The 64,140-nt window shown below is 45.0% G+C and overlaps 1 protein-coding gene across 1 annotated transcript; it reads right to left on the bottom strand.

Moving 5' to 3' along the window:
* Positions 1–27,517: 27,517 nt before the first annotated feature.
* On the bottom strand, positions 27,518–40,836 carry LOC135554755 (uncharacterized). The gene is made up of 2 exons (XM_064987187.1): positions 40,667–40,836; positions 27,518–28,339 (listed from the first exon to the last, which is right to left on the bottom strand). Exons 1-2 carry the CDS (start codon positions 40,819–40,821, stop codon positions 27,679–27,681), a joined length of 816 nt encoding a protein of 271 aa, XP_064843259.1. The 5' UTR covers positions 40,822–40,836; the 3' UTR covers positions 27,518–27,678.
* Between the last annotated feature and the right edge of the window lie 23,304 nt (positions 40,837–64,140).

The following is a 64,140-nucleotide window of genomic DNA, read 5'->3' as shown; positions in this document are numbered from 1 at the left end:
TATTGTGACCGATACGGTGGTACTCTAAATGAAAGTTCATTTTATATTTTTCTGTGTGAACAGGGGTGTATTTATTTCACGATAAGTTGAAAAGCGTTTCTTAAACGGAAACAAATTAAACTAAATTGTTGTTTGCATCAGTTGGACTAATGGTTACACCCTAGATCAGCGAGATGCAGGCAAGATTGTGCATGCCGGTATTGAATGTGTCAATGTCTGTCCCCTTGATTACTCAAATGTATCTCAACATGTGCGTCTATGTTGTGAACTGTCCTTCATAAGCTCGGTTGTAGCAACCTCATGATGGGTAGTGGGAAAATGACAGTATCATGTAGTAGCCTAAACCTATTGATGTTACATTGATCTGGGTGAATGGAATATGAAAGACAGTGATCCAATATGGTGTACTAGAAATAAGGCCAGGCTCATGAAAAAAAAAATTGTCCCTCATCTTTCCATGACACAGACTGACCAGGTGAATCCAGGTGAAAGATATGATCCCTTATTAATGTCACCTGTTAAATCCACTTCAATCAGTGTAGATGAAGGGGAGGAGACCTGGTTAACCTCTTGAAACTCTAGGGGCGCTATATCATTTTTGGATGAAAAACGTTCCCGTTTTAAACAAGATATTTTGTCACAAAAAGATGCTCCACTTGTATAATTGATCATTCAAACACTAGTGTCCAGAACTGTAAAGATATTTTCTGTGCCCTAGAACGTTTCATAAAACCAAGATGAGACGGCATCCAGGAAATGAGCAGGATTTTTGAGGCTCTGTTTTCCATTGTCTCCTTATATGGCTGTGAATGCGAGAGGAAAGTCTGTCCTTTCTGTCGTTTCCCCAAGGTGTCTGTTGTGACGTCATTTGTAGGCATATCATTGGAAGATTGACCATAAGAGACCACATTTACATAGTCCGCCTGGTGTCCTGTAAATATTGGTTGTAAAAGTCATGCATAGTAGGTCCACTGTCCTTCAGAGGAGAATGCAGGCTTCCCTACTCTATATCAATGAAGAGATATCTGAAATCCCCTATGTGAAAAAACACCTTGAGGATTGATTCCAAACAACGTTTGCCATGTTTCGGTTGATATTATGTTAATTCAAAAGGTTTGGTTGTAAACTGAATTTTCGGTTCATAGCCAAATGTGATGTACAAAACTAACGATTTCTCCTACACACAGACGCTTTCAGGAAAAACTGCGCATTTGGTATGTAACTGAGAGTCTCCTCATTGAAAACATCCGTGCTCTTCAAAGGGAAATGATTTTATTTATTTGGTTATCTGGTTTTTGTGAAAATGTTGCGTGCTAAATGCTACTCAAAATGCTAAGCTAGCTTAGTACCTAAAAATTATCAATTTCTATGGTTCAAAAGCATATTTTGAAAATCTGAGATGACAGTGTTGTTAAGAAAAGGCTAAGCTTGAGAAAGAAAGCATTATTTTCATTTTATTTCCATGACACAGAAATGACGTTAACGTCCAGGTTATGCTAATGAGCCTGAGGATGGCTTTCCAGTCAGATGGATCCGGGATGGGGAGTTTCACAGGTTAAAGAAGGATTTTTAAGCCTTGAGACAATTGAGACATGGATTGTGTATGTGTGGCCATTCAGAGGGTGCTGCAGAGCTGATTGGGTTTTTCACGCTCAACAGTTTCCTGTGTGTATCGAGAATGGACCACCACCTAAAGGACGTAAAGCCAACTGGACACAACTGTGGGAAGCATTGGAGTCAACATGGGCCAGCATCCCTGTGGAACGCTTTCAACATCTTGTGGAGGCAACATGGGCCAGCATCCCTGTGGAACACTTTCAACACCTTGTAGAGTCAACATGGGCCAGCATCCCTGTGGAACGCATTCAACACCTTGTGGAGTCAACATGGGCCAGCATCCCTGTGGAACACTTTCAACACCTTGTAGAGTCAACATGTGCCAGCATCTCTGTGGAACGCTTTCAACACCTTGTAGTCAACATGGGCCAGCATCGCTGTGGAACACTTTCAACACCTTGTAGAGTCAACATGGGCCAGCATCCCTGTGGAACACTTTCAACACCTTGTAGAGTCAACATGGGCCAGCATCCCTGTGGAACACTTTCAACACCTTGTAGAGTCAACATGGGCCAGCATCCCTGTGGAACCCTTTCAACACCTTGTAGAGTCAACATGGGCCAGCATCCCTGTGGAACACTTTCAACACCTTGTAGAGTCAACATGGGCCAGCATCCCTGTGGAACACTTTCAACACCTTGTAGAGTCAACATGGGCCAGCATCCCTGTGGAACGCTTTCAACACCTTGTAGAGTCAACATGGACCAGCATCCCTGTGGAACACTTTCAACACCTTGTAGAGTCAACATGGGCCAGCATCCCTGTGGAACACTTTCAACACCTTGTAGAGTCAACATGGGCCAGCATCCCTGCCAACACTTTGCAGCACCTTGTAGAGTATGCTGTGCTAGCATAGTGGAAGGCTAACACCTTAGTTAGCTCACTAAACATTTGGCTATGGGCTCCGGCTGGCAGTTTGGGATTATGGAAAGTGAATGAAATGGTTTATTTTTCATCTCACAGCGGTAGTTATCTAGCTGTGGCCATCAGGCTACTATCAACAAGGACTTTCTAATGAAATAGCAACATCCCTGATGTGCCAAACAAAGCTACTGCCACCTTGTTTGGAGTAGTTTAACATGCCTGAGTGGCTGATGACTTCCAAGGTCTTTGTATGTATAAAATACAGCCATGTCAGTGTTTGAGTCAGGAGGCACCTGATAAACACTGGTCTGTCATGACATGTCTGTGTTTGAGTCAGGAGGCACCAACTAAACACTGGTCTGTCATGACATGTCTGTGTTTGATCACAGGAGGGCACCTGTTAAACACTTCTGTCATGACATGCTGTGTTTGAGTCAGGGGGCACCTGATAAACACTGGTCTGTCATGACATGTCTGTGTTTGAGTCAGGAGGCACTAACTCACTGGTCTGTTGACATGTCTGTGTTTGAATCAGGATGGCACCTGATAAACACTGGTGGTCATGACATGTCTGTGTTTGAGTCAGGAGGCACCTGATAAACACTGGTCTGTCATGACATGTCTGTGTTTTGTCCAGTACTAGGAGGCACCTGTAAACACTGGTCTGTCATGACATGTCTGTGTTTGAGTCAGGAGGCACCTGATAAACACTGGTCTGTCATGACATGTCTGTGTTTGAGTCAGGAGGCACCAACTAAACACTTGTCTGTCATGACATGTCTGTGTCTGAGTATTGTTTCTAAACACTGGTCTGTCATGACATGTCTGTGTTTGAGTCAGGGGGCACCTGATAAACACTGGTCTGTCATGACATGTCTGTGTTTGAGTCAGGGGGCACCTGATAAACACTGGTCTGTCATGACATGTCTGTGTTTGAGTCAGGAGGCACCTGATAAACACTGGTCTGTCATGACATGTCTGTGTTTGAGTCTGAGGGGCACCTGATAAACACTGGTCTGTCATGACATGACATGTCTGTGTTTGAGTCAGGAGTTGATAAACACTGGTCTGTCATGACATGTCTGTGTTTGAGTCAGGAGGCACCTGATAAACACTGGTCTGTCATGACATGTCTGTGTTTGAGTCAGGAGGCACCAACTAAACACTTGTCTGTCATGACATGTCTGTGTCTGAGTCAGGAGGCACCAACTAAACACTGGTCTGTCATGACATGTCTGTGTTTGAGTCAGGGGGCACCTGATAAACACTGGTCTGTCATGACATGTCTGTGTTTGAGTCAGGGGGCACCTGATAAACACTGGTCTGTCATGACATGTCTGTGTTTGAGTCAGGAGGCACCTGATAAACACTGGTCTGTCATGACATGTCTGTGTTTGAGTCAGGAGGCACCTGATAAACACTGGTCTGTCATGACATGTCTGTGTTTGAGTCAGGAGGCACCTGATAAACACTGGTCTGTCATGACATGTCTGTGTTTGAGTCAGGAGGCACCTGATAAACACTGGTCTGTCATGTCTGTGTTTGAGTGACATGTCTGTGTTTGAGTCAGGAGGCACCAACTAAACACTGGTCTGTCATGACATGTCTGTGTTTGAGTCAGGAGGCACCTGATAAACACTGGTCTGTCATGACATGTCTGTGTTTGAGTCAGGAGGCACCAACTAAACACTGGTCTGTCATGACATGTCTGTGTTTGAGTCAGGACACCACTTATGAGCTATGAGCTCTTTCTCAGATCTGACACCATTATTGGACTCTGAGCTCTTTCTCAAATCAGACACAATTTCTGGGCTCTGGGCTCTTTCTCAAATCAGACACCACTTCTGGGCTCTGGGTTCTTTCTCAAATCAGACACCACTTCTGGGCTCTGGGTTCTTTCTCATATCAGGGACACCACTTCTGGGCTCTGGGTTCTTTCTCAAATCAGACACCACTTCTGGGCTCTGGGTTCTTTCTCAAATCAGACACCACTTCTGGGCTCTGGGCTCTTTCTCAAATCAGACACCACTTCGTGACACTAGGTTCTTTCTCAAATCAGGAGAGAGAAGCTGACCCAGCTTTGGTTCCCTACGACTTGTCCTCGGCGGTCCACGACACCCCCTCTCCGGCTGGGTCCGGTAGACAGACATACACGTCTTTATGACACCCTGCTGTTATGACATTCCTCTACTTTCTTCACCTCTGGTTAGTGGTCAGAGATAAACGACACTCTGGATCATCCAAAAATCAACTCTAAACCTACACTTCAAAACCCTCAAAATCTCTCTTCATCCCTCGTTCTTCATCCCTCGTCTTTCTTTCCTTTCGTTCTCTCCCCGCTCTTCTCCTCCCTCCCTCTCTTGTTTTGTTATTGTTGTGTGTGTGTGTGTGTGATCGGTGTGTATGTCTGTGTGTCATATAGACGTCTCCCTCCGGCCTACCATACAGCACTGGCACATTTGATTCGGATCTGTTACACACTGTAAAACTGGATACGTTCTGGTTACTCAAAACATTTTGGGATCTGATTAACTCAACAACAACAACATGTTAAGAAACTGAAGTGAGCAGTACTATCTTCATATGAGTAAAACAATGCAGTTTTTTTGAGTTAATAAGGTATATTCACATTTTTTCATGTAAATCAACTTAGTTATTTTCATTTCTCTTTACCTTAAAAACACTCGTTAAATTAAATCAATATGTTGATGTGAACACAACATAATATTTTTTTTTTTAGGTCAAAGTCACTTAACAAGTATAAGTTGCAATGCTCTCTCTAATTCTCTCTTTCTCTCTTTCTTTCTTTCTCTCTCTCAGAGGACCTGAGCCCTAGGACCATGCCTCAGGACTACCTGACATGATGACTCCTTGCTGTCCCCAGTCCACCTGGCCATGCTGCTGCTCCAGTTTCAACTGTTCTGCCTTATTATTATTGGACCATGCTGGTCATTTTTGAACATTTGAACATCTTGGCCATGTTCTGTTATAATCTCCACCCGGCACAGCCAGAAGAGGACTGGCCACCCCTCATAGCCTGGTTCCTCTCTAGGTTTCTTCCTAGGTTTTGGCCTTTCTAGGGAGATTTTCCTAGACACCGTGCTTCTACACCTGCATTGCTTGCTGTTTGGGGTTTTAGGCTGGGTTTCTGTACAGCACTTTGAGATATTAGCTGATGTACGAAGGGCTATATAAATACATTTGATTTGATTTTTGATTTGAATACTCCAACTGTTTGAGTTTAACAAAGTCCACCTTACTTACAAATTATAATTTACCATGACTCAAATATAACTGTAAGTTCACTTAATTTTGGGGCGTGAAACTGATGACCTAAATTGTATCAATTAGCCTTAACTTTACATATAATCAGTAAATAAAAAACAGTTAGTTAACTACACTCAAAAAGAAAAAGTTCAGAAGCGTTCGGTCTTCCTTTGCGTTGACGAGAGCTCAGAGAGAGAGCCGGGAGAGGTTGAGACACGAGTAACGTTTACGTAGTTGATCGGCCAGCAGTGTCCCTGCCCTCTCTCTCCCTCCCCCGTCTCCCCTCACTGTAAAACCCCAAAGTGCTGTCATTACTCAAAACCTTCTGAGGAAACCTGGTGAACTAAATATATCTCAGTGCAGTTACATAAAGTGATGATTTAGTCATTACTCAAACTGATAGAGTCACTGTGACCCTGTATGGGGGTCCGGGTTGAGTTGTTGAGCTGGAACATTGTGATTAATGCCCCCACTAAGCCACGCCTCCAATATCATTTCCCAGTGTACCTTGGCTTTTTAAAAATATATATCGTAGAGTTACCACCCATGACTGTATTTGTTAGTGACAGAGACATGCTTGTTGAATTCATTCATTTTCAGTACTGTAGCCTTCTGTAAGTGACTTCCTTGGTGAATGTTATCATTATAATTAAACGCTTTATTACATTAAATATCTCATAAGGCCTTATTTTGAGGCCTAGCTGTAACCTAATACAGTGGCATGAAAGTCGTGGTTTACAGGCCACATCAGGCCTGCAAGTAAGGTTCCAAAAACCCGGTAACTTTCCCCAAATTCTCAGATAAAAAAAAAAACCTGGTTGAACAATTTCCTGGAACCTTCCAGGATTACTGGAAAACCTGGTTGAACGATTTCCTGGAACCTTCCAACCAGGATTACTGGAAAACCTGGTTGAACGATTTCCTGGAACCTTCCAACCAGGATTACTGGAAAACCTGGTTGAACGATTTCCTGGAACCTTCCAACCAGGATTACTGGAAAACCTGGGAAAAGATATTTGCAACCCTTCCTGCAAGTCACATTATGCTGGCTGGTAAAGTGATGTGTAATCCCTATTGGAATCCAGTCAGAGTATATCAAACAGTTAAACTGTGTTTTCACCCGCAACATCCAGGGTGAGGAACAGTGGGAGGAGACTGGAACAGCCATTTCAGTAATGGGTGTTAAAATTCTACTTTTTTAAAAATGTAACAATGTATGTTATTTATCTTTGTGTAGCATGAGATTAATCAATCAAAAACACAGATATTAAAAATAATTCCTAAAAATGAACCTGCAGTAGAGCAAGCTGGGAAAAAAAGTGAATTTGTTATAATAATCATTTCATTTTGAGTCAGTACAATGTAAACATACCACGTAACATACCACGGTACCACATAACATACCACAGTACCACGTAACATACCACAGTACCACGTAAACATACCACGTAACAACATACCACGGTACCACGTAAACATACCACATAACATACCACAGTACCACGTAAACATACCACGTAACATACCACGGTACCACGTAAACATACCACATAACATACCACAGTACCACGTAACATACCACATAACATACCACGGTACCACGTAACATACCACATACCACAGTAATGTAAACATACCACGTAACATACCACAGTACCATGTAAACATACCATGTAACATACCACAGTACCACGTAAACATACCATGTAACATACCACAGTACCACGTAAACATACCACGTAACATACCACAGTACCACGTAAATATACCACAGTACCACACATACCACAGTACCATGTAACATACCACGTACCACATACCACAGTACCACGTAAACATACCACAGTACCACATACCACAGTACCACGTAAATATACCACGTAACATACCACAGTACCACATAACATACCACATAACATACCACAGTACCACATAACATACCACAGTACCACGTAACATACCACAGTACCACGTAAACATACCACAGTACCACGTAAACATACCACATAACATACCACAGTACCACGTAACATACCACAGTACCACATAACATACCACAGTACCACATAACATACCACAGTAACATACCACAGTACCACATAACATACCACAGTACCACGTAACATACCACAGTACCACATCACATACCACAGTACCATGTAACATACCACAGTACCACGTAACATACCACAGTACCACGTAACATACCACAGTACCACATAACATACCACAGTACCATGTAACATACCACAGTACCACGTAACATACCACAGTACCACATAACATACCACAGTACCACGTAAACAAGTACTAATGACTTTACATTGACTTTGAGTTCAATTTGAAACGCGTTGGCATTTCAGGGTGGCGCTCCAACTAGCATCCCAGTTTTATGAATGTCACCATGACAACGAAGTAATGAAGAGATCAACAGAGAACCTGGAACAATATTCTGCTTCAGACCCAAATGACACTCTGTATGGGCTCTGGTCCAAAAAAAAAAGTGCACGACATCGGGAATAGAGTGTGGACTAATTCAAAAGAAGTGCACAATAAAAGGGAATAGTGCGCGTGTGGTTCTGGTCAAAAGTAGTACACTATGTAGGGAATAGGGTGCCATTGGGGAGTGAAACAGAAGAAGGCTGTCTGTTGATCGCTTCATTACTTAGTTTTCATGATGCAGTCTGTCTCTCTCTGAAGAGAAGAGTAAAGTCCTAGAGCTTCCAGAAATTTCCTAGAGCTTCCATTTTTTTGCCAGTTGGACACTGGTCTGTTTTCAGCTCAACAACAGCTCATTGTTGTGGCGGCCATTTTGGCCAAGACACTAAACAAAGCCTGCTGCCTGTGAGAACTCATCATCATCTATCTGCTAGGGTCTGTCTGTCTGTCTGTCTGTCTGTCTGTCTGTCTGTCTGTCTGTCTGTATTTCAGTCTCTGTCCTTTTCGCTGTCAGTCTGTCCTTATCTCTGCCTATATGTCAGTCTGTCTGTCTGTCTGTCTGTCTGTCTGTCTGTCTGTCTGTCTGTCTGTCTGTCTGTCTGTCTGTCTGTCTGTCTGTCTGTCTGTCTGTCTGTCTGTCTGTCTGTCCTTATCTCTGCCTGTATGTCAGTCTGCCAGTCAGTCTGTCCTTTTCTCTGCCTGTATGTCAGTCTGCCAGTCAGTCTGTCTGTATGTCTGTATGTCAGTCTGCCAGTCAGTCTGTCCTTTTCTCTGCCTGTATGTCAGTCTGCCAGTCAGTCTGTCTGTAAGGAAAATAGTTGATGACCTACGTTATGCCCCTTTATCAGGCATGAGTCAGGCTCATGGGCTGGTGATGAGGTAGCCTTCCCTGCCACTTCAAAATCATTATCAGCCCTGGGATCAAGAGGAAATGTCCCCGTGGCCCAGACTACAAAGCTCTAGACAGTGTTGTTACTGGACTGCCATGGGGTTACAGCCTGAAGGTTGAAATAAACAGAACCGTATGTAGTGAGCGCACGCACGCACACGCACACACACCCTCTGGAGACTCTTGCGGTTGCAGGCGGTAGCAGTTGCCATACCAGGCGGTGATACAGCCTGACAGGATGCTTTTAATTGTGCATCTGTAAAGGTTTGTGAGGGTTTTAGGTGACAAGCCAAATTTATTTTGCCTCCTGAGGTTGAAGAGGCTCTCTTGTGCCTTCTTCACCACACTGTCTGTGTGTGTGGTCCATTTCAGTTTGTCAGTGATGTGTACACCAAGGAACTTAAAACGTTCCACCTTCTCCACTGCGGTCCTCTTTTTCCTGTAGTCCACAATCATCTCCTTAGTCTTTGTTACGTTGAGGGATAGGTTGTTATTCTGGCCAGGTCTCTGATCTCCTCTCTATAGGCTATCTCGTCATTGTCGGTGATCAGGCCTACCAATGTTGTGTCATCTGCAAACTTTTTTATTTATTTTTTATTTTATTTTACCTTTATTTAACCAGGCAAGTCAGTTAAGAACAAATTCTTATTTTCAATGACGGCCTAGGAACAGTGTGTTAACTGCCTGTTCAGGGGCAGAATGACAGATTTGTACCTTGTCAGCTCGGGGGTTTGAACTTGCAGCCTTCCTAGTCCAACGCTCTAACCACTAGGCTACCCTGCCGCCCCAACTTAATGATGGTGTTTGAGTCGTGCCTGGCCGTGCAGTCGTGGGTGAACAGGGAGTACATTACATTATTGATTATTTAGACAATAGACACCATGAGGATTAATTATAAACATCGTTTGACATGTTTCAACAACCTTTACCGGTGCTATTAGGATGTATTCGTCTGCATGTTTTGACAGTCTTTGAGCCAGTGGATTACTGATCAAAACGCGCCAACAAATCTGAGTTTTTGGGACATAAAGAGGGACTTTATCAAACAAACCCAAAATTTATTGTGTAACAGGGAGTCTTGTTAGTGCAACTATATGAAGATCATCAAAGGTAAGTCATTAATTTTATCGCTATTTCTGACTTTTGTGACTCCTCTACTTGGCTGGGAAATGTTTGTATGCTTTTGTAAGCTGGGCGCTGTCCTCAGATAATCGCATGCTATGCTTTGCCGTAAAGCCTTTTTGAAATCTGACACCATTGGATTAACAAGAAGTTAGTCTTTAAGTCGATGTATAACACTTGTATCATTATGAATGTTTATTACTTATACTATTTCTGTAATTTGAATTTGGCGATCTGCAATTTCCCCGGATGTTGGCCAGGTGGGACGCCTACCCTAGAGAAGTGCAGGTAGTGTACAAGCAAAACTCTGCATGTTGAATACAAAAGACAGATTAACTTGAATGACATACACTCTCACTAGTGGCAAAAAATATATATAATGAAAGCCACGCCACCAAATAAGCCACACCTTCTCTTCTGATAGGCTGCTGCCGCTACACTGCCCCCCAATTTAAAAAACATTTATTAAATTTAAAAAACCCATCTGTCAAATTGTCAGACAAATGGAATAGAATAGGTTGAATGAACCAAAGGCTGTACCAATCAGTGCCTCCAGGACTTCAGAACTTGTCACTATGAGCATAGTAGACAACAATAACCTCTGACCTCTGTCAGTGGCATGGGGAATGCAACAAGTCAATGCTCTCTTCTGGAAATCTGTGTGTGCGCGTGTTTTCCTAGAGTCCAGTTAGGGAGTAGTGTCTGTGTGTGTTTGTGTGTGTGTGTGTCCTTGCGTGTGTGTTTTTGTTTTCCCAGAGTCTAGTTAGGGAGCAGTGTCTGTGAGATTAGTTTTTTTCAATCACTTTGGCACATCTTTCAGATGTCGCACGGATCTGTTAAAACAACATGTGTCGTCCCTAACTAGACACACAGATCTGTAAAAACAACATGTGTCGTCCCTAACTAGACACACAGATCTATTAAAACAACATGTGTCGTCCCTAACTAGACACACAGATCTGTTAAAACAACATGTGTTGTCCCTAACTAGACACACAGATCTGTAAAAACAACATGTGTCGTCCCTAACTAGACACACAGATCTATTAAAACAACATGTGTCGTCCCTAACTAGACACACAGATCTGTTAAAACAACATGTGTCGTCCCTAACTAGACACACAGATCTGTTAAAACAACATGTGTCGTCCCTAACTAGACACACAGATCTGTAAAAACAACATGTGTCGTCACTAACTAGACACACAGATCTGTAAAAACAACATGTGTCGTCCCTAACTAGACACACAGATCTATTAAAACAACATGTGTCGTCCCTAACTAGACACACAGATCTGTTAAAACAACATGTGTCGTCCCTAACTAGACACACAGATCTGTTAAAACAACATGTGTCGTCCCTAACTAGACACACAGATCTGTAAAAACAACATGTGTCGTCACTAACTAGACACACAGATCTATTAAAACAACATGTGTCGTCCCTAACTAGACACACAGATCTATTAAAACAACATGTGTCGTCCCTAACTAGACACACAGATCTGTAAAAACAACATGTGTCGTCCCTAACTAGACACACAGATCTATTAAAACAACATGTGTCGTCCCTAACTAGACACACAGATCTATTAAAACAACATGTGTCGTCCCTAACTAGACACACAGATCTGTTAAAACAACATGTGTCGTCCCTAACTAGACACACAGATCTGTTAAAACAACATGTGTCGTCCCTAACTAGACACACAGATCTGTAAAAATAACATGTGTCGTCCCTAACTAGACACACAGATCTGTTAAAACAACATGTGTCGTCCCTAACTAGACACACAGATCTATTAAAACAACATGTGTCGTCCCTAACTAGACACACAGATCTGTTAAAACAACATGTGTTGTCCCTAACTAGACACACAGATCTGTTAAAACAACATGTGTCGTCCCTAACTAGACACATGGATGTCAAAAGATATGTTTCTTTCACACACACACACACACACACACACACACACACACACACACACACACACACACACACACACACACACACACACACACACACACACACACACACACACACACACACACACACACACACATTAGCTATATGTTTGGAGGAGGTAGGGGGGAGAGAGGAGAGACAGGGAGGGGAAATGATGGGTTCAGGTGGTAGAGAGAGAGGGAGGAGGGAGAGACAGGCAGAGGAAAGGGGGGGTTTAGGTGGTAGAGAGAGAGGGAGGAGGGAGAGACAGGGAGGAAAGGAAAGAGAGAGGGAGGAGGGAGAGACAGGGAGAGGAAATGATGGGTTTAGGTGGTAGAGAGAGAGGGAGGAGGGAGAGACAGGGAGAGGAAAGGAGGGGTTTAGGTGGTAGAGAGAGAGGGAGGAGGGAGAGAAGGAGAGGAATGGAGGGGTTTAGGTGGTAGAGAGAGAGGGAGGAGGGAGAGACAGGGAGAGGAGAGGAGGGGTTTAGGTGGTAGAGAGAGAGGGAGGAGGGAGAGACAGGGAGAGGAGAGGAGGGGTTCAGGTGGTAGAGAGAGAGGGAGAGAGGAGAGAGAAGGAGGGGTGGGATAGAGGGATGGGGATTAGGGTGGTAGCGAGAGGGAGGAAGGGATTAGGGTGGGGTGTTCCCATCTCTTCCAGGGAAGTAGCTGTGGTGAGGTGACCATTGTACATGTAGGAAGGAGGGAGGTGGAGGAAAGAGAGGAGGGGAGAGTCAAAACACACAGAGAGAAGGAGAACTAGTGAAATCACAGAGATAGTTGAGAGAGCAGAGAGTCAGTAGAGGGAGAGCAGGAGAGAGAGCAATAGAGAGCGGGAGAGAGAGCAGGAGAGAGAGGGAAAGAGAGAGGGAAAGAGAGCAGGAGAGAGAGGGAAAGAGAGCGAGAGCAGGAGAGAGCAGGAGAGAGAGGGAGAGAGAGCAGGAGAGAGAGCAGGAGAGAGAGGGAAAGAGAGAGAGAGAGCAGGAGAGAGAGTTAGGAAAGAGAGAGAGAGAGTAGGAGAGAGAGAGAGATAGAAGAGTTGTCTTTCCCCCCACCTACAAGGAGGGAGAGTTGTTGGCTGACTTGCACTCAAAAACAGGACCCACACTGTGAGACTGAGCTCAGAGACACTGGAGTTTGTTTGAGACAGAGTGGAGACTGAGCAGAACAGAGTGGAGACTGAGCGGAACAGAGTGGAGACTGAGCAGAACAGAGTGGAGACTGAGCGGAACAGAGTGGAGACTGAGTGGAGACTGAGTGTGTGAGACTGAGCAGAACAGAGTGGAGACTGAGTGTGTGAGACTGAGCAGAACAGAGTGGAGACTGAGTGTGTGAGACTGAGCAGAACAGAGTGTGAGACTGAGCGGAACAGAGTGGAGACTGAGTGTGTGAGACTGAGCAGAACAGAGTGTGATACTGAGTGTGTGAGACTGAGCAGAACAGAGTGTGATACTGAGTGTGTGAGACTGAGCAGAACAGAGTGGAGACTGAGTGTGTGAGACTGAGCAGAACAGAGTGTGAGACTGAGCGGAACAGAGTGGAGACTGAGTGTGTGAGACTGAGCAGAACAGAGTGTGATACTGAGTGTGTGAGACTGAGCAGAACAGAGTGTGATACTGAGTGTGTGAGACTGAGCAGAACAGAGTGTGATACTGAGTGTGTGAGACTGAGCAGAACAGAGTGGAGACTGAGTGGATAGAGTGGAGACTGAGTGGAGACTGAGTGTGTGAGACTGAGCAGAACAGAGTGGAGACTGAGTGTGTGAGACTGAGCAGAACAGAGTGGATACTGAGTGGAGACTGAGCAGAACAGAGTGGAGACTGAGTGTGTGAGACTGAGCAGAACAGAGTGGAGACTGAGTGTGATACTGAGTGTGTGAGACTGAGCAGAACAGAGTGGAGACTGAGCAGAACAGAGTGGAGACTGAGTGGAGACTGAGCAGAACAGAGTGGAGACTGAGTGTGTGAGACTGAGCAGAACAGAGTGGAGACTGAGTGTGTGAGACTGAGCAGAACAGAGTGTGATACTGAGTGTGTGAGACTGAGCAGAACAGAGTGGAGACTGAGTGTGTGAGACTGAGCGGAACAGAGTGGAGACTGAGCAGAACAGAGTGGAGACTGAGTGGAGACTGAGCGGAGACTGAGTGTGTGAGACTGAGCAGAACAGAGTGTGATACTGAGTGGAGACTGAGTGTGTGAGACTGAGCGGAACAGAGTGGAGACTGAGCAGAACAGAGTGGAGACTGAGTGGAGACTGAGTGGAGACTGAGTGTGTGAGACTGAGTGGAGACTGAGTGGAGACTGAGTGGAGACTGAGCAGAACAGAGTGTGATACTGAGTGGAGACTGAGCAGAACAGAGTGGAGACTGAGTGGAGACTGAGCAGAACAGAGTGGAGACTGAGTGGAGACTGAGCAGAACAGAGTGGAGACTGAGTGGAGACTGAGCAGAACAGAGTGGAGACTGAGTGGAGACTGAGCAGAACAGAGTGGAGACTGAGTGGAGACTGAGCAGAACAGAGTGGAGACTGAGTGGAGACTGAGCAGAACAGAGTGGAGACTGAGTGGAGACTGAGCAGAGTCTGTGACAGAAGAACCTGACTCACCGAGTGGAACTTGGCAGAAGAGCTGAGAATAACACACATCCCTGGGAGAGAAAGGGATGCAGGAGGGGAATTAGTTTTCTTACCAGACACACAGAAAAAGAGAGAAGAAGAGATTCACCAAACATAAGACCAACACCTTGAGAAACGGAGGGGGGGGGGGGGAAGAGGACAAGAGTGATTCACTTCCTTACCGGGACAATCTGGATTTACTGAGAGGAAAACAATATTTAAGAAAAGGAGAAAGAAAACAGAAGGCAGGATGGACAATCTGTGCAGCCTCAGTGTACTGGATCCACTATGGGTGAGTGACCTACTGTACCAGAGAGAGAGAGAGAGAGAGAGAGAGAGAGAGAGAGAGAGAGGTAGTGAGAGAGAATGAAAGAGAGACAGAAAGAGATAGAGCTAGAGAGAGAGAGATTGAAGGAGAGGTAGAGAGAGAGAGAATGAAGGAGTGAAAGAGAGAGATAGAGGTAGAGAGAGAATGAATGGAGACCAAGAGATAGAGTTAGTGAGAGAGAGAATGAATGAGAGACAGAAAGAGAGAGCTAGAGAGAGAATGAATGAGAGACAGAAAGAGAGAGCTAGAGAGAGAATGAATGAGAGACAGAAAGAGATTGAGCTAGAGAGAGAGAATGAAGGAGAAATATATACAGGTAGAGAGAGAGAGAGAGTGAATGAAGGAGAGAGAGCGAGAGAGGACAGTAGGTTTATGTGAGAGAACGGTAGTTTATGTGAGAGGACGGTAGTTTATGAGAGAGGACGGTAGGTTTATGTGAGAGAACGGTAGTTTATGTGAGAGGACGGTAGTTTATGTGAGAGGACGGTAGGTTTATGTGAGAGGACGGTAGGTTTATGAGAGAGGACGGTAGGTTTATGTGAGAGGACGGTAGGTTTATGTGAGAGGACGGTAGGTTTATGTGAGAGGACGGTAGGTTTATGTGAGAGGACGGTAGGTTTATGTGAGAGGACGGTAGGTTTATGAGAGAGGACGGTAGTTTATGAGAGAGGACGGTAGGTTTATGTGAGAGGACGGTAGGTTTATGAGAGAGGACGGTAGTTTATGAGAGGACGGTAGGTTTATGTGAGAGGACGGTAGGTTTATGTGAGAGGACGGTAGGTTTATGTGAGAGGACGGTAGGTTTATGTGAGAGGACGGTAGGTTTATGTGAGAGGACGGTAGATTTATGAGAGAGGACGGTAGGTTTATGAGAGGGACGGTAGGTTTATGTGAGAGGACGGTAGTTTATGTGAGAGGACGGTAGGTTTATGTGAGAGGACAGTAGGTTTATGTGAGAGGACAGTAGGTTTATGTGAGAGGACGGTAGTTTATGTGAGAGGACGGTAGGTTTATGTGAGAGGACGGTAGGTTTATGAGAGAGGACGGTAGGTTTATGAGAGAGGACAGTAGGTTTATGTGAGAGGACGGTAGGTTTATGTGAGAGGACAGTAGGTTTATGTGAGAGGACGGTAGGTTTATGTGAGAGGACGGTAGGTTTATGAGAGAGGACGGTAGGTTTATGTGAGAGGACGGTAGGTTTATGAGAGAGGACGGTAGGTTTATGAGACAGACCATGAACAGAGAGGTGGAGAGATGGATGAAGGGAGACAGCTGTATGTGTATGCTGATTGACTGAGGGAAGTGATGATTGTTTTTACCATTGACCTGCATCCCTCCATGAGTCACATCTAGTTCATCTCATGATTCACTGAGACTCAATTCAATTCAAAGGGCTTTACCTCTCTCTCTCTCTCTCTCTCTCTCTCTCTCCCTCTGTCTTTCTCTCTCTCTGTCTCTCTCTCACTCACTCACTCTCTCTCTCTCTCTCTCCCTCTGTCTCTCTCTCTCTCTCTGTCTGTCTCTCTCCCCCTCCCTCCCTCCCTCCCTCCCTCCCTCTCTCTCTCTCTCTCTCTCTCTCTCTCTCTCTGTCTCTCTCTCTGTCTCTCTCTCTCTCAATTCAAAGGGCTTTATTGTCAAGTGAAACATATGTTTCCATGGAATAGACAATTAACAAAAGGGAAATAAACAAGGCAAATATAAGTAAACATTACACTCACAAAAGTTATAAAAGAATATACAAATTTAAATATGATCCTGACCCTGAACCTGATCCTGACCCTGACCCTGACCCTGACCCTGGACCCTATGGTTCTCAATAAGAGGACCCTGACCCTGACCCTGCCTGTCAACCCTGACCCTGACCCTGACCCTGTCACCTTTTGAGTTGTGGGTGATTATCTTCCATGACAGTGTTTGTTCCACACGGGACTGTTTAGTTTGTTTCGGTTATTCACGTTATTTTGGTATTTTAGTGTACATGTAAATAAAGTATTGTTATGTACACTTACCCGGCAGCAGCAGCGATCTCCAGACTCCTGGACATGAGATCCTGGATGGCAAGGGACCCTGGGGACAGCCGGGAGAATATTGCCGCCCCAAGGCAGAGCTGGAGGCAGCGAAAGCCGAGAGGCGGTGGTATGAGGAGGCAGCACGGCAGCGAGGTTGGAAGCCCAAGAGGCAGCCCCAAAAATGTATTGGGGGGCACACAGGGAGTGTGGCTAAGTCAGGTAGGAGACCTGAGCCAACTCCCCGTGCTCACCGTGGAGAGAGGGGACCATCGAGCCAGGTGCCATGAAGCCAGCTCAGCGCATCTGGTCTCCAGTATGTCTCCTCGGGCCAGGGTACATGGCACCAGCCCTACGCATGGTGTCCCTGGTTCGCCAGCACAGCCCAGTGTGGGCTATTCCAACTCGCCGCATTGACCTGGCTACGGGGAGCATCCAGCCAGGTAGGGTTGGGCAGGCTCGGTGCTCGAGACCTCCAGTGCGCCTCCACGGTCCGGTCTGTCCGGTACCACCTCCACGCACCAGCCCTCCGGTGGCAGCCCCCCACACCAGGCTGTCTCTCCGTCTCCTCCCTACAGGTGCTCCCGCCTGTCCAGTGCTGCCAGAGTCTCCCGTCTGTCCTGAGCTGCCAGAGTCTCCCGTCTGCCCTGAGCTGCCAGAGTCTCCCGTCTGTCCTGAGCTGCCATAGTCTATCATTTGTCCTGAGCTGCCAGAGTCTCCCGTCTGTCCTGAGCTGCCAGAGTCTCCCGTCTGTCCTGAGCTGCCAGAGTCTCCCGTCTGTCCTGAGCTGCCAGAGTCTCCCTTCTGTCCTGAGTTGCCAGAGTCTCCCTTCTGTCCAGTTGCCAGAGTCTCCCTTCTGTCCTGAACTGCCATAGTCTATCATTTGTCCTGAGCTGCCAGAGTCTCCCGTCTGTCCTGAGCTGCCAGAGTCTCCCGTCTGTCCTGAGCTGCCAGAGTCTCCCGTCTGTCCTGAGCTGCAGGAGTCTCCCGTCTGTCCTGAGTTGCCAGAGTCTCCCTTCTGTCCTGAACTGCCATAGTCTATCATTTGTCCTGAGCTGCCAGAGTCTCCCGTCTGTCCTGAGCTGCCAGAGTCTCCCGTCTGTCCTGAGCTGCCAGAGTCTCCCGTCTGTCCTGAGCTGCCAGAGTCTCCCGTCTGTCCTGAGTTGCCAGAGCCGCCAGTCTGCCCTGAGCTGCCAGAGCCGCCCGTCTGTCCTGAGCTGCCAGAGCTGTCCGTCAGCCAGGAGCTGCCGGAATCCTGGCATGGTTCTGAATCAGAGGCAGCTGTCAATTGTTGTCCCTGATTGAGAACCGTACTTAGGTAGCCTGGTTTCACGTTTGAGTTGTGGGTGATTGTTTTCCGTGTCGGTGTTTGTTCCACACGGGACTGTTTCGTTTGTTTTGGTTATTCACATGGTTATTTTGGTATTCTAGTGATCATGTAAATAAATTATCACCATGGTTACCACGCTGCGCATTGGTTCGACATCTCTTACTCCTCGCCAGAAGAAGAGGCGATTCGTTACGCCCTGTCTCACCCCACGACCCCGTGGAAAGAAATACGTGGTCTGTTGTATGGTCATTTGGTAAACGCCAATTTGACATTTGCTCAGTACATTGTTTTCACTGAGGAAATGTACAAGTCTGCTGTTAATGATAATGCAGGGGATTTTCCCATGGTTGCTGTTGACGCAAAATCCCACAGTAGTTATTGGGTCAAATTTGTCTCCACTTTTGTAGATTGGGGCGATCAGTCCTTGGTTCCAAATTTTGGGGAAGATACCAGAGCTGAGGATGATGTTAAAGAGTTTAAGTATAGCCAATTGGAATTTGTGCTCTGTATATGTTATCATTTCATTGAGGATACCATCAACCCTACAGGTCATTTTGGGTTGGAGGAATTTGTATTTTGTCCTGTAGTTTCCCATGCCAATAAAGCCTATTCAGTTGAATTTAATTGAGAGACTCGGTGACTCACCAAGCGTAGCCTTGCTATTGAGAGAGGCCGCCATAGGCAGACCTGGCTCTTGAGAGATGACAGGCTATGTGTCCACTGCCCACAAAATGAAGTGGAAACCGAGTTACAGTTCCCAACCTCCTGCCAAATGTATGATCGCATTAGAGCCAGATATTTCCCACAGATCACACAGACTCCCAAAGACTTAGAAAACAAATCAAACATGAATAGACCAGAATAACTAACCCAGATATATGTTTGTTGCTGACGTAGGCCATTGAACGACTGACTTAACAAGAAAAAACTGCTGATGCACAACCACATTTGGAAATTGCACCTTACAATATTCTGCTTCTCCAGATCTCAACATCAACGTTAAGTTGAGACCCTGACGGGGGGGGCTACAAAGGGGGGCTACAAAATAAGGTGGGGGGCTACAAAATAGGGGGGCTACAAAGGGGGGGCTACAAAAGGGGGGGGCTACAAAAGGGGGGTACAAAAGAGGGGGGGCACATGGGCTGTCAGTTACCTATCCATGATCTATTTCAGTGACAGAAGACGTATTTCCATCACGTTGTCAATGATTATTTGGATGATCCAGTACCTTATGAGTTTAACATGATCCCCAGTAACCCTCATGGCCTAGCGGACTGCCAGAAAAACACTGATTGCATCCCCAAGTAGCAACAATTCTTATATAGTGCACTACTTTTGACCACTGCCCATAGGGCTCTGATCTAATGTAGTGCACTACTTTTGACCACTGCCCATAGGGCTCTGATCTAAAGTAAGTGCACTACTTTTGACCACCGCCCATAGGGCTCTGATCTAAAGTAGTGCACTAGTTTTGACCACTGCCCATAGGGCTCTGATCTAAAGTAGTGCACTACTTTTGACCACCGCCCATAGGGCTCTGATCTAAAGTAAGTGCACTACTTTTGACCACTGCCCATAGGGCTCTGATCTAAAGCAGTGCACTAAATAGGGAAATACGTTCTATTTGGGACACCGCCAGTGTGTCAGACTTCGGTGAATCCCAGGGGATTGAGACACAGCGAGTGGACAACGAGAGGATGATCGTGAGGCAGAAGTTGTCTGTTAGACTGGAAGCCCATGGAAGAAGATGGGGGATCGGCTGAGACAGATTTACACTGTAGATATGTAGAACTGATGTCCTGAGCCAACAGGTGCAGCGGTTACCGTGACTACGGTCTCCGGGTAACTCGAGAACATCGCCATTACAATTTCAATCACTGAACTTCCGCTAAGCGTATTGAATAGAGCCTGGGTGTCAGTGTGTTGCCGTCCTCAGGTAGAGGAGGTGATGTTGCTAAGCTAAAGGCTAACGAGGATCCACATTAACACATTACACATGCTTAATCAGTATCCGGGAAACTGGCCCGGAAAGTAAGGAGAAGCAGGATGGTTAAATACGTCACAGTAGAATAGTCAGTATGGTCTCAGGGTTTATAACACCACAGTAGAACAGTCAGCATGGTCTATAACACCACAGTAGAGTAGTCAGCGTGGTCTCAGGGTCTATAACACCACAGTAGAGTAGTCAGCATGGTCTCATGGTCTGTAACACCACAGTAGAACAGTCAGCGTGGTCTAAGGGTCTGTAACACCACAGTAGAGTAGTCAGCATGGTCTCATGGTCTATAACACCACAGTAGAACAGTCAGCATGGTCTCATGGTCTATAACACCACAGTAGAATAGTCAGCATGGTCTCAGGGTCTATAACACCACAGTAGAGTAGTCAGCATGGTCTCATGGTCTATAACACCACAGTAGAGTAGTCAGCATGGTCTCAGGGTCTATAACACCACAGTAGAGTAGTCAGCATGGTCTCAGGGTCTATAACACCACAGTAGAGTAGTCAGCGTGGTCTCAGGGTCTATAACACCACAGTAGAACAGTCAACATGGTCTCAGGGTCTATAACACCACAGTAAAACAGTCAGCATGGTCTCAGGGTCTATAACACCACAGTAGAGTAGTCAGCGTGGTCTCAGGGTCTATAACACCACAGAACAGTCAGCATGGTCTCAGGGTCTATAACACCACAGTAGAACAGTGAGCGTGGTCTCAGGGTCTATAACACCACAGAACAGTCAGCATGGTCTCAGGGTCTATAACACCACATAACAGTCAGCATGGTCTCAGGGTCTATAACACCACAGTAGAACAGTCAGCATGGTCTCAGAGTCTATAACACCACAGTAGAACAGTCAGCATGGTCTCAGGGTCTATAACACAACCGTAGAGTAGTCAGCATGGTCTCAGGGTCTATAACACCAGAGTCAGCGTGGTCTCAGAGTCTATAACACCACAGTAGAACAGTCAGCATGGTCTCAGGGTCTATAACACCACAGTAGAACAGTCAGCATGGTCTCAGGGTCTATAACACCACAGTAGAGTAGTCAGCATGGTCTCAGGGTCTATAACACCACCATAGAGTAGTCAGCGTGGTCTCAGGGTCTATAACACCACAGTAGAACAGTCAGCATGGTCTCAGGGTCTATAACACCACAGTCAGCATGGTCTCAGGGTCTATAACACCACAGTAGAGCAGTCAGCATGGTCTCAGGGTCTATAGCACCACAGTAGAACAGTCAGCATGGTCTCAGGGTCTATAACACCACAGTAGAGTAGTCAGCGTGGTCTCAGGGTCTATAACACCACAGTAGAGTAGTCAGCGTGGTCTCAGGGTCTATAACACCACAGTAGAACAGTCAGCATGGTCTCAGGGTCTATAACACCACAGTAGAACAGTCAGTGTGGTCTCAGGGTCTATAACACCACAGTAGAGTAGTCAGCATGGTCTCAGGGTCTATTACACCACAGTAGAATAGTCAGCATGGTCTCAGGGTCTATAACACCACAGCACAGTCAGCATGGTCTCAGGGTCTATAACACCACAGTAGAGTAGTCAGCTTGGTCTCAGGGTCTATAACACCACAGTAGAGTAGTCAGCGTGGTCTCAGGGTCTATAACACCACAGTAGAACAGTCAGCATGGTCTCAGGGTCTATAACACCACAGTAGAACAGTCAGTGTGGTCTCAGGGTCTATAACACCACAGTAGAGTAGTCAGCATGGTCTCAGGGTCTATTACACCACAGTAGAACAGTCAGCATGGTCTCAGGGTCTATAACACCACAGTAGAACAGTCAGTGTGGTCTCGGGGTCTGTAACACCACAGTAGAGTAGTCAGCATGGTCTCAGGGTCTATTACACCACAGTAGAATAGTCAGCATGGTCTCAGGGTCTATAACACCACAGTAGAACAGTCAGTGTGGTCTCAGGGTCTATAACACCACAGTAGAACAGTCAGCATGGTCTCTGGGTCTATAACACCACAGTAGAGTAGTCAGCATGGTATCAGGGTCTATAACACCACAGTAGAGTAGTCAGCATGGTCTCAGGGTCTATAACACCACAGTAGAGTAGTCAGCATGGTCTCAGGGTCTATAACACCACAGAACAGTCGGCGTGGTCTCAGGGTCTATAACACCACAGTAGAGTAGTCAGCATGGTCTCAGGGTCTATAACACCACAGTAGAGTAGTCAGCATGGTCTCAGGGTCTATAACACCACAGTAGAACAGTCAGTGTGTTCTCAGGGTCTATAACACCACAGTAGAGTAGTCAGCATGGTCTCAGGGTCTATAACACCACAGTAGAGTAGTCAGCATGGTCTCAGGGTCTATAACACCACAGAACAGTCGGCGTGGTCTCAGGGTCTATAACACCACAGTAGAGTAGTCAGCATGGTCTCAGGGTCTATAACACCACAGTAGAGTAGTCAGTATGGTCTCAGGGTCTATAACACCACAGTAGAGTAGTCAGCATGGTCTCAGGGTCTATAACACCACAGTAGAACAGTCAGCATGGTCTCAGGGTCTATAACACCACAGTAGAGTAGTCAGCATGGTCTCAGGGTCTATAACACCACAGTAGAACAGTCAGCATGGTCTCAGGGTCTATAACACCACAGTAGAGTAGTCAGCATGGTCTCAGGGTCTATAACACCACAGAACAGTCGGCGTGGTCTCAGGGTCTATAACACCACAGTAGAGCAGTCAGCATGGTCTCAGGGTCTATAACACCACAGTAGAACAGTCAGCGTGGTCTCAGGGTCTATAACACCACAGAACAGTCAGCATGGTCTCAGGGTCTATAACACCACATAACAGTCAGCATGGTCTCAGGGTCTATAACACCACATAACAGTCAGTATGGTCTCAGGGTCTATAACACCACAGTAGAGTAGTCAGCATGGTCTCAGGGTCTATAACACCACAGTCAGCATGGTCTCAGAGTCTATAACACCACAGTAGAACAGTCAGCCTAGTCTCAGGGTCTATAACACCACAGTAGAACAGTCAGCATGGTCTCAGGGTCTATAACACCACAGTCAGCATGGTCTCAGGGTCTATAACACCACAGTCAGCGTGGTCTCAGAGTCTATAACACCACAGTAGAACAGTCAGCATGGTCTCAGGGTCTATAACACCACAGTAGAACATTCAGCATGGTCTCAGGGTCTATAACACCACAGTCAGCATGGTCTCAGGGTCTATAACACCACAGTCAGCATGGTCTCAGGATCTATAACACCACAGTCAGCGTGGTCTCAGGGTCTATAGCACCACAGTAGAACAGTCAGCGTGGTCTCAGGGTCTATAACACCACAGTAGAGTAGTCAGCGTGGTCTCAGGGTCTATAACACCACAGTAGAACAGTCAGCATGGTCTCAGGGTCTATAACACCACAGTAGAACAGTCAGTGTGGTCTCAGGGTCTATAACACCACAGTAGAGTAGTCAGCATGGTCTCAGGGTCTATTATATAGCACAATTGGCCCAGTGTCGTCCGGGTTTGGCCGGGGTAGGCAGTCATTGTAAAATAAAAATTTGTTCTTAACTGACTTGCCTAGTAAAAGATCAGATTGACTCAAGATTTGGTATATAGACTCAATGAATTAGCCACTAAAGAATTAGAGAATGATTACTTGTTGCATTCATTGTCGGCCACTAGATGAAATGCTCTTATGTAGTTGATTGGTTTTGCCAATCAGCTTTCCACATTGATTTAATGTCATCACATGTTCTGGGTTGAAGTGAAGAGGAAACTACATTGATTTAATGTCATCACATGTTCTGGGTTGAAGTGAAGAGGAAAAGGGGAAAAATGTCAAAATACAATGACAAAATAACATAAAGATCAATGTTTGAAAAAGAAACAACAAGATACGTGTATTTTCAAGTGTATTTAATTAAAATGCATGTATTTTGTATTTTAAAATACAGAAGTACATTAACCAGTAGCAGGCCCCAACAGCAACAACCCTCTCAGTAATGGTAACAGAAACAGTTGACTTGCACTGACTGTGATACAGGAAGTTGTTGTTTACCTGCCTTTAGTTTAATGCTCTGACTGTGATACAGGAAGTTGTTGTTTACCTGCCTTTAGTTTAATGCCCTGACTGTGATACAGGATGTTGTTGTTTACCTGCCTTTAGTTTAATGCTCTGACTGTGATACAGGAAGTTGTTGTTTACCTGCCTTTAGTTTAATGCTCTGACTGTGATACAGGATGTTGTTGTTTACCTGCCTTTAGTTTAATGCTCTGACTGTGATACAGGAAGTTGTTGTTTACCTGCCTTTAGTTTAATGCTCTGACTGTGATACAGGATGTTGTTGTTTACCTGCCTTTAGTTTAATGCTCTGACTGTGATACAGGATGTTGTTGTTTACCTGCCTTTAGTTTAATGCTCTGACTGTGATACAGGATGTTGTTGTTTACCTGCCTTTAGTTTAATGCTCTGACTGTGATACAGGAAGTTGTTGTTTACCTGCCTTTAGTTTAATGCTCTGACTGTGATACAAGATGTTGTTGTTTACCTGCCTTTAGTTTAATGCTCTGACTGTGATACAGGAAGTTGTTGTTTACCTGCCTTTAGTTTAATGCTCTGACTGTGATACAAGATGTTGTTGTTTACCTGCCTTTAGTTTAATGCTCTGACTGTGATACAGGATGTTGTTGTTTACCTGCCTTTAGTTTAATGCTCTGACTGTGATACAGGATGTTGTTGTTTACCTGCCTTTAGTTTAATGCTCTGACTGTGATACAGGAAGTTGTTGTTTACCTGCCTTTAGTTTAATGCTCTGACTGTGATACAGGATGTTGTTGTTTACCTGCCTTTAGTTTAATGCTCTGACTGTGATACAGGATGTTGTTGTTTACCTGCCTTTAGTTTAATGCTCTGACTGTGATACAGGATGTTGTTGTTTACCTGCCTTTAGTTTAATGCTCTGACTGTGATACAGGATGTTGTTGTTTACCTGCCTTTAGTTTAATGCTCTGACTGTGATACAGGAAGTTGTTGTTTACCTGCCTTTAGTTTAATGCTCTGACTGTGATACAGGAAGTTGTTGTTTACCTGCCTTTAGTTTAATGCTCTGACTGTGATACAGGATGTTGTTGTTTACCTGCCTTTAGTTTAATGCTCTGACTGTGATACAGGAAGTTGTTGTTTACCTGCCTTTAGTTTAATGCTCTGACTGTGATACAGGATGTTGTTGTTTACCTGCCTTGAGTTTAATGCTCTGACTGTGATACAGGATGTTGTTGTTTACCTGCCTTTAGTTTAATGCTCTGACTGTGATACAGGAAGTTGTTGTTTACCTGCCTTTAGTTTAATGCTCTGACTGTGATACAGGATGTTGTTGTTTACCTGCCTTTAGTTTAATGCTCTGAAGTCACTCTGGATAAGAGTGTCTGATAAATGACTAAATGTTTTAGTGAAAATTAACAAACCAAAATGAACTGCAAAGTGCTGGGGCAATAAACTAAACAGTTCCCCCCTTCAGGGTCCCCAGGACCAGGACTAAAGGACACTGATCTACAGTATGGTACAGTAGCTTTCCCAGAAGCCTGGTTACAGTATGGTACAGTAGCTTTCCCAGAAGCCTGGTTACAGTATGGTACAGTAGCTTTCCCAGAAGCCTGGTTACAGTATGGTACAGTAGCTTTCCCAGAAGCCTGGTTACAGTATGGTACAGTAGCTTTCCCAGAAGCCTGGTTACAGTATGGTACAGTAGCTTTCCCAGAAGCCTGGTTACAGTATGGTACAGTAGCTTTCCCAGAAGCCTGGTTACAGTATGGTACAGTAGCTTTCCCAGATGCCTGGTTACAGTATGGTACAGTAGCTTTCCCAGATGCCTGGTTACAGTATGGTACAGTAGCTTTCCCAGAAGCCTGGTTACAGTATGGTACAGTAGCTTTCCCAGAAGCCTGGTTACAGTATGGTACAGTAGCTTTCCCAGAAGCCTGGTTACAGTATGGTACAGTAGCTTTCCCAGAAGCCTGGTTACAGTATGGTACAGTAGCTTTCCCAGAAGCCTGGTTACAGTATGGTACAGTAGCTTTCCCAGAAGCCTGGTTACAGTATGGTACAGTAGCTTTCCCAGAAGCCTGGTTACAGTATGGTACAGTAGCTTTCCCAGAAGCCTGGTTACAGTATGGTACAGTAGCTTTCCCAGATGCCTGGTTACAGTATGGTACAGTAGCTTTCCCAGAAGCCTGGTTACAGTATGGTACAGTAGCTTTCCCAGAAGCCTGGTTACAGTATGGTACAGTAGCTTTCCCAGAAGCCTGGTTACAGTATGGTACAGTAGCTTTCCCAGAAGCCTGGTTACAGTATGGTACAGTAGCTTTCCCAGAAGCCTGGTTATAGTATGGTACAGTAGCTTTCCCAGAAGCCTGGTTACAGTATGGTACAGTAGCTTTCCCAGAAGCCTGTTTACAGTATGGTACAGTAGCTTTCCCAGAAGCCTGGTTACAGTATGGTACAGTAGCTTTCCCAGAAGCCTGGTTACAGTATGGTACAGTAGCTTTCCCAGAAGCCTGGTTATAGTATGGTACAGTAGCTTTCCCAGATGCCTGGTTACAGTATGGTACAGTAGCTTTCCCAGAAGCCTGGTTATAGTATGGTACAGTAGCTTTCCCAGAAGCCTGGTTACAGTATGGTACAGTAGCTTTCCCAGAAGCCTGGTTACAGTATGGTACAGTAGCTTTCCCAGAAGCCTGGTTACAGTATGGTACAGTAGCTTTCCCAGAAGCCTGGTTACAGTATGGTACAGTAGCTTTCCCAGAAGCCTGGTTACAGTATGGTACAGTAGCTTTCCCAGAAGCCTGGTTACAGTATGGTACAGTAGCTTTCCCAGAAGCCTGGTTACAGTATGGTACAGTAGCTTTCCCAGAAGCCTGGTTACAGTATGGTACAGTAGCTTTCCCAGAAGCCTGGTTACAGTATGGTACAGTAGCTTTCCCAGAAGCCTGGTTACAGTATGGTACAGTAGCTTTCCCAGAAGCCTGGTTACAGTATGGTACAGTAGCTTTCCCAGAAGCCTGGTTACAGTATGGTACAGTAGCTTTCCCAGAAGCCTGGTTACAGTATGGTACAGTAGCTTTCCCAGATGCCTGGTTACAGTATGGTACAGTAGCTTTCCCAGAAGCCTGGTTACAGTATGGTACAGTAGCTTTCCCAGAAGCCTGGTTACAGTATGGTACAGTAGCTTTCCCAGAAGCCTGGTTACAGTATGGTACAGTAGCTTTCCCAGAAGCCTGGTTACAGTATGGTACAGTAGCTTTCCCAGAAGCCTGGTGCATCTCTGGGTGCATCTCTGCATCCACCTTCCATATCAATCCTGGTATCCCTGGACTCCCTGGGGGTGGTGCCCTGATCAATAATTACATTTTGCTCATGGGTGGAATAGCCCGCCTGTTTCAGGAAGTTACTCAATGAATGGCGACGTATGATCATGAGCAACCCCCTGCTGATGCAATAGGTGTTGACCGGGTCGAAGCTCCTCAGGTCCTCGTGCTGGGTCACATAGACCTGATCCACTATCCTGTCTGGACGCATACTGATGATGAGGCGGTCCATGTTGCTGGTATCTATGTGATGAGTGTTGCCCTCACGGACATATTTAGGCAATGATTTAGATGTTGGGCGGTGGAGGTTGCCCACGTCATAGAATGGGTAGCCATCATCAGGAAGCAGCCTCTTGCAGACATTGTTTTCACACTCAAGTCTGTTGCGGAAGTGATGGAAACCAAAGTCTCCCTCTTCGGGGTCGCAATTTGCAACCATCTGGTTGTCATTTCTGATGACGATGTGATCTTTGGCGAACCAGAAAAGGAGCTTGAGTCCGTGCCTGGGTGAGGGACGACCAAACGAAGAATCTCTAAGCTCCTCCATATTGTTCAATGTTTGAACCATGGTATCCCTGGGGGAGGGAGAGAGAGAGGGATAGAGAGAAGGGGGGGTAGAGAGAGAGAGAGAAAGAAAACAGACAGCATTAAACAACACAGTTCATGGTGATAGAGTAAAGAAACCTTCCATATACAGTATAAGCCTCTGCTGAGAGGTCTGGACCTTTATTGCACAGGAATGTACTAATGTGGCTGTTCCCTACATCACAACACTGGCAAAAGTGTTACAGACTGTTTAATTATATTTTTGTATTTCGAGGTTGGATGTTAGCACGTGGGGGCAACCAATTGGTGTCACCTCGTTAGTTAGTATGTGTTACACCTGTGCTGGCTTGTCCATCTCATTCATTGGAATTTGCTTCAATTGTGATGGCCCAGGTGATATTTAAGAGTGGCTGGCCCAGGTGATATTTAAGAGTGGCTGGCCCAGGTGATATTAAAGAGTGGCTGGCCCAGGTGATATTTAAGAGTGGCTGGCCCAGGTGATATTTAAGAGTGGCTGGCCCAGGTGATATTTAAGAGTGGCTGGCCCAGGTGATATTAAAGAGTGGCTGGCCCAGGTGATATTAAAGAGTGGCTGGCCCACGTGATATTTAAGAGTGGCTGGCCCAGGTGATATTTAAGAGTGGCTGGCCCAGGTGATATTTAAGAGTGGCTGGCCCAGGTGATATTTAAGAGTGGCTGGCCCAGGTGATATTTAAGAGTGGCTGGCCCAGGTGATATTTAAGAGTGGCTGGCCCAGGTGATATTTAAGAGCGGCTGGCCCACGTGATATTTAAGAGTGGCTGGCCCAGGTGATATTTAAGTGTCTGGCCCAGGTGATATTTAAGAGTGGCTGGCCCAGGTGATATTTAAGAGCGGCTGGCCCACGTGATATTTAAGAGTGGCTGGCCCAGGTGATATTTAAGAGTGGCTGGCCCAGGTGATATTTAAGAGTGGCTGGCCCAGGTGATATTAAAGAGCGGCTGGCCCAGGTGATATTAAAGAGTGGATGGCCCAGGTGATATTTAAGAGTGGATGGCCCAGGTGATATTTAAGAGCGGCTGGCCCAGGTGATATTTAAGAGTGGCTGGCCCAGGTGATATTTAAGAGTGGATGGCCCAGGTGATATTTAAGAGTGGATGGCCCAGGTGATATTAAAGAGTGGCTGGCCCAGGTGATATTTAAGAGTGGATGGCCCAGGTGATATTTAAGAGCGGCTGGCCCAGGTGATATTTAAGAGTGGCTGGCCCAGGTGATATTTAAGAGTGGCTGGCCCAGGTGATATTTAAGAGCGGCTGGCCCAGGTGATATTAAAGAGCGGCTGGCCCAGGTGATATTTGAGTGGCTGGCCCAGGTGATATTTAAGAGCGGCTGGCCCAGGTGATATTTAAGAGTGGCTGGCCCAGGTGATATTTAAGAGTGGCTGGTCCAGGTGATATTTAAGAGTGGCTGGTCCAACTCCTTTAGTTGTCTTGATAGATATGGAGGGTTAACACCTTTAGTTGTCTTGATAGATGTGGAGGGTTAACTTCTCTAGTTGTCTAGATAGAGACTGGTTGTTACATCAGTAATACTATAGTATCTGAGGGGTGATAGAGACTGGTTGTAGTAATACTATAGTATCTGAGGGGTGATAGAGACTGGTTGTAGTAATACTATAGTATCTGAGGGGTGATAGAGACTGGTTGTAGTAATACTATAGTATCTGAGGGGTGATAGAGACTGGTTGGTACATCAGTAATACTATAGTATCTGAGGGGTGATAGAGACTGGTTGTAGTAATACTATAGTATCTGAGGGGTGATTGAGACTGTTTGTTACATCAGTAATACTATAGTATCTGAGGGGTGATTGAGACTGGTTGTTACATCAGTAATACTATAGTATCTGAGGGGTGATAGAGACTGGTTGTAGTAATACTATAGTATCTGAGGGGTGATAGAGACTGGTTGTAGTAATACTATAGTATCTGAGGGGTGATAGAGACTGGTTGTAGTAATACTATAGTATCTGAGGGGTGATAGAGACTGGTTGGTACATCAGTAATACTATAGTATCTGAGGGGTGATAGAGACTGGTTGTAGTAATACTATAGTATCTGAGGGGTGATTGAGACTGGTTGTTACATCAGTAATACTATAGTATCTGAGGGGTGATTGAGACTGGTTGTTACATCAGTAATACTATAGTATCTGAGGGGTGATAGAGACTGGTTGTAGTAATACTATAGTATCTGAGGGGTGATAGAGACTGGTTGTAGTAATACTATAGTATCTGAGGGGTGATAGAGACTGGTTGTAGTAATACTATAGTATCTGAGGGGTGATAGAGACTGGTCGTAGTAATACTATAGTATCTGAGGGGTGATTGAGACTGGTTGTAGTAATACTATAGTATCTGAGGGGTGATAGAGACTGGTTGTAGTAATACTATAGTATCTGAGGGGTGATAGAGACTGGTCGTAGTAATACTATAGTATCTGAGGGGTGATTGAGACTGGTTGGTACATCAGAAGTTAATGGTTATCTGTAGGAATGTGTTGGGTGGATGAGAGGAAGTCACAGGAGAACTATAGGTGATACGGGTGGAGAGCTTTGGTTTAGGCATCAAGGGGGTTGAGGTCAGGTCACCATAATATTACTCTATCGCTTCGTCTTCCTGTCAAACCATAAAAGTTGAAAGGGTTGGAGAGAAGGAGGAGTGCCTACATTGGAGGATATATATATACTTGTCCGTTGAGTCAATTAGAACCGAACAGCACCTCTAGTTGTCTTGATAGATGTGGAGGGTTAACTCCTTTAGTTGTCTTGATAGATGTGGAGGGTTAACACCTTTAGTTGTCTTGATAGATGTGGAGGGTTAACACCTCTAGATGTCTTGATAGATGTGGAGGGTTACCTCCTCTAGATGTCTTGATAGATGTGGAGGGTTAACTCCTTTAGTTGTCTTGATAGATGTGGAGGGTTAACTCCTCTAGTTGTCTTGATAGATGTGGAGGGTTAACTCCTTTAGTTGTCTTGATAGATGTGGAGGGTTAACACCTTTAGTTGTCTTGATAGATGTGGAGGGTTAACTCCTCTAGTTGTCTTGATAGATGTGGAGGGTTAACTCCTCTAGTTGTCTTGATAGATGTGGAGGGTTAACTCCTCTAGTTGTCTTGATAGATGTGGAGGGTTAACACCTCTAGTTGTCTTGATAGATGTGGAGGGTTAACTCCTTTAGTTGTCTTGATAGATGTGGAGGGTTAACACCTTTAGTTGTCTTGATAGATGTGGAGGGTTAACTCCTCTAGTTGTCTTGATAGATGTGGAGGGTTAACTCCTCTAGTTGTCTTGATAGATGTGGAGGGTTAACTCCTCTAGATGTCTTGATAGATGTGGAGGGTTAACTCCTCCAGTTGTCTTGATAGATGTGGAGGGTTAACTCCTCTAGTTGTCTTGATAGATGTGGAGGGTTAACTCCTTTAGTTGTCTTGATAGTGGAGAGAGTAGCAAGTTTTAAGTTCCTCGGCATACACATCACAGACAAACTGAATTGGTCCACTCACACAGACAGCATCGTGAAGAAGGCGCAGCAGCGCCTCTTCAACCTCAGGAGGCTGAAGAAATTCAACTTGTCACCAAAAGCACTCACAAACTTCTACAGATGCACAATCGAGAGCATCCTGGCGGGCTGTATCACCGCCTGGTACGGCAACTGCTCCGCCCTCAACCGTAAGGCTCTCCAGAGGGTAGTGAGGTCTGCACAACGCATCACCGGGGGCAAACTACCTGCCCTCCAGGAAACCTACACCACCCGATGTTACAGGAAGGCCATAAAGATCATCAAGGACATCAACCACCCGAGCCACTGCCTGTTCACCCCGCTATCATCCAGAAGGCGAGGTCAGTACAGGTGCATCAAAGCTGGGACCGAGAGACTGAAAAACAGCTTCTATCTCAAGGCCATCAGACTGTTAAACAGCCACCACTAACATTGAGTGGCTGCTGCCAACACACTGACACTGACTCAACTCCAGCCACTTTAATAATGGGAATTGATGGGAAATTATGTAAATATATCACTAGCCACTTTAAACAATGCTACCTTATATAATGTTACTTACCCTACATTATTCATCTCATATGCATACGTATATACTGTACTCTATATCATCGACTGCATCCTTATGTAATACATGTATCACTAGCCACTTTAACTATGCCACTTTGTTTACATACTCATCTCATATATATATACTGTACTCGATACCATCTACTGTATCTTGCCTATGCTGCTCTGTACCATCACTCATTCATATATCCTTATGTACATATTCTTTATCCCCTTACACTGTGTATAAGACAGTAGTTTAGGAATTGTTAGTTAGATTACTTGTGGGTTATTACTGCATTGTCGGAACTAGAAGCACAAGCATTTCGCTACACTCGCATTAACATCTGCTAACCATGTGTATGTGACAAATAAAACATTTGATTTGATTTGATTTAGATGTGGAGGGTTAACTCATTTAGATGTCTTGATAGATGTGGAGGTTACCTCCTCTAGTTGTCTTGATAGATGTGGAGGGTTAACTCCTTTAGTTGTTTTAGAGATGTGGAGGGTTAACTCCTTTAGTTGTCTTGATAGATGTGGAGGGTTAACTCCTCTAGTTGTGGAGGGTTAACTCCTTTAGTTGTTTTAGAGATGTGGAGGGTTAACTCCTCTAGTTGTCTTGATAGATGTGGAGGGTTAACTCCTTTAGTTGTCTTGAGAGATGTGGAGGGTTAACTCCTTTAGTTGTCTTGAGAGATGTGGAAGGTTAACTCCTCTAGTTGTCTTGATAGATGTGGAGGGTTAACTCCTTTAGTTGTGGTTTACTTCATGTCTTTAAGTTTGGTGTGTGTTTTCATTTTGTTTGCCTGTTCTTGGTGAATTGAGTGGGTCTCATGGTGGGTGTCTTTTAGGCTCCAGTTGTTGTTGCTAGGCAACGTTCAGTGGACACCATGAGTGTCTTTCAGAACCCCTCCTAAAACCCCTAAAGCCTTGTCGTTTTGGTTGCTGTCAGTGACTCTTTGTTAGTTCCTGTCAGGATTTGGCCAGGGTTGTTCCGGGTTTTGGTCAGTAGATGCCCCCATTGTGCTTTTTGTCCTTATGTTTTTCCCTTGATTCCCATTAATTATTTGCACCTGTGCCTCGTTTCCTCTAATTGTATTTAAACCCTTAGTTTCCCTCAGTTCTGTGCTCTGTGTTTGTATGTTAGCACCCTGCCCTAGTGTTCTGTGTACTCTTGTCGATTCCGGGTGACGCTCTTGTGGTATTCTGTTTTTTTTGTTTTTGTTTATTTTTTGTGAGTTTCTTTTGAGGCCTTTTTGTGCTTTTCCTACCACCTTTTGGATTTGCCATTTTTTGTATTTAAAGATTTTTTCTTTATTAAATACACCGTCTTAAGTACTGCTGTGTCTGCCTCATCTTCTGGGTTCTGCTGACTATTTGTGGCTCAGTTGGTTAAGTGACTGTTTCTCACTCCGGAGACCCAGGTTCGAAACCGGGTCCTGACAGAAACACAGAGCCAAAAATGAACCCAGAGGCAGCCAGTTCCCAGGACCTTTTTGCCACGCTGTCCCACCACCAGGAGACTGTCCAACGCCACGAAGCCACCCTGGTTCAGCAAGAGGCCTTAATGGCTAGACATTCTCATCTTCTGTCGGAGATGCTGACTTCCATTAAGCAAATATCTGATCGACTTACCCCGGCAACAGTTCCCGTCCCAGTACCTCAGGTTCACGTACCCATGGCAGTTAACCCCCTGGCTGAACCTCGTCTTCCACCTCCCCAACGGTTCTCAGGTGATCCAAGTGCTTGTAAAGGGTTTCTCACTCAATGTTCTCTCTCCTTTGAGCTGCAACCCTCGTCGTTTCCCACCGACCGGTCTAAGATCGCATATATCATCACCCTGCTGTCGGAAAAAGCCCTGGCCTGGGCTACTGCTGTGTGGGATGCCCATAGTTCCTGCTGTGCCAGCTACTCTGCCTTTGCTGAGGAATTCAAACGAGTGTTTCAAGGCCCAAGCAGTGGTTCTGACTCAGCCAAACAGCTCCTGACTCTCCATCAAGGTTGGCGCAGCGTGACGGACTATGCCATCCAGTTCCGCACGGTGGCAGCAGCGAGTGGCTGGAACAACGAGGCGCTCACGGTGTGCTTTCTGAAAGGCCTTTCCGACACTATCCAAGATGAACTGGCCACTCGGGAACCACCGGACAATCTCGAGTCCCTGATCAAGTTGGCCTCACGCATTGACCAGCGTCTGAGAGAGAGAGAACTCAACCGTAGACCTCTAGCCCCTATCAGTCCCAGCTCAGAGTCCCCACCTTTATCATCGCTGGCTCCACCGGAACCCATGCAGATTGGACGCATCTCCCAGGCTGAGAGAGACCGCCGGATGAGGAGCGACGCTGTCTATATTGCGGCAAACCAGGCCATTTCCGTTCCACGTGTCCCGGGCTCCAGGGAAACGCTCTGTCCCGTACAGACCGGGGGAACTGTAACGGGAAACATAACCTCCTCCCATCCGTCCAACTCCCGTCTGCTCATTCCAGTCACCCTCTCCTGGGACAACCACAAGCTTCACCTTCAAGCCTTGGTAGACTCTGGAGCCGCAGGTAACTTCATGGATGGTGTCTGGGCGAAGGAGAATGGCGTTCCCTCTGAACCTCTAAGTGACCCCATGAGGGTTACTACATTGGATGGAAGCCCTTTGGGATCTGGACTTGTCACTCATGTCACTACCTCCTTGCGACTTTCAGTTTCACAACACCAGGAATTGATGAACTTTCATTTGATCTCCTGTTCCGAGTTCCCTCTCGTCCTTGGATACCCCTGGCTTCACAGCCATAACCCTCACATCGACTGGTCTGTGGGCACTATCAAGCAGTGGGGTCCTACGTGCCAAGCTACTTGTATTTTCCAGAATTCCCCGAGTTCTACTCCCGAGTCTTTAGAATCCATCGACCTGACCCGAGTTCCCGAGTGTTACCATGACCTCAAACTGGTGTTTAGCAAACAGAGGGCCACCATGCTACCACCCCATAGACCTTACGATTGCCCCATCGACCTGTTTCCGGGCACTTGCCCCCCAGGGGTCGGATCTTTTCCCTATCTCCACCCGAACGAGCTGCTATGGATACCTACATCAAGGACGCTCTGGAAGCAGGCCTCATGCGTCCATCCACCTCCCGGCGGGAGCAGGGTTTTTCTTTGTGGCCAAGAAAGACGGTGGATTACGTCCTTGCATCGACTACCGGGGACTCAATGCCATAACCGTCCGTAACCGTTACCCGCTACCCCTTATGGCCACAGCCTTCGAGCTGCTCCAGGAAGCAGTTGTTTTCACTAAGCTTGACCTGCGGAACGCATACCATCTTGTGCGGATCAGACCTGGTGACGAGTGGAAGACCGCTTTCAACACGCCTACTGGTCACTATGAATACTTGGTGATGCCCTTCGGCCTGACCAACGCCCCAGCGGTGTTCCAAGCGCTCATAAACGATGTGCTTAGGGATATGCTTAACATATTTGTGTTCGTTTACTTGGATGACATCCTCATCTTTTCGAGCTCCCTTCAAGAACACACTAAGCATGTCAGACAAGTACTCAAACGCCTCCTAGACAGCCATCTGTACGTTAAGCCGGAAAAATGTGAATTCCATTCATCCCGAGTACAATTCCTGGGATTTGTAGTGGAACCCGGTCGAGTCCAAATGGACCCTAGGAAGGTAGGGGCGGTAGCGGATTGGCCCACCCCCAAATCCGTTAAGGATGTTCAGCGTTTCCTGGGCTTCACAAACTTTTACCGCAAGTTCATCAAGAACTTCAGTTTGGTGGCAGCTCCTCTCTCAGCTTTAACCAAAGGTGGCAATGCAAGGTTTTTGTGGGGAAGAGAAGCTGAGACGGCCTTCCAAGGACTCAAGCAGCGCGTCCTCTCTGCTCCCATCCTGATACTACCGACTACGGATGAACCATTTGTGGTGGAGGTAGACGCATCAGAGGTTGGTGTTGGAGCTGTCCTGTCTCAGAGGGTGAAGACAAGAAGCTTCATCCGTGCGCTTTCTTCTCACACCGGCTTACCCCGACTGAGAGGAACTACGATGTGGGGATCGTGAACTCCTAGCGGTTAAGATGGCATTGAAGGAATGGAGACACTGGCTCGAGGGGGCTTCTCACCCGTTTCAAGTGCTTACGGACCACAAAAATCTGGAGTATATCCAGCAGGCGAAGCGATTGAACTCTAGACAAGCTAGATGGTCTCTTTTCTTCAATCGATTCCAGTTTATCCTCACCTATCGGCCCGGGTCGAAGAATCTCAAACCGGATGCCCTGTCCCGAGTCTACGCTCCTGCCATTCGAGATGACACGGACATGCCTGTCCTTCCTGCTGCTAAGATTGTGGCTCCGATCTCGTGGCAAGTTGAGGATACCGTGAGACGTGCTCAAGCTAGCGAACCGGACCCTAAAGGAGGCCCTGCCAATCGGTTGTTTGTCCCCAAGGCAGTGAGGACTCAGGTCCTTCTGTGGGGGCACTCCTCTCGCCTCACCTGTCATCCGGGCGTAGGTCGCACCTTGGAGTTCATCCAGCGTAAGTTCTGGTGGCCTACCATAAGAGAAGACGTTGCCACTTTCGTCAATGCCTGCCCCGTGTGCTGCCAGGGCAAATCTTCTCACCTCCGCCCTCAAGGACTCCTTCACCCTTTACCTGTTCCCCACAGACCCTGGTCCCATATCTCATTGGACTTTATTACTGGACTTCCTCCATCCCATGGCAATACTACTATCCTAGTCATAATCGACAGGTTTTCAAAGGCGGCCAGGTTCGTCCCTCTGACTAAGTTACCTTCTGCCAAGGAAACGGCTGAGTTGGTAATTAATCATGTGTTCCGAGTCTTCGGCATTCCTCAAGATGTGGTTTCTGACAGAGGTCCCCAGTTCGCCTCAAGGTTTTGGAAGGCCTTCTGCCAACTCATGGGGGCTTCTGCCAGTCTATCTTCAGGGTACCATCCGGAGTCCAACGGCCAAACAGAGAGGATGAATCAAGAGCTGGAAACCACCCTCCGATGTATGACTCGTGACAACCCGTCCACATGGTCATCCTTTATTGTTTGGGCCGAATACGCGCACAACACCTTGCGCTCCTCCTCCACTGGTATGTCCCCGCACGAGTGTCAGTTTGGCTATGCTCCTCCATTGTTCCCGGACCAGGAGGCAGAAGTCAGAGTGCCTTCAGCCTTGAAGTTCGTCAGACGCTGTCGGCTTATGTGGAGGAAGACCCGTCTTAATCTTATGCGTTCCTCACAGAGGTATCAACAACAAGCCAACAGACGTCGCCGTCCCGGGCCTACCCTGCGCCCCGGCCAGAGAGTCTGGCTCTCCACAAGAGACTTACCTCTACGGGTGGAGTCTCGCAAGCTGTCCCAAAAATACATCGGTCCCTTCAAGGTTGCCAGGAGAGTTAACCCAGTTTCTTATCGCCTACACTTACCCAGATCCCTTAAGATTAATCCCACATTTCATGTTTCATTGTTAAAACCTGTTGTTTTTTCTCCCCTTGTCCCGGCAGACAGACCTCCCCTCCGCCTCGTGTCATTGGAGGCCAGCCGGCTTATACCGTCCACCGGATACTGGATTCCCGCCGGGTGCAGCGGTCCTGGCAGTATCTGGTGGACTGGGAAGGCTACGGTCCTGAAGAGCGCTCCTGGGTTCCTGCCAAAGACATCCTGGACCCTGACCTCATTCGTCAGTTCAGGGTCCTCCACCCTGAGAGAGCTGGTAGGAACGTCAGGAGCCGTTCCTAGGGGGGGGATTCTGTCAGGATTTGGCCAGGGTTGTTCCGGGTTTTGGTCAGTAGATGCCCCCATTGTGCTTTTTGTCCTTATGTTTTTCCCTTGATTCCCATTAATTATTTGCACCTGTGCCTCGTTTCCTCTAATTGTATTTAAACCCTTAGTTTCCCTCAGTTCTGTGCTCTGTGTTTGTATGTTAGCACCCTGCCCTAGTGTTCTGTGTACTCTTGTCGATTCCGGGTGACGCTCTTGTGGTATTCTGTTTTTTTTGTTTTTGTTTATTTTTTGTGAGTTTCTTTTGAGGCCTTTTTGTGCTTTTCCTACCACCTTTTGGATTTGCCATTTTTTGTATTTAAAGATTTTTTCTTTATTAAATACACCGTCTTAAGTACTGCTGTGTCTGCCTCATCTTCTGGGTTCTGCTGACTATTTGTGGCTCAGTTGGTTAAGTGACTGTTTCTCACTCCGGAGACCCAGGTTCGAAACCGGGTCCTGACAGTTCCCCCTTCTGTTTCAGTGACATATTTGGTTTTCTTGCTGTGGAACGTGACAATAGGACATCAAATAGAAAGGAGGACCAAGGCACTCTTCATATCATTAATTATAATGCCTTTATTAATATGGCCTGTTCAATAGAAACAAACTTTTAAAAATCAGACGAAAGCAAATCCCTGACGAAGGCCATGCATCCGAAACACGTCGGATTTTTAAAACTTTGTTTCTATTGAACCTACAATTAAAGGCATTTTAATTAATTATATGAAGATGCCTTGGTCCTCCTTTCTTTTTGATGACCAATTTACCCCTTTTACCAAAGAGCCCCTTCTGTCTACCAGAATGTACTATTGTGTGCCTCAGTAGCGCTTCCCTTCCTCCTCTTTCTACTAGTGACAATAGGACAGTTGTTACCGTCGGCCTAAAATACCTGTGGTAACCTAGTAACGTGAGCCCTCTTGACGATTACCATGAAACGTCATCAACATGAACAGCCAGGCAGGTTTGAGCACATTTTCACTTAGAAGAATTTGGCAGCACTTCCATCAACGGACAATACACTTTGAGTCCCAAATGCCACCCTATTCCCTATATAGTGCCCTTCTTTTGAACAGGACCCAGGGTGTCATTTGGGACCATGCCTGGATGAGTCAAGTGTTAGTTTGAAATATAATCTCCTGAAGGATCCAGGAACATGAAACTTAAAGGGAAATTTAAAACATGTAACTACATGACAATGAATGCAAGGTTTAAATAGTTCCAAAAACAGTATAGTTTTATAGTTAAACACATATACCTGTTAAAGTTATAAGGTTTAAACAGTTACAAAACAGTATGCCTGTTCAAGTTAAAAGGTATAAACAGTTACAAAACAGTATGCCTGTTCAAGTTAAAAGGTTTAAACAGTTACAAAACAGTATGCCTGTTCAAGTTATAAGGTTTAAACAGTTACAAAACAGTATGCCTGTTCAAGTTAAAAGGTTTAAATAGTTACAAAACAGTATGCCTGTTCAAGTTAAAGTGAACGTCATAAACAGAAGGGAAATCTGTCTCTTACCGTACCATGTTTTAATGCAGAGAAAATGGGATGATACTGTATATATTATCAGCCACCATCTGTCAGGTTTCAGGGAACGTCAACTTATTAAAAGTTAATACATTTTGATAGTAGTGCTTTATTATTCTGGAAAGACTTCATGTAAAAAAGTATATAAATATTCACTGAGTGTATAAAACATTAGGAAGAACTGCTCTTTCCATGACACAGACTGACCAGGTGAATCCAGGTGAAAGATATGATCCCTTATTGATGTCACTTGATAAATCCACTTCAATCAAATCAAATGTATTTATAAATTTACAAATGTACAGAAATGTATTTATGAAGCCCTTCGTACATCAGCTGATATCTCAAAGTGCTGTACAGAAACCAGCCTAAAACCCCAAACAGCAAACAATGCAGTTGTAGGAGCAGGTGTAGATGGAGGGGGGGCAGACTTGTTAAGTAAAGACAGACTAGATCTAACTTGTTTAGTAAGGACAGACCAGATCTAACATGTTTAGTAAAGACAGACTAGATCTAACTTGTTTAGTAAGGACAGACTAGCTCTAACTTGTTCAGTAAGGACAGACCAGATCTAAATTGTTTAGTAAAGACAGACTAGATCTAACTTGTTTAGTAAGGACAGACTAGCTCTAACTTGTTTAGTAAGGACAGACTAGATCTAACTTGTTTAGTAAGGACAGACTAGATCTAACTTGTTTAGTAAAGACAGACTAGATCTAACTTGTTTAGTAAGGACAGACTAGCTCTAACTTGTTTAGTAAGGACAGACCAGATCTAACTTGTTTAGTGAGGACAGACTAGCTCTAACTTGTTCAGTAAGGACAGACCAGATCTAACTTGTTTAGTAAAGACAGACTAGATCTAACTTGTTCAGTAAGGACAGACCAGATCTAACTTGTTTAGTAAGGACAGACTAGATCAAACTTGTTTAGTAAAGACAAACTAGATCACAAAAAAGCACATCATAAACGTTTTTACTGTACCTGGTGTTTATATTAAATGTAATCTCTTGTTCTCTGGTGCTCGGTGTCCCTGTACATCTGTATGAGGCCGTGTGAGAAGATGATTGGATGATCTGCAAGCTTTTCTGTCTGTGTGTTTGTGTATCATTATTTACTCTGGGGGCAGGACTACCCATGAAGAGCCCAGAGATGACAGGAAATGATACTGAAAGTGATCCTAGTCCTGGGCTGGGCTGTGTTCCATACCACAAAGTTCTTCCCTACTAGGATTTAGTAGGCTGGTCACCAATCAGACCTGTTTGAGGTGATAAAGGAGTTACTAGACTGGTCACCAATCAGACCTGTTTGAGGTGATAAAGGAGTTACTAGACTGGTCACCAATCAGACCTGTTTGAGGTGGTAAAGGAGTTACTAGACTGGTCACCAATCAGACCTGTTAGAGGTGATAAAGGAGTTTCCAGACTGGTCCCCAATCAGACCTGTTAGAGGTGATAAAGGAGTTTCCAGACTGGTCACCAATCAGACCTGTTAGAGGTGATAAAGGAGTTAGTAGACTGGTCACCAATCAGACCTGTTAGATGTGATAAAGGAGTTAGTAGACTGGTCACCAATCAGACCTGTTAGAGGTGATAAAGGAGTTACTAGACTGGTCACCAATCAGACCTGCTAGAGGTGATAAAGGAGTTACTAGACTGGTCACCAATCAGACCTGTTAGAGGTGATAAAGGAGTTACTAGACTGGTCACCAATCAGACCTGTTAGAGGTGATAAAGGAGTTACTAGACTGGTCACCAATCAGACCTGTTAGAGGTGATAAAGGAGTTACTAGACTGGTCACCAATCAGACCTGTTAGAGGTGATAAAGGAGTTTCCAGACTGGTCAACAATCAGACCTGTTAGAGGTGATAAAGGAGTTTCCAGACTGGTCACCAATCAGACCTGTTAGAGGTGATAAAGGAGTTGGTAGGCTGGTCACCAATCAGACCTGTTAGAGGTGATAAAGGAGTTACTAGACTGTTCACCAATCAGACCTGTTAGAGGTGATAAAGGAGTTACTAGACTGGTCACCAATCAGACCTGTTAGAGGTGATAAAGGAGTTACTAGACTGGTCACCAATCAGACCTGTTAGAGGTGATAAAGGAGTTAGTAGACTGGTCACCAATCAGACCTGTTAGATGTGATAAAGGAGTTAGTAGACTGGTCACCAATCAGACCTGTTTGAGGTGATAAAGGAGTTACTAGACTGGTCACCAATCAGACCTGTTAGAGGTGATAAAGGAGTTAGTAGACTGGTCACCAATCAGACCTGTTAGAGGTGATAAAGGAGTTGCTAGACTGGTCACCAATCAGACCTGTTAGAGGTGATAAAGGAGTTACTAGACTGGTCACCAATCAGACCTGCTAGAGGTGATAAAGGAGTTTCCAGACTGGTCACCAATCAGACCTGTTAGAGGTGATAAAGGAGATACTAGACTGGTCACCAATCAGACCTGTTAGAGGTGATAAAGGAGTTACTAGACTGTTCACCAATCAGACCTGTTAGAGGTGATAAAGGAGTTACTAGACTGGTCACCAATCAGACCTTTTAGAGGTGATAAAGGAGTTACTAGACTGGTCACCAATCAGACCTGTTAGAGGTGATAAAGGAGTTACTAGACTGGTCACCAATCAGACCTGTTAGAGGTGATAAAGGAGTTAGTAGACTGGTCACCAATCAGACCTGTTAGATGTGATAAAGGAGTTAGTAGACTGGTCACCAATCAGACCTGTTTGAGGTGATAAAGGAGTTACTAGACTGGTCACCAATCAGACCTGTTAGAGGTGATAAAGGAGTTAGTAGACTGGTCACCAATCAGACCTGTTAGAGGTGATAAAGGAGTTGCTAGACTGGTCACCAATCAGACCTGTTAGAGGTGATAAAGGAGTTACTAGACTGGTCACCAATCAGACCTGCTAGAGGTGATAAAGGAGTTTCCAGACTGGTCACCAATCAGACCTGTTAGAGGTGATAAAGGAGATACTAGACTGGTCACCAATCAGACCTGTTAGAGGTGATAAAGGAGTTACTAGACTGTTCACCAATCAGACCTGTTAGAGGTGATAAAGGAGTTACTAGACTGGTCACCAATCAGACCTTTTAGAGGTGATAAAGGAGTTACTAGACTGGTCACCAATCAGACCTGTTAGAGGTGATAAAGGAGTTAGTAGACTGGTCACCAATCAGACCTGTTAGAGGTGATAAAGGAGTTTCCAGACTGGTCACCAATCAGACCTGTTAGAGGTGATAAAGGAGTTAGTAGACTGGTCACCAATCAGACCTGTTAGATGTGATAAAGGAGTTACTAGACTGGTCACCAATCAGACCTGTTAGAGGTGGTAAAGGAGTTAGTAGACTGGTCACCAATCAGACCTGATAGAGGTGATAAAGGAGTTAGTAGACTGGTCACCAATCAGACCTGTTAGAGGTGATAAAGGAGTTGGTAGACTGGTCACCAATCAGACCTGTTAGAGGTGATAAAGGAGTTAGTAGACTGGTCACCAATCAGACCTGTTAGAGGTGATAAAGGTGTTACTAGACTGGTCACCAATCAGACCTGTTAGAGGTGGTAAAGGAGTTAGTAGACTGGTCACCAATCAGACCTGATAGAGGTGATAAAGGAGTTACTAGACTGGTCACCAATCAGACCTGTTAGAGGTGATAAAGGAGTTAGTAGACTGGTCACAAATCAGACCTGTTAGAGGTGATAAAGGAGTTGCTAGACTGGTCACCAATCAGACCTGTTAGAGGTGATAAAGGAGTTACTAGACTGGTCACCAATCAGACCTGTTAGAGGTGATAAAGGAGTTAGTAGACTGGTCACCAATCAGACCTGTTAGATGTGATAAAGGAGTTAGTAGACTGGTCACCAATCAGACCTGTTAGAGGTGATAAAGGAGTTAGTAGACTGGTCACCAATCAGAACTGTTAGAGGTGATAAAGGAGTTGCTAGACTGGTCACCAATCAGACCTGTTAGAGGTGATAAAGGAGTTACTAGACTGGTCACCAATCAGACCTGTTAGAGGTGATAAAGGAGTTGGTAGACTGGTCACCAATCAGACCTGTTAGAGGTGGTAAAGGAGTTAGTAGACTGGTCACCAATCAGACCTGTTAGAGGTGATAAAGGAGTTACTAGACTGGTCACCAATCAGACCTGTTAGAGGTGATAAAGGAGTTAGTAGACTGGTCACCAATCAGACCTATTAGAGGTGATAAAGGAGTTACTAGACTGGTCACCAATCAGACCTGTTAGAGGTGATAAAGGAGTTACTAGACTGGTCACCAATCAGACCTGTTAGAGGTGATAAAGGAGTTTCCAGACTGGTCACCAATCAGACCTGTTAGAGGTGATAAAGGAGTTGCTAGACTGGTCACCAATCAGACCTGTTAGAGGTGATAAAGGAGTTAGTAGACTGGTCACCAATCAGACCTGTTAGAGGTGATAAAGGAGTTGCTAGACTGGTCACCAATCAGACCTGTTAGAGGTGATAAAGGAGTTACTAGACTGGTCACCAATCAGACCTGTTAGAGGTGATAAAGGAGTTAGTAGACTGGTCACCAATCAGACCTGTTAGATGTGATAAAGGAGTTAGTAGACTGGTCACCAATCAGACCTGTTTGAGGTGATAAAGGAGTTACTAGACTGGTCACCAATCAGACCTGTTAGAGGTGATAAAGGAGTTAGTAGACTGGTCACCAATCAGACCTGTTAGAGGTGATAAAGGAGTTGCTAGACTGGTCACCAATCAGACCTGTTAGAGGTGATAAAGGAGTTACTAGACTGGTCACCAATCAGACCTGTTAGAGGTGATAAAGGAGTTAGTAGACTGGTCACCAATCAGACCTGTTAGATGTGATAAAGGAGTTAGTAGACTGGTCACCAATCAGACCTGTTAGAGGTGATAAAGGAGTTACTAGACTGGTCACCAATCAGACCTGCTAGAGGTGATAAAGGAGTTTCCAGACTGGTCACCAATCAGACCTGTTAGAGGTGATAAAGGAGATACTAGACTGGTCACCAATCAGACCTGTTAGAGGTGATAAAGGAGTTACTAGACTGTTCACCAATCAGACCTGTTAGAGGTGATAAAGGAGTTACTAGACTGGTCACCAATCAGACCTGTTAGAGGTGATAAAGGAGTTACTAAACTGGTCACCAATCAGACCTGTTAGAGGTGATAAAGGAGTTAGTAGACTGGTCACCAATCAGACCTGTTAGAGGTGATAAAGGAGTTTCCAGACTGGTCACCAATCAGACCTGTTAGAGGTGATAAAGGAGTTAGTAGACTGGTCACCAATCAGACCTGTTAGAGGTGATAAAGGAGTTACTAGACTGGTCACCAATCAGACCTGTTAGAGGTGGTAAAGGAGTTAGTAGACTGGTCACCAATCAGACCTGATAGAGGTGATAAAGGAGTTAGTAGACTGGTCACCAATCAGACCTGTTAGAGGTGATAAAGGAGTTGGTAGACTGGTCACCAATCAGACCTGTTAGAGGTGATAAAGGAGTTAGTAGACTGGTCACCAATCAGACCTGTTAGAGGTGATAAAGGTGTTACTAGACTGGTCACCAATCAGACCTGTTAGAGGTGGTAAAGGAGTTAGTAGACTGGTCACCAATCAGACCTGATAGAGGTGATAAAGGAGTTACTAGACTGGTCACCAATCAGACCTGTTAGAGGTGATAAAGGAGTTTCCAGACTGGTCACCAATCAGACCTGTTAGAGGTGATAAAGGAGTTTCCAGACTGGTCACCAATCAGACCTGTTAGAGGTGATAAAGGAGTTTCCAGACTGGTCACCAATCAGACCTGTTAGAGGTGATAAAGGAGTTAGTAGACTGGTCACCAATCAGACCTGTTAGAGGTGATAAAGGAGTTACTAGACTGGTCACCAATCAGACCTGTTAGAGGTGATAAAGGAGTTACTAGACTGGTCACCAATCAGACCTGTTAGAGGTGATAAAGGAGTTAGTAGACTGGTCACCAATCAGACCTATTAGAGGTGATAAAGGAGTTACTAGACTGGTCACCAATCAGACCTGTTAGAGGTGATAAAGGAGTTACTAGACTGGTCACCAATCAGACCTGTTAGAGGTGATAAAGGAGTTTCCAGACTGGTCACCAATCAGACCTGTTAGAGGTGATAAAGGAGTTGCTAGACTGGTCACCAATCAGACCTGTTAGAGGTGATAAAGGAGTTAGTAGACTGGTCACCAATCAGACCTGTTAGAGGTGATAAAGGAGTTGCTAGACTGGTCACCAATCAGACCTGTTAGAGGTGATAAAGGAGTTACTAGACTGGTCACCAATCAGACCTGTTAGAGGTGATAAAGGAGTTAGTAGACTGGTCACCAATCAGACCTGTTAGAGGTGATAAAGGAGTTTCCAGACTGGTCACCAATCAGACCTGTTAGAGGTGATAAAGGAGTTAGTAGACTGGTCACCAATCAGACCTGTTAGAGGTGATAAAGGAGTTACTAGACTGGTCACCAATCAGACCTGTTAGAGGTGGTAAAGGAGTTAGTAGACTGGTCACCAATCAGACCTGATAGAGGTGATAAAGGAGTTAGTAGACTGGTCACCAATCAGACCTGTTAGAGGTGGTAAAGGAGTTAGTAGACTGGTCACCAATCAGACCTGATAGAGGTGATAAAGGAGTTACTAGACTGGTCACCAATCAGACCTGTTAGAGGTGATAAAGGAGTTTCCAGACTGGTCACCAATCAGACCTGTTAGAGGTGATAAAGGAGTTTCCAGACTGGTCACCAATCAGACCTGTTAGAGGTGATAAAGGAGTTTCCAGACTGGTCACCAATCAGACCTGTTAGAGGTGATAAAGGAGTTAGTAGACTGGTCACCAATCAGACCTGTTAGAGGTGATAAAGGAGTTACTAGACTGGTCACCAATCAGACCTGTTAGAGGTGATAAAGGAGTTACTAGACTGGTCACCAATCAGACCTGTTAGAGGTGATAAAGGAGTTAGTAGACTGGTCACCAATCAGACCTATTAGAGGTGATAAAGGAGTTACTAGACTGGTCACCAATCAGACCTGTTAGAGGTGATAAAGGAGTTACTAGACTGGTCACCAATCAGACCTGTTAGAGGTGATAAAGGAGTTTCCAGACTGGTCACCAATCAGACCTGTTAGAGGTGATAAAGGAGTTGCTAGACTGGTCACCAATCAGACCTGTTAGAGGTGATAAAGGAGTTAGTAGACTGGTCACCAATCAGACCTGTTAGAGGTGATAAAGGAGTTGCTAGACTGGTCACCAATCAGACCTGTTAGAGGTGATAAAGGAGTTACTAGACTGGTCACCAATCAGACCTGTTAGAGGTGATAAAGGAGTTAGTAGACTGGTCACCAATCAGACCTGTTAGATGTGATAAAGGAGTTAGTAGACTGGTCACCAATCAGACCTGTTTGAGGTGATAAAGGAGTTACTAGACTGGTCACCAATCAGACCTGTTAGAGGTGATAAAAGAGTTAGTAGACTGGTCACCAATCAGACCTGTTAGAGGTGATAAAGGAGTTGCTAGACTGGTCACCAATCAGACCTGTTAGAGGTGATAAAGGAGTTACTAGACTGGTCACCAATCAGACCTGCTAGAGGTGATAAAGGAGTTTCCAGACTGGTCACCAATCAGACCTGTTAGAGGTGATAAAGGAGATACTAGACTGGTCACCAATCAGACCTGTTAGAGGTGATAAAGGAGTTACTAGACTGTTCACCAATCAGACCTGTTAGAGGTGATAAAGGAGTTACTAGACTGGTCACCAATCAGACCTGTTAGAGGTGATAAAGGAGTTACTAGACTGTTCACCAATCAGACCTGCTAGAGGTGATAAAGGAGTTTCCAGACTGGTCACCAATCAGACCTGTTAGAGGTGATAAAGGAGATACTAGACTGGTCACCAATCAGACCTGTTAGAGGTGATAAAGGAGTTACTAGACTGTTCACCAATCAGACTGTTAGAGGTGATAAAGGAGTTACTAGACTGGTCACCAATCAGACCTGTTAGAGGTGATAAAGGAGTTACTAGACTGGTCACCAATCAGACCTGTTAGAGGTGATAAAGGAGTTAGTAGACTGGTCACCAATCAGACCTGTTAGATGTGATAAAGGAGTTAGTAGACTGGTCACCAATCAGACCTGTTTGAGGTGATAAAGGAGTTACTAGACTGGTCACCAATCAGACCTGTTAGAGGTGATAAAGGAGTTAGTAGACTGGTCACCAATCAGACCTGTTAGAGGTGATAAAGGAGTTGCTAGACTGGTCACCAATCAGACCTGTTAGAGGTGATAAAGGAGTTACTAGACTGGTCACCAATCAGACCTGCTAGAGGTGATAAAGGAGTTTCCAGACTGGTCACCAATCAGACCTGTTAGAGGTGATAAAGGAGATACTAGACTGGTCACCAATCAGACCTGTTAGAGGTGATAAAGGAGTTACTAGACTGTTCACCAATCAGACCTGTTAGAGGTGATAAAGGAGTTACTAGACTGGTCACCAATCAGACCTGTTAGAGGTGATAAAGGAGTTACTAGACTGGTCACCAATCAGACCTGTTAGAGGTGATAAAGGAGTTAGTAGACTGGTCACCAATCAGACCTGTTAGAGGTGATAAAGGAGTTTCCAGACTGGTCACCAATCAGACCTGTTAGAGGTGATAAAGGAGTTAGTAGACTGGTCACCAATCAGACCTGTTAGAGGTGATAAAGGAGTTACTAGACTGGTCACCAATCAGACCTGTTAGAGGTGGTAAAGGAGTTAGTAGACTGGTCACCAATCAGACCTGATAGAGGTGATAAAGGAGTTAGTAGACTGGTCACCAATCAGACCTGTTAGAGGTGATAAAGGAGTTGGTAGACTGGTCACCAATCAGACCTGTTAGAGGTGATAAAGGAGTTAGTAGACTGGTCACCAATCAGACCTGTTAGAGGTGATAAAGGTGTTACTAGACTGGTCACCAATCAGACCTGTTAGAGGTGGTAAAGGAGTTAGTAGACTGGTCACCAATCAGACCTGATAGAGGTGATAAAGGAGTTACTAGACTGGTCACCAATCAGACCTGTTAGAGGTGATAAAGGAGTTAGTAGACTGGTCACCAATCAGAACTGTTAGAGGTGATAAAGGAGTTGCTAGACTGGTCACCAATCAGACCTGTTAGAGGTGATAAAGGAGTTACTAGACTGGTCACCAATCAGACCTGTTAGAGGTGATAAAGGAGTTGGTAGACTGGTCACCAATCAGACCTGTTAGAGGTGGTAAAGGAGTTAGTAGACTGGTCACCAATCAGACCTGTTAGAGGTGGCAAAGGAGTTGGTAGACTGGTCACCAATCAGACCTGTTAGAGGTGATAAAGGAGTTAGTAGACTGGTCACCAATCAGACCTGATAGAGGTGATAAAGGAGTTACTAGACTGGTCACCAATCAGACCTGTTAGAGGTGATAAAGGAGTTAGTAGACTGGTCACCAATCAGACCTGTTAGAGGTGATAAAGGAGTTGCTAGACTGGTCACCAATCAGACCTGTTAGAGGTGATAAAGGAGTTACTAGACTGGTCACCAATCAGACCTGTTAGAGGTGATAAAGGAGTTAGTAGACTGGTCACCAATCAGACCTGTTAGAGGTGATAAAGGAGTTGCTAGACTGGTCACCAATCAGACCTGTTAGAGGTGATAAAGGAGTTACTAGACTGGTCACCAATCAGACCTGCTAGAGGTGATAAAGGAGTTTCCAGACTGGTCACCAATCAGACCTGTTAGAGGTGATAAAGGAGATACTAGACTGGTCACCAATCAGACCTGTTAGAGGTGATAAAGGAGTTACTAGACTGTTCACCAATCAGACCTGTTAGAGGTGATAAAGGAGTTACTAGACTGGTCACCAATCAGACCTGTTAGAGGTGATAAAGGAGTTACTAGACTGGTCACCAATCAGACCTGCTAGAGGTGATAAAGGAGTTTCCAGACTGGTCACCAATCAGACCTGTTAGAGGTGATAAAGGAGATACTAGACTGGTCACCAATCAGACCTGTTAGAGGTGATAAAGGAGTTACTAGACTGTTCACCAATCAGACCTGTTAGAGGTGATAAAGGAGTTACTAGACTGGTCACCAATCAGACCTGTTAGAGGTGATAAAGGAGTTACTAGACTGGTCACCAATCAGACCTGTTAGAGGTGATAAAGGAGTTAGTAGACTGGTCACCAATCAGACCTGTTAGATGTGATAAAGGAGTTAGTAGACTGGTCACCAATCAGACCTGTTTGAGGTGATAAAGGAGTTACTAGACTGGTCACCAATCAGACCTGTTAGAGGTGATAAAGGAGTTAGTAGACTGGTCACCAATCAGACCTGTTAGAGGTGATAAAGGAGTTGCTAGACTGGTCACCAATCAGACCTGTTAGAGGTGATAAAGGAGTTACTAGACTGGTCACCAATCAGACCTGTTAGAGGTGATAAAGGAGTTTCCAGACTGGTCACCAATCAGACCTGTTAGAGGTGATAAAGGAGTTACTAGACTGGTCACCAATCAGACCTGTTAGAGGTGATAAAGGAGTTACTAGACTGTTCACCAATCAGACCTGTTAGAGGTGATAAAGGAGTTACTAGACTGGTCACCAATCAGACCTGTTAGAGGTGATAAAGGAGTTACTAGACTGGTCACCAATCAGACCTGTTAGAGGTGATAAAGGAGTTAGTAGACTGGTCACCAATCAGACCTGTTAGAGGTGATAAAGGAGTTTCCAGACTGGTCACCAATCAGACCTGTTAGAGGTGATAAAGGAGTTAGTAGACTGGTCACCAATCAGACCTGTTAGAGGTGATAAAGGAGTTACTAGACTGGTCACCAATCAGACCTGTTAGAGGTGGTAAAGGAGTTAGTAGACTGGTCACCAATCAGACCTGATAGAGGTGATAAAGGAGTTAGTAGACTGGTCACCAATCAGACCTGTTAGAGGTGATAAAGGAGTTGGTAGACTGGTCACCAATCAGACCTGTTAGAGGTGATAAAGGAGTTAGTAGACTGGTCACCAATCAGACCTGTTAGAGGTGATAAAGGTGTTACTAGACTGGTCACCAATCAGACCTGTTAGAGGTGGTAAAGGAGTTAGTAGACTGGTCACCAATCAGAACTGTTAGAGGTGATAAAGGAGTTGCTAGACTGGTCACCAATCAGACCTGTTAGAGGTGATAAAGGAGTTACTAGACTGGTCACCAATCAGACCTGTTAGAGGTGATAAAGGAGTTGGTAGACTGGTCACCAATCAGACCTGTTAGAGGTGATAAAGGAGTTAGTAGACTGGTCACCAATCAGACCTGTTAGAGGTGATAAAGGAGTTGGTAGACTGGTCACCAATCAGACCTGTTAGAGGTGATAAAGGAGTTAGTAGACTGGTCACCAATCAGACCTGTTAGAGGTGATAAAGGAGTTACTAGACTGGTCACCAATCAGACCTGTTAGAGGTGATAAAGGAGTTAGTAGACTGGTCACCAATCAGACCTGTTAGAGGTGATAAAGGAGTTGCTAGACTGGTCACCAATCAGACCTGTTAGAGGTGATAAAGGAGTTACTAGACTGGTCACCAATCAGACCTGTTAGAGGTGATAAAGGAGTTAGTAGACTGGTCACCAATCAGACCTGTTAGAGGTGATAAAGGAGTTAGTAGACTGGTCACCAATCAGACCTGTTAGAGGTGATAAAGGAGTTAGTAGACTGGTCACCAATCAGACCTGTTAGAGGTGATAAAGGAGTTAGTAGACTGGTCACCAATCAGACCTGTTAGAGGTGATAAAGGAGTTACTAGACTGGTCACCAATCAGACCTGTTAGAGGTGATAAAGGAGTTTCCAGACTGGTCACCAATCAGACCTGTTAGAGGTGATAAAGGAGTTAGTAGACTGGTCACCAATCAGACCTGTTAGAGGTGATAAAGGAGTTACTAGACTGGTCACCAATCAGACCTGTTAGAGGTGATAAAGGAGTTTCCAGACTGGTCACCAATCAGACCTGTTAGAGGTGATAAAGGAGTTTCAGACTGGTCACCAATCAGACCTGTTAGAGGTGATAAAGGAGTTAGTAGACTGGTCACCAATCAGACCTGTTAGAGGTGATAAAGGAGTTAGTAGACTGGTCACCAATCAGACCTGTTAGAGGTGATAAAGGAGTTAGTAGACTGGTCACCAATCAGACCTGTTAGAGGTGATAAAGGAGTTACTAGACTGGTCACCAATCAGACCTGTTAGAGGTGATAAAGGAGTTTCCAGACTGGTCACCAATCAGACCTGTTAGAGGTGATAAAGGAGTTAGTAGACTGGTCACCAATCAGACCTGTTAGAGGTGATAAAGGAGTTACTAGACTGGTCACCAATCAGACCTGTTAGAGGTGATAAAGGAGTTTCCAGACTGGTCACCAATCAGACCTGTTAGAGGTGATAAAGGAGTTAGTAGACTGGTCACCAATCAGACCTGTTAGAGGTGATAAAGGAGTTGCTAGACTGGTCACCAATCAGACCTGTTAGAGGTGATAAAGGAGTTACTAGACTGGTCACCAATCAGACCTGTTAGAGGTGATAAAGGAGTTAGTAGACTGGTCACCAATCAGACCTGTTAGATGTGATAAAGGAGTTAGTAGACTGGTCACCAATCAGACCTGTTTGAGGTGATAAAGGAGTTACTAGACTGGTCACCAATCAGACCTGTTAGAGGTGATAAAGGAGTTAGTAGACTGGTCACCAATCAGACCTGTTAGAGGTGATAAAGGAGTTGCTAGACTGGTCACCAATCAGACCTGTTAGAGGTGATAAAGGAGTTACTAGACTGGTCACCAATCAGACCTGTTAGAGGTGATAAAGGAGTTTCCAGACTGGTCACCAATCAGACCTGTTAGAGGTGATAAAGGAGATACTAGACTGGTCACCAATCAGACCTGTTAGAGGTGATAAAGGAGTTACTAGACTGGTCACCAATCAGACCTGTTAGAGGTGATAAAGGAGTTACTAGACTGGTCACCAATCAGACCTGTTAGAGGTGATAAAGGAGTTACTAGACTGTTCACCAATCAGACCTGTTAGAGGTGATAAAGGAGTTTCCAGACTGGTCACCAATCAGACCTGTTAGAGGTGATAAAGGAGTTACTAGACTGGTCACCAATCAGACCTGTTAGAGGTGATAAAGGAGTTACTAGACTGGTCACCAATCAGACCTGTTAGAGGTGATAAAGGAGTTACTAGACTGGTCACCAATCAGACCTGTTAGAGGTGATAAAGGAGTTACTAGACTGGTCACCAATCAGACCTGTTAGAGGTGATAAAGGAGTTAGTAGACTGGTCACCAATCAGACCTGTTAGATGTGATAAAGGAGTTAGTAGACTGGTCACCAATCAGACCTGTTAGAGGTGATAAAGGAGTTACTAGACTGGTCACCAATCAGACCTGTTAGAGGTGATAAAGGAGTTAGTAGACTGGTCACCAATCAGACCTGTTAGAGGTGATAAAGGAGTTGCTAGACTGGTCACCAATCAGACCTGTTAGAGGTGATAAAGGAGTTACTAGACTGGTCACCAATCAGACCTGCTAGAGGTGATAAAGGAGTTTCCAGACTGGTCACCAATCAGACCTGTTAGAGGTGATAAAGGAGTTACTAGACTGGTCACCAATCAGACCTGTTAGAGGTGATAAAGGAGTTACTAGACTGTTCACCAATCAGACCTGTTAGAGGTGATAAAGGAGTTACTAGACTGGTCACCAATCAGACCTGTTAGAGGTGATAAAGGAGTTACTAGACTGGTCACCAATCAGACCTGTTAGAGGTGATAAAGGAGTTAGTAGACTGGTCACCAATCAGACCTGTTAGAGGTGATAAAGGAGTTTCCAGACTGGTCACCAATCAGACCTGTTAGAGGTGATAAAGGAGTTAGTAGACTGGTCACCAATCAGACCTGTTAGAGGTGATAAAGGAGTTACTAGACTGGTCACCAATCAGACCTGTTAGAGGTGGTAAAGGAGTTAGTAGACTGGTCACCAATCAGACCTGATAGAGGTGATAAAGGAGTTAGTAGACTGGTCACCAATCAGACCTGTTAGAGGTGATAAAGGAGTTGGTAGACTGGTCACCAATCAGACCTGTTAGAGGTGATAAAGGAGTTAGTAGACTGGTCACCAATCAGACCTGTTAGAGGTGATAAAGGTGTTACTAGACTGGTCACCAATCAGACCTGTTAGAGGTGATAAAGGAGTTAGTAGACTGGTCACCAATCAGACCTGTTAGAGGTGATAAAGGAGTTACTAGACTGGTCACCAATCAGACCTGTTAGAGGTGATAAAGGAGTTAGTAGACTGGTCACCAATCAGAACTGTTAGAGGTGATAAAGGAGTTGCTAGACTGGTCACCAATCAGACCTGTTAGAGGTGATAAAGGAGTTACTAGACTGGTCACCAATCAGACCTGTTAGAGGTGATAAAGGAGTTGGTAGACTGGTCACCAATCAGACCTGTTAGAGGTGATAAAGGAGTTAGTAGACTGGTCACCAATCAGACCTGTTAGAGGTGATAAAGGAGTTGGTAGACTGGTCACCAATCAGACCTGTTAGAGGTGATAAAGGAGTTAGTAGACTGGTCACCAATCAGACCTGTTAGAGGTGATAAAGGAGTTACTAGACTGGTCACCAATCAGACCTGTTAGAGGTGATAAAGGAGTTAGTAGACTGGTCACCAATCAGACCTGTTAGAGGTGATAAAGGAGTTGCTAGACTGGTCACCAATCAGACCTGTTAGAGGTGATAAAGGAGTTACTAGACTGGTCACCAATCAGACCTGTTAGAGGTGATAAAGGAGTTAGTAGACTGGTCACCAATCAGACCTGTTAGATGTGATAAAGGAGTTAGTAGACTGGTCACCAATCAGACCTGTTAGAGGTGATAAAGGAGTTAGTAGACTGGTCACCAATCAGACCTGTTAGAGGTGATAAAGGAGTTAGTAGACTGGTCACCAATCAGACCTGTTAGAGGTGATAAAGGAGTTACTAGACTGGTCACCAATCAGACCTGTTAGAGGTGATAAAGGAGTTTCTAGACTGGTCACCAATCAGACCTGTTAGAGGTGATAAAGGAGTTACTAGACTGGTCACCAATCAGACCTGTTAGAGGTGATAAAGGAGTTACTAGACTGGTCACCAATCAGACCTGTTAGAGGTGATAAAGGAGTTTCCAGACTGGTCACCAATCAGACCTGTTAGAGGTGATAAAGGAGTTTCCAGACTGGTCACCAATCAGACCTGTTAGAGGTGATAAAGGAGTTAGTAGACTGGTCACCAATCAGACCTGTTAGAGGTGATAAAGGAGTTAGTAGACTGGTCACCAATCAGACCTGTTAGAGGTGATAAAGGAGTTAGTAGACTGGTCACCAATCAGACCTGTTAGAGGTGATAAAGGAGTTTCCAGACTGGTCACCAATCAGACCTGTTAGAGGTGATAAAGGAGTTTCTAGACTGGTCACCAATCAGACCTGTTAGAGGTGATAAAGGAGTTAGTAGACTGGTCACCAATCAGACCTGTTAGAGGTGATAAAGGAGTTACTAGACTGGTCACCAATCAGACCTGTTAGAGGTGATAAAGGAGTTACTAGACTGGTCACCAATCAGACCTGTTAGAGGTGATAAAGGAGTTAGTAGACTGGTCACCAATCAGACCTGTTAGAGGTGATAAAGGAGTTACTAGACTGGTCACCAATCAGACCTGTTAGAGGTGATAAAGGAGTTACTAGACTGGTCACCAATCAGACCTGTTAGAGGTGATAAAGGAGTTTCCAGACTGGTCACCAATCAGACCTGTTAGAGGTGATAAAGGAGTTACTAGACTGGTCACCAATCAGACCTGTTAGAGGTGATAAAGGAGTTAGTAGACTGGTCACCAATCAGACCTGTTAGAGGTGATAAAGGAGTTGCTAGACTGGTCACCAATCAGACCTGTTAGAGGTGATAAAGGAGTTACTAGACTGGTCACCAATCAGACCTGTTAGAGGTGATAAAGGAGTTAGTAGACTGGTCACCAATCAGACCTGTTAGAGGTGATAAAGGAGTTAGTAGACTGGTCACCAATCAGACCTGTTAGAGGTGATAAAGGAGTTAGTAGACTGGTCACCAATCAGACCTGTTAGAGGTGATAAAGGAGTTGCTAGACTGGTCACCAATCAGACCTGTTAGAGGTGATAAAGGAGTTACTAGACTGGTCACCAATCAGACCTGTTAGAGGTGATAAAGGAGTTAGTAGACTGGTCACCAATCAGACCTGTTAGAGGTGATAAAGGAGTTAGTAGACTGGTCACCAATCAGACCTGATAGAGGTGATAAAGGAGTTACTAGACTGGTCACCAATCAGACCTGTTAGAGGTGATAAAGGAGTTAGTAGACTGGTCACCAATCAGACCTGTTAGAGGTGATAAAGGAGTTTCCAGACTGGTCACCAATCAGACCTGTTAGAGGTGATAAAGGAGTTAGTAGACTGGTCACCAATCAGACCTGTTAGAGGTGATAAAGGAGTTACTAGACTGGTCACCAATCAGACCTGTTAGAGGTGATAAAGGAGTTAGTAGACTGGTCACCAATCAGACCTGTTAGAGGTGATAAAGGAGTTTCCAGACTGGTCACCAATCAGACCTGTTAGAGGTGATAAAGGAGTTAGTAGACTGGTCACCAATCAGACCTGTTAGAGGTGATAAAGGAGTTACTAGACTGGTCACCAATCAGACCTGTTAGAGGTGATAAAGGAGTTAGTAGACTGGTCACCAATCAGACCTGTTAGAGGTGATAAAGGAGTTAGTAGACTGGTCACCAATCAGACCTGTTAGAGGTGATAAAGGAGTTAGTAGACTGGTCACCAATCAGACCTGATAGAGGTGATAAAGGAGTTACTAGACTGGTCACCAATCAGACCTGTTAGAGGTGATAAAGGAGTTAGTAGACTGGTCACCAATCAGACCTGTTAGAGGTGATAAAGGAGTTTCCAGACTGGTCACCAATCAGACCTGTTAGAGGTGATAAAGGAGTTTCCAGACTGGTCACCAATCAGACCTGTTAGAGGTGATAAAGGAGTTAGTAGACTGGTCACCAATCAGACCTGTTAGAGGTGATAAAGGAGTTACTAGACTGGTCACCAATCAGACCTGTTAGAGGTGATAAAGGAGTTACTAGACTGGTCACCAATCAGACCTGTTAGAGGTGATAAAGGAGTTACTAGACTGGTCACCAATCAGACCTATTAGAGGTGATAAAGGAGTTACTAGACTGGTCACCAATCAGACCTGTTAGAGGTGATAAAGGAGTTACTAGACTGGTCACCAATCAGACCTGTTAGAGGTGATAAAGGAGTTTCCAGACTGGTCACCAATCAGACCTGTTAGAGGTGATAAAGGAGTTGCTAGACTGGTCACCAATCAGACCTGTTAGAGGTGATAAAGGAGTTAGTAGACTGGTCACCAATCAGACCTGTTAGAGGTGATAAAGGAGTTGCTAGACTGGTCACCAATCAGACCTGTTAGAGGTGATAAAGGAGTTACTAGACTGGTCACCAATCAGACCTGTTAGAGGTGATAAAGGAGTTAGTAGACTGGTCACCAATCAGACCTGTTAGATGTGATAAAGGAGTTAGTAGACTGGTCACCAATCAGACCTGTTTGAGGTGATAAAGGAGTTACTAGACTGGTCACCAATCAGACCTGTTAGAGGTGATAAAGGAGTTAGTAGACTGGTCACCAATCAGACCTGTTAGAGGTGATAAAGGAGTTGCTAGACTGGTCACCAATCAGACCTGTTAGAGGTGATAAAGGAGTTACTAGACTGGTCACCAATCAGACCTGTTAGAGGTGATAAAGGAGTTTCCAGACTGGTCACCAATCAGACCTGTTAGAGGTGATAAAGGAGATACTAGACTGGTCACCAATCAGACCTGTTAGAGGTGATAAAGGAGTTACTAGACTGTTCACCAATCAGACCTGTTAGAGGTGATAAAGGAGTTACTAGACTGGTCACCAATCAGACCTGTTAGAGGTGATAAAGGAGTTACTAGACTGTTCACCAATCAGACCTGCTAGAGGTGATAAAGGAGTTTCCAGACTGGTCACCAATCAGACCTGTTAGAGGTGATAAAGGAGATACTAGACTGGTCACCAATCAGACCTGTTAGAGGTGATAAAGGAGTTACTAGACTGTTCACCAATCAGACCTGTTAGAGGTGATAAAGGAGTTACTAGACTGGTCACCAATCAGACCTGTTAGAGGTGATAAAGGAGTTACTAGACTGGTCACCAATCAGACCTGTTAGAGGTGATAAAGGAGTTAGTAGACTGGTCACCAATCAGACCTGTTAGATGTGATAAAGGAGTTAGTAGACTGGTCACCAATCAGACCTGTTTGAGGTGATAAAGGAGTTACTAGACTGGTCACCAATCAGACCTGTTAGAGGTGATAAAGGAGTTAGTAGACTGGTCACCAATCAGACCTGTTAGAGGTGATAAAGGAGTTGCTAGACTGGTCACCAATCAGACCTGTTAGAGGTGATAAAGGAGTTACTAGACTGGTCACCAATCAGACCTGCTAGAGGTGATAAAGGAGTTTCCAGACTGGTCACCAATCAGACCTGTTAGAGGTGATAAAGGAGATACTAGACTGGTCACCAATCAGACCTGTTAGAGGTGATAAAGGAGTTACTAGACTGTTCACCAATCAGACCTGTTAGAGGTGATAAAGGAGTTACTAGACTGGTCACCAATCAGACCTGTTAGAGGTGATAAAGGAGTTACTAGACTGGTCACCAATCAGACCTGTTAGAGGTGATAAAGGAGTTAGTAGACTGGTCACCAATCAGACCTGTTAGAGGTGATAAAGGAGTTTCCAGACTGGTCACCAATCAGACCTGTTAGAGGTGATAAAGGAGTTAGTAGACTGGTCACCAATCAGACCTGTTAGAGGTGATAAAGGAGTTACTAGACTGGTCACCAATCAGACCTGTTAGAGGTGGTAAAGGAGTTAGTAGACTGGTCACCAATCAGACCTGATAGAGGTGATAAAGGAGTTAGTAGACTGGTCACCAATCAGACCTGTTAGAGGTGATAAAGGAGTTGGTAGACTGGTCACCAATCAGACCTGTTAGAGGTGATAAAGGAGTTAGTAGACTGGTCACCAATCAGACCTGTTAGAGGTGATAAAGGTGTTACTAGACTGGTCACCAATCAGACCTGTTAGAGGTGGTAAAGGAGTTAGTAGACTGGTCACCAATCAGACCTGATAGAGGTGATAAAGGAGTTACTAGACTGGTCACCAATCAGACCTGTTAGAGGTGATAAAGGAGTTAGTAGACTGGTCACCAATCAGACCTGTTAGAGGTGATAAAGGAGTTGCTAGACTGGTCACCAATCAGACCTGTTAGAGGTGATAAAGGAGTTACTAGACTGGTCACCAATCAGACCTGTTAGAGGTGATAAAGGAGTTGGTAGACTGGTCACCAATCAGACCTGTTAGAGGTGATAAAGGAGTTAGTAGACTGGTCACCAATCAGACCTGTTAGAGGTGGCAAAGGAGTTGGTAGACTGGTCACCAATCAGACCTGTTAGAGGTGATAAAGGAGTTAGTAGACTGGTCACCAATCAGACCTGATAGAGGTGATAAAGGAGTTACTAGACTGGTCACCAATCAGACCTGTTAGAGGTGATAAAGGAGTTAGTAGACTGGTCACCAATCAGACCTGTTAGAGGTGATAAAGGAGTTGCTAGACTGGTCACCAATCAGACCTGTTAGAGGTGATAAAGGAGTTACTAGACTGGTCACCAATCAGACCTGTTAGAGGTGATAAAGGAGTTAGTAGACTGGTCACCAATCAGACCTGTTAGATGTGATAAAGGAGTTAGTAGACTGGTCACCAATCAGACCTGTTAGAGGTGATAAAGGAGTTAGTAGACTGGTCACCAATCAGACCTGTTAGAGGTGATAAAGGAGTTAGTAGACTGGTCACCAATCAGACCTGTTAGAGGTGATAAAGGAGTTACTAGACTGGTCACCAATCAGACCTGCTAGAGGTGATAAAGGAGTTTCCAGACTGGTCACCAATCAGACCTGTTAGAGGTGATAAAGGAGTTGGTAGACTGGTCACCAATCAGACCTGTTAGAGGTGATAAAGGAGTTACTAGACTGGTCACCAATCAGACCTGTTAGAGGTGATAAAGGAGTTTCCAGACTGGTCACCAATCAGACCTGTTAGAGGTGATAAAGGAGTTTCCAGACTGGTCACCAATCAGACCTGTTAGAGGTGATAAAGGAGTTAGTAGACTGGTCACCAATCAGACCTGTTAGAGGTGATAAAGGAGTTAGTAGACTGGTCACCAATCAGACCTGTTAGATGTGATAAAGGAGTTAGTAGACTGGTCACCAATCAGACCTGTTAGAGGTGATAAAGGAGTTTCCAGACTGGTCACCAATCAGACCTGTTAGAGGTGATAAAGGAGTTTCCAGACTGGTCACCAATCAGACCTGTTAGAGGTGATAAAGGAGTTAGTAGACTGGTCACCAATCAGACCTGTTAGAGGTGATAAAGGAGTTACTAGACTGGTCACCAATCAGACCTGTTAGAGGTGATAAAGGAGTTACTAGACTGGTCACCAATCAGACTTGTTAGAGGTGATAAAGGAGTTAGTAGACTGGTCACCAATCAGACCTATTAGAGGTGATAAAGGAGTTACTAGACTGGTCACCAATCAGACCTGTTAGAGGTGATAAAGGAGTTACTAGACTGGTCACCAATCAGACCTGTTAGAGGTGATAAAGGAGTTTAGACTGGTCACCAATCAGACCTGTTAGAGGTGATAAAGGAGTTGCTAGACTGGTCACCAATCAGACCTGTTAGAGGTGATAAAGGAGTTAGTAGACTGGTCACCAATCAGACCTGTTAGAGGTGATAAAGGAGTTACTAGACTGGTCACCAATCAGACCTGTTAGAGGTGATAAAGGAGTTACTAGACTGGTCACCAATCAGACCTGTTAGAGGTGATAAAGGAGTTAGTAGACTGGTCACCAATCAGACCTGTTAGATGTGATAAAGGAGTTAGTAGACTGGTCACCAATCAGACCTGTTAGAGGTGATAAAGGAGTTAGTAGACTGGTCACCAATCAGACCTGTTAGAGGTGATAAAGGAGTTGCTAGACTGGTCACCAATCAGACCTGTTAGAGGTGATAAAGGAGTTACTAGACTGGTCACCAATCAGACCTGTTAGAGGTGATAAAGGAGTTAGTAGACTGGTCACCAATCAGACCTGTTAGATGTGATAAAGGAGTTAGTAGACTGGTCACCAATCAGACCTGTTAGAGGTGATAAAGGAGTTACTAGACTGGTCACCAATCAGACCTGTTAGAGGTGATAAAGGAGTTTCCAGACTGGTCACCAATCAGACCTGTTAGAGGTGATAAAGGAGTTAGTAGACTGGTCACCAATCAGACCTGTTAGAGGTGATAAAGGAGTTACTAGACTGGTCACCAATCAGACCTGTTAGAGGTGATAAAGGAGTTTCCAGACTGGTCACCAATCAGACCTGTTAGAGGTGATAAAGGAGTTTCCAGACTGGTCACCAATCAGACCTGTTAGAGGTGATAAAGGAGTTAGTAGACTGGTCACCAATCAGACCTGTTAGAGGTGATAAAGGAGTTAGTAGACTGGTCACCAATCAGACCTGTTAGATGTGATAAAGGAGTTAGTAGACTGGTCACCAATCAGACCTGTTAGAGGTGATAAAGGAGTTTCCAGACTGGTCACCAATCAGACCTGTTAGAGGTGATAAAGGAGTTTCCAGACTGGTCACCAATCAGACCTGTTAGAGGTGATAAAGGAGTTAGTAGACTGGTCACCAATCAGACCTGTTAGAGGTGATAAAGGAGTTACTAGACTGGTCACCAATCAGACCTGTTAGAGGTGATAAAGGAGTTACTAGACTGGTCACCAATCAGACCTGTTAGAGGTGATAAAGGAGTTAGTAGACTGGTCACCAATCAGACCTGTTAGAGGTGATAAAGGAGTTACTAGACTGGTCACCAATCAGACCTGTTAGAGGTGATAAAGGAGTTACTAGACTGGTCACCAATCAGACCTGTTAGAGGTGATAAAGGAGTTTCCAGACTGGTCACCAATCAGACCTGTTAGAGGTGATAAAGGAGTTACTAGACTGGTCACCAATCAGACCTGTTAGAGGTGATAAAGGAGTTAGTAGACTGGTCACCAATCAGACCTGTTAGAGGTGATAAAGGAGTTGCTAGACTGGTCACCAATCAGACCTGTTAGAGGTGATAAAGGAGTTACTAGACTGGTCACCAATCAGACCTGTTAGAGGTGATAAAGGAGTTAGTAGACTGGTCACCAATCAGACCTGTTAGATGTGATAAAGGAGTTAGTAGACTGGTCACCAATCAGACCTGTTTGAGGTGATAAAGGAGTTAGTAGACTGGTCACCAATCAGACCTGTTAGAGGTGATAAAGGAGTTGCTAGACTGGTCACCAATCAGACCTGTTAGAGGTGATAAAGGAGTTACTAGACTGGTCACCAATCAGACCTGTTAGAGGTGATAAAGGAGTTAGTAGACTGGTCACCAATCAGACCTGTTAGAGGTGATAAAGGAGTTAGTAGACTGGTCACCAATCAGACCTATTAGAGGTGATAAAGGAGTTACTAGACTGGTCACCAATCAGACCTGTTAGAGGTGATAAAGGAGTTACTAGACTGGTCACCAATCAGACCTGTTAGAGGTGATAAAGGAGTTTCCAGACTGGTCACCAATCAGACCTGTTAGAGGTGATAAAGGAGTTGCTAGACTGGTCACCAATCAGACCTGTTAGAGGTGATAAAGGAGTTAGTAGACTGGTCACCAATCAGACCTGTTAGAGGTGATAAAGGAGTTGCTAGACTGGTCACCAATCAGACCTGTTAGAGGTGATAAAGGAGTTACTAGACTGGTCACCAATCAGACCTGTTAGAGGTGATAAAGGAGTTAGTAGACTGGTCACCAATCAGACCTGTTAGATGTGATAAAGGAGTTAGTAGACTGGTCACCAATCAGACCTGTTTGAGGTGATAAAGGAGTTAGTAGACTGGTCACCAATCAGACCTGTTAGAGGTGATAAAGGAGTTAGTAGACTGGTCACCAATCAGACCTGTTAGAGGTGATAAAGGAGTTACTAGACTGGTCACCAATCAGACCTGTTAGAGGTGATAAAGGAGTTAGTAGACTGGTCACCAATCAGACCTGTTAGATGTGATAAAGGAGTTAGTAGACTGGTCACCAATCAGACCTGTTAGAGGTGATAAAGGAGTTACTAGACTGGTCACCAATCAGACCTGCTAGAGGTGATAAAGGAGTTTAGACTGGTCACCAATCAGACCTGTTAGAGGTGATAAAGGAGTTACTAGACTGGTCACCAATCAGACCTGTTAGAGGTGATAAAGGAGTTACTAGACTGGTCACCAATCAGACCTGTTAGAGGTGATAAAGGAGTTAGTAGACTGGTCACCAATCAGACCTGTTAGAGGTGATAAAGGAGATTCCAGACTGGTCACCAATCAGACCTGTTAGAGGTGATAAAGGAGTTAGTAGACTGGTCACCAATCAGACCTGTTAGAGGTGATAAAGGAGTTACTAGACTGGTCACCAATCAGACCTGTTAGAGGTGGTAAAGGAGTTAGTAGACTGGTCACCAATCAGACCTGATAGAGGTGATAAAGGAGTTAGTAGACTGGTCACCAATCAGACCTGTTAGAGGTGATAAAGGAGTTGGTAGACTGGTCACCAATCAGACCTGTTAGAGGTGATAAAGGAGTTAGTAGACTGGTCACCAATCAGACCTGTTAGAGGTGATAAAGGTGTTACTAGACTGGTCACCAATCAGACCTGTTAGAGGTGATAAAGGAGTTAGTAGACTGGTCACCAATCAGACCTGATAGAGGTGATAAAGGAGTTACTAGACTGGTCACCAATCAGACCTGTTAGAGGTGATAAAGGAGTTAGTAGACTGGTCACCAATCAGACCTGTTAGAGGTGATAAAGGAGTTGCTAGACTGGTCACCAATCAGACCTGTTAGAGGTGATAAAGGAGTTACTAGACTGGTCACCAATCAGACCTGTTAGAGGTGATAAAGGAGTTAGTAGACTGGTCACCAATCAGACCTGTTAGATGTGATAAAGGAGTTAGTAGACTGGTCACCAATCAGACCTGTTAGAGGTGATAAAGGAGTTAGTAGACTGGTCACCAATCAGAACTGTTAGAGGTGATAAAGGAGTTGCTAGACTGGTCACCAATCAGACCTGTTAGAGGTGATAAAGGAGTTACTAGACTGGTCACCAATCAGACCTGTTAGAGGTGATAAAGGAGTTGGTAGACTGGTCACCAATCAGACCTGTTAGAGGTGATAAAGGAGT

This window comes from Oncorhynchus masou, chromosome 14, assembly GCF_036934945.1.
Source record: "Oncorhynchus masou masou isolate Uvic2021 chromosome 14, UVic_Omas_1.1, whole genome shotgun sequence".
Classification (NCBI taxonomy): Eukaryota; Metazoa; Chordata; class Actinopteri; order Salmoniformes; family Salmonidae; genus Oncorhynchus; species Oncorhynchus masou.
This window is presented reverse-complemented; position numbering and strand designations above follow the sequence as displayed.

Excerpts from the sequence above, each read along its gene's own strand:
- LOC135554755 (XM_064987187.1), bottom strand. The coding sequence starts at position 40,821 with ATGGGTAGTCCTGCCCCCAGAGTAAATAATGATACACAAACACACAGA. Across the intron at positions 28,340-40,666 it reads ACATTTAATATAAACACCAG|GGATACCATGGTTCAAACAT; the intron begins GTACAGTAAAAA and ends TCCCTCCCCCAG.